Below are 72,089 nucleotides of genomic sequence, written 5' to 3' on the forward strand. Positions count from 1 at the left end.
CTGAGCTGAGTCAGATGCTTAATCGACTGAGCCATCCAGGTGCCCCTAATAATTTTAGATTCAGGCATAGCTAGACCTGGCTTGTAGAATTGAGACCATCTGCTAGCTACCCTCCAGTTTTCTTTCATGGCCCACCAGCCCCTGCATATTGGGGTATTTGGACTCAAGCCTTTCTCAGTTTTCCTTCTAAGCCCCTCTGAGGCCTGGGTATACGCAGTTTGCTATTAATATATCTTTAAAGATGTGGTATGAAACAAAGACAGTCAGTACCTCTGCTCACAAGACATGCAGAATGCATACAATTTTAATTTCCTTTAATTATCCTTAGAGTATAGTATTTGAAATTTTCTTTGCTTATTTCATATCACTAGTGTCCTTTGCCAACACTCCTATGCCCAAAAGACTGTTTAAGCTCCATGAGAACAGAAATAATCTACAAAATTCTCTACAGTATTCTTGGAGTCTATAACATGGCACAAAAGTGCTTAATAAATATTTGATATAAGAATGAGTGAACCAGACACCACTGCTATGATTAGAACAAATTTTATCATATGGTTCTGTGATGATTTCTTCTAGGCTTTCATAGAATTCTGAGGTGGTTTTTCTTTTTTGGTTTGTAGTTCTAGCCTGTGGTATGAAAAATGACAGTATGTTATTCCCTTTCCTTTCTTTTTTTTTTTTTTTTTTTTTTTAGGAATGTACTTACTGTGTGTTGTACTTTCCTCACCTTAATAGAGAAGCTAATGCAGCATATACATTATTGTTAAAATAGGCAAATAATTGGACATCTAGATGCATATAATGAGACTAATTTAACATTGTGACGGGCACCTCTGTATGCAATGCTGATTTTTCTGGCACTTGTAGATAAAATTCTGTAGTGAATTCCTTAACTCATCACACACATTCTGTAACCAGCAACAGCATCTGGATTAGTCATTTTGTGTGTTTTGGAGACAGAAAGTTTTGTATGTGGGATCATCACCATCCCAAATGTTAACAAAATAAAAGAGAACAAAATGTAAAGTTGAACTGCAGTTTAAATTAAAATCGTGTTGTCTAGGTTGATATTATTTTTCTGGGCAGATGGTAAAGGCCTAGTCTTATAGAGAGTCCTGTCTTCTTCTCTGCGCAACTATTCCTTATAACCCAGTACTGCAATGCCACACACTGTATGGTTAGATCATCTATTTCATATTTTCTTTGTGAGAGAAATATACCTTTCTCTTGGGAGATCATCAACCAGTCAAAATTGTCAACCCAATCAATACTGTGTGTGGAAAAGTCTGTCTTATCCCAGTGTTTATTCAGCATCTAAAATATGCAAGAAACCATGCTATTTTATTTCATTTAACCTCATGAGATAATCTTCACTACTACTAGTACTATTATTATAACTACTTAACATTTTAAAAATGAAATCAGTCAATGAAAGCTTAGAGAAGTTATTATTGGGGTATTTGGGGTCACAGGGTCACAAAACTAGATGTGGAAAAGTCAGAATTATGTTTTCAGTACATTATACATATTAGGATGAGCAAATGTCATTATTCTCTGATCCCCAACCTGGCTGGTCTGGACATATACTTGAGTGCTAGCGGTATTTCAAATACCGTAAAGTACTCTCTGAATACTTTCTTATAAGCCAACTATTATAAGAATTTGGTAGACAAAGTCCTATGCAAAATAGGCTCCTACTACACATAGTATGTTTTTTAAAATATTATTTTTTTAACTTTTTTTAACGTTTATTTTTGACAGAGAGCATGAGCAGGGGAGGGGCGGAGAGAGAGGGAGACACAGAATCCGATGCAGGGTCCAGGCTCTGAGCTGTCAGCACAGAGCCTGATGCAGGGCTCAAACTCACAAACTGTGAGATCATGACCTGAGCAGAAGTCAGACACTTAACCCACTGAGCCACCCAGGCACCTCTGCACATAGTATTTTATAATTTTTCCCCACATAAAAATTATTTGGATTTTTTTCCTCATGTTATTAGATGCTGCATTTTCTCATGTTATTAGATGCTTTCATCATAAGGATGCAACACGATTATTAAATTCCTATGGTTGTATCTGAGTTTGATGTGTTATGTTACATAATTACATATTTAAAAATACTGGTCACTTAAAATTATATAAAGGCTATAAAAGTGTAAGCATTTTGATGCACAGTTCCGAAGTCTGCTCTAGAAATTTTGTATCAGTTTACTTTTATGCCAATAATTTTTAAGAGGCTTGTTTTCTGAGCTTTGCAGAAACAGGTATTAATTATAAAGGAAAATTCTTCTTTAGAAAATAATACAATATAGCTTTGTGATTCAGATTTATTTTATTAACCCATTGTTTGGAGTAATAGAAATGTTCTATATCTCATTTGCGATCATGGTAACTTTCATCAGAGCTCATCAAATGTAGACCTGAAAGGGTGCATTTTGCTGTATGCTAGCTATAGCTCACGAAAGTAAGTTAAAATTAAGCACACATCTTTAAAATCTCACTCAAGATATATATGTATAATGGGTCAGGTGGAAGATTTCTTCCAGGTAGTCCTCATTCTGGAACTTATTGGGGGGGAAGCCACCACCTCAGGTACTGCAGAGTAATAGTGAATACAGTGAATTACTAAACTTTATGGGTTACTTCTATTCACGTTTCATTAGCTCAAGAAAATAAGATGGTTACTCATAATTTTAAGGAGATTGGAAACTATAGTTCTACTCAGAAATAGAACCAGAATGTTTATTTATTTTTTTAAAGCTTATTTATTTGAGAGAGAGAGAGAGAGAGAGAGAGAGAGAACACAAGCAAGGGAGGGAGGGAGGGAGAGAGAGAGAGAGAGAGAAAGAGAGAATCCTAAGCACGTTCCATGCTTAGCACAGACCCCTATGCTGGGCTTGATCTCACAAACAAGGAAATCACAACCTGAGTCCAAATCAAGAGTTGGATGCTTAGCAGACTGGGCCACCCAGGTGCCCCAGAACTAGAATATTTTAAACAGATCTAATGATGACTATATTTTCTCATATTTTCCAATAAAATAAGAAACATTTATCTTCACCAAAGATTATAAACTTTGGGTTTATCTTACTTAAACTTTGAGTTTATTTACCTAAAAGTTAAAAATATGTATTTCTGATCTTTGAGTTTTACCTTATCTATAAATATATAATGTCCTATAGATTGTCTATGCAGTTTAATAAAATATTTTCTTAATTATCTTTGATATTTTCCTAATATGGGTTAAAACAAAAGCTCTAGAAGAATTTTCTTAATGAATATATCACCAATATTAGAATAGTGACTGGCACATATTAGCCACCCAAGAAATATTTGTTGAATGAGTAGTGTCAGTAACTCTAGTTATTTTTAGAAGATAATGAAATACTTCCTGTTTTAGTCAGGAAGAAATGGTGGCATAGCTTATGAGTCTCATTACAATATTAATCAATCTAGGAAGCCAGAACAATGCTTCAAACAGATAAAACGTAACCAAAATGGAAAACAAGTTAATTTTTTTCACAAAGAGTTGTTTATTCTTCTATGTTAGGATGGAGTAGGAAATGTAGGAATGACTAGCAGTCATTTTAAAGATGACTTCATATTTAGTACTTATTTGAGAACAAATCTAAGTTTTTAGAGATGATTATAGACAGCTACAAGCTTTGTCACAGCAAAGATGCTGTTTGAGTATTTTAAATGAGGACACATACAAAACCAAACCACAGGAGTAAACCATTTTGTTTATCTTACGCATTTGATATTCTGAAATTACCAGTTGAGGCTGAGTAGTGTGTGTATTCACTCTTAGATGACTTGAAATCTTCAAGATGAGGTCCTGGCTATGGAGCATGGCATACTTCTTGCATTTTACATTCTGTCAGGTGACAGAAAGATAAGTTTTATGACAGAGTTTGTTTCCTTTTTAATGAAATTGCTGTGTCTAAACTTAGTGTATGCAACTGAAGCATGATATACCACTTATAAAAGGTCAGTTTCCTTGTATGTTATAATGCCACAGAGCTTTAGATTTATTTTCTTTAAGTAAATTGTTCGTGAGCAACAAAAGATGTGTTTGATGTTTAAGATTCTCACTTACTGAATTGCAAAGTGAGTTCTCTGAAGGATTTATTTTATTTTTCATGTATGGTAGCCATCATATTTCAACATCTCTGATGTCTCCATTTATTTTTGTAATATAATTGCATATCTAATAAACATGATAAGATTGTATCCTAGCAAAAGCATTAAGATTCACAGCCTGCAGAAAAGAATAATACAGTGTTAAAAATCAAAGGCAAGACCTTATGCCTTGAACAAACCATCCAGATAAAACCGAGGCTATTTTATTCCAGATAATAAATAACCCAATGCCTTCATTAACCTTTATTCTTTTATATTAGCAGTCTTGGCACCATGGCTCTGAGCTGAGCCCAGCAGGCTGTCCACGAAGTGACATTTTAGAGATTGGCAAAGCAATGCACTTTGTGTCAAAGTACACCATCTTGAGTTTTTGTCCTTCACAGCAGGAGAAAGCCTCTCTGGATCCTTTTGTCCTTTTGGGTGCATGTACACATAGACATATGAATATAAGAATTTTTCCTGTCCATATGAAAAACAGATTATTCACCTTTCGTACTTAAGACAGAAAACCAGGTATCTGAGGTGATTGAAAGGATCTTAAAACAAATTCAGCAAAAGACAGAACTTAACAATAAACATGATTGTTTCATACTTTCTTTTTTTTTAAATTATTTTTTAATGTTTATTTATTTTTGAGAGGGGTAGAGAGAGAGAGAGAAAGAGAAAGAGAGAGAGAGCATGATCAAGGAAGGGGTAGGGAGAGGGAGACCCAGAATCTGAAGCAGGCTCCAGGCTCTGAGCTGTCAGCACAGAGCCTGATGCGGGGCTCAAACTCACGAAATGCAAGATCATGACCCAAGCCAAAGTCAGATACTCATCCGACTGAGTCACTCAGGCCCCCCTTATACTTTCTTAAAGATGCATTTCATTAAAGGTACACTAAGTATTTAAATAGAACACTTTCTGCTCTGTCATTTGTTCTAATAATGTAAATAATTATTTACAGAAAATAGATACAAGATGTGGCAGTCACAAAACAGATGAATGGAGTAGTATGCAGTATTTGGAAGTGACAAAGACGTGCACATGGCAACATGGCTGGATCTTAATAATATGTAACTGAATGAAAAAGGGAAGAGAGATTTATACATATAACAAAACATCATACAACTTAATTAAAAAGCATCTATTTAAGACAGCAATACATATATTTTAGAAACAATATATGTGAAACACTTTACAATTATTGTAAAGGTTGAAAGTGTGTAATGGGAAAGCAGAATGCAGATAAAGATAAATGGGAATCGATAGATAGACGAAACAACAGAAGGACCTGTGTGGACCAGTGATGATGATGGGCTTTATTGAAAAATTATAATTAACATATACATCTTCCCGTGAGGTTTAAAAATAAATTCCACTGTGAATTGACCCTGAAAATTATTTGAGACTTTTTTTTCCTTTTTTCCATTTTCTAAAACACATGGTGTATTAATCAATGAAAAAAACATCAAATAGATAGACTTGTGTGCAGGACCAAGTGTGGGTAAAATTATAAAATAGGAAAATATTATTTCTTAGGTCATCTCTGAGTTTTTTTCTTCACTTCTATGACTTTATTATCAGACAATTCTGCTTCTCCTTCCAGATATCATAATTTAGTAAACTCTTTACTTCAGGATTGTTGAGACATACACACAATCTTCTGAGGAATAACTGGGATACAAGAATATGGGGAACAAGAGAAGCAAATAATCACATTTACTTAGTACCTAATACCCTCTACTGTACTATTCACTATGTATTTTGATTTTACATATTTTGAACGTCTTTTCTGTACAAGGGAATTGCTCTATAAATACCACAGTGAACAACACAAAGTCCATGTCAATTTGGAGTTTATTTCTTTGGGGAGACCAACAATACACAAACAAATTTATAGCACTGTGTAGTAGTAAATGCTGTGAAGAAAAAAAATAGAGAGAAGTGATGCATAGTGGCAGGAAAGCTATAATTATACACAAATAAAGGAGAGACTCTCTGAGAAGATGACACTGAATAGAGCCCTGAATGACACAGGAGTCCTAAAGCCATCCGATTATTAATGGAATTGAGGTTCAAACATGGCTCTGTATTATAAAAAACATATAGTAAGGTTCGGTTTTCTGACCATAAACTTAGGTATACAAATAATTGTTTCATCTAATTCATAAAACTCTATTTTGAGCTGATATTTCAAATGATGGCAGAAAACAACTTAATAAATACAAGGATAATGGCGATTTCTGTTTTAAACTAAGTCGATGAAATATTGTAATCACTCTAACATCCCTTCTTTCTCCATAGGATTTAACAGAGCAATAGTTGTGGTGAAGTGGGAGTGGGGGAGGAGGGGACTTATGTGGCATTATAGTTTCAAGTGAGTTAAATAAAAGGGTAGTCTCACAATTGTTCCATATTGGCATTCACTACAGTGGATATAAATCTGTCTGGGCCATTGCATTGTCATCCTTCACAATGGCCTTCTTGTTCTGTCCTCCTCCCTGGTCTCTGCCTTATGGTTCAAGCGCCTTCTGCTGCCTTGTCCCCTTGTCAAAGTCACCGAACACTCTCATTCTTTTTCTCATTCACTTGTATTTTATGATCTTCTCAGAGGCAGGAAATGCTAGGCCGGGCTGTCTTTCAGGCCTGGTTCAGACCCTTGGCATCTGAACATCCATCTCTGCTCTATATTATGCGAGGTGAAGGGAATTTCTTCAAGTTGTCTCCTTCTCGGGATCCCCAGTGGAAAAGTGGAAGTGTCTCCCCTAATTTTGTATTTGAGCATTCTTTTTGGTATTCTATTATTATTCAATGCCTATTGGCTCCAAGATCTTTATTAGTGACAGATGAGATGGTACGTGTGGGACTTTGTACATTCCTGGGAAGCCATTGTTCAAAGAAGAAATTTGTCTTTCTTACTCATAAGGAGATAAATCATAATATTATGTAGAGTGTTGAAAAGAAAGGTTTTAAAAGGTTGAAAATATATGCCAAAAGGAAACCAGGAAAAGAAATATTACCTAGTAAGATGGAAATAATAGATGAACGAAAAATGAATGCAAATTAATGATACCACTTACAAAATGTAGAAATTAAGAAGAAAAATGAACACGCATATTCTCACATTTACCCAAGGAATATAATTGTATATTTTGTGATTTAAGATCATTAATATTATCTTTAAACATAAATCAAAGCCACTAGCTATGTCTTAACTGAAAATAAAGTGCTTTACTTTAATATAAAACAATTGTGTCCTAATTCCATGTTTGCTATAATTGATAGACAATACTATATATCTACTTCACCTCTTGCTCATAACATGATTTTTAAATAGGCATAAATAATGTTCGGTTCTTCAGATCAGCGAGAGCAGTAATCTTGCCTCTAGCATTAATTAATTGGCGGCTTGTAAAGTTGAGAGGCACAATTTCATTTATGTAAATATTCTGTTTCAATTACTCTGGGTTATAGATGAATTGTGAATAGCTTAGTTATATGAAAAAATCAAGATGCACTTTAATTAGTACATTTAGGTCTATCTGTGTAGGGATAAAAAGAATCTGAAAGGCATTTCATGTTTTGTACTCACTTTGAATTCAAAATTTATTTTTTAAAATGTTATTGCTATTGTCAATGCTCACAAAGATTTTATTGTTAAAAAGTAACGAATTCTATTATAAAGCTTTTAAAATATAACTAAATCCCTTATTTTATATGTATGTATTTTTCCCAATCATTTATGAATGTGTTCTCTCCTTCAGCCAACATATAAATTTGTGGCGTCAGGCATGATTTCTATGGAACAAGACATACTAATAATAATATCTGATATTTACTGAATGCTTACTATGACCCAGGATTTTTTTTCCTAAGCACTTTGTATGTGTTAACTTATTTAATCTTAAACACAATGGTGTGAAATATTTACTACTACAATTACTCTCATTTAGCAGATGAGAAGACTGAGGCTAGGAGAAGTTAAGGTTATTATCCAGGTCATATAACTAGTAAGAAGTGGATCCAGGATTCAAATACAGGTTCCTAGCTCCGGACCACAAGACTATGCTGTTAAATACTACAAAGAAACTAATTATTATAGAATTACAACACCAATAGCAGCTTCCGTTTAGGTGACAAACACAGTGCTAGAGGTTTTATATAGATTATTATCTCTTCAATAGTTTACTAGGCCTTGGCCTCTTGACTTAAAGCCAGTTGACCATAAAGGTGCATATCTATTTCTGGACCTTATTATTTCTACTAATATACCTGTCAGTATTTACACCAATATCACCTTTAATGCTTACAGCAACTTTATAATAAGACCTAAAGTCAGGTAGTGTAAGTCTTCCCACATTTCTCCTTTTGTTTTTATGTTTGTTCTGGCTATTCTAGATCCTATGCATTTCCATTTAAATTTAGAAATCAACTTTTTAATTTTTGAAATAAAGCAAAGATTACTGAGATTTTTTGGTTATATTTTTAAAAAAAATCTAATGTTTATTTGTTTTTGAGAGAGAGACACAGTGTGAGCGGGGGAGGGGCAGAGACAGAGGGAGACAGAGAATCCAAAGCAGGCTCCAGGTTCCTAGCTGTCAGCACAGAGCCCGATGTGGGGCTCAAACTCATGAACTACAAGATTATGACCTGAGCTGAAGCTGGATACTTAGCTGACTGAGCCACCCAGGTGCCCCAAGTTTACTGAGTTTTTTAAATTAGGTTGCTTGTTTTCTTATTGTTGAGTTTTAAATGTCCTTTGTTTATTTTGGATAGCTCATTTATATCACATGCATTCTTTGCAAACAATTTCTTCCAGCCTATGTTTTGTTTTCTCATTCTCTTGATGAAGTCTAGCTTATCAATTATTTCTTTCATGGATGATGTCTTTGGTGTTATATCTAAGAAAATGTCACTACACGTAAGGTCATCTAGATTTTCTCCTATGTTATTTTCTAGTAGTTTTAAAGTTATGCATTTTACATTTAGGTCTATAATCCAATTCAAGGTAATTTTTGTTAAGGATATAAGGTCTATGTCTAGATTCATTATTTTGTAAGTGGATGTTCAGATGTTTTAGCACTATTTGTTGAAAAGACTATCTTTGCTTCATTATATTGCCTTTGATTCTTGGTCAAAGATCAGTTGACTGTATTTATGGGAATCTACTTTTGGACTCTCTATTCTGTTCTATTGATCTTCTTATCTATTCTTTTCCCCATTCTACATTGTCTTGATCCCTGTAGTCATATATTTAGTCTTGAAGTCAAGTAGTTCCAGTCTTATAAATTCGTGTTCTCCTCTTTCAATATTTTTTTGGGTATTTTGGGTCTCATGCCTATCCACATAAATTTTAGAACCAGTTTGTCAATACCAATAAAATAATTTGCTGAAACTTTAACTGTGATTTCATTGAAACTATAGATCAAATTGGGAAGAACTGACATCTTGACAATATTGAGTCTTCTGATTCATGAACATGGAATATCTCTTCATTTTTTAATTAATTGATTTCACTCATCAGAGTTTTATGGTTCTTGTCAAATAAGTCTTTTACATAATTTGTTAGATTATTACTGCATTAGATTTATACATAAGTATTTCATTGGGGGGGGCACTAGCATAAATGGTGTTGTGGTTTTAATTTCAAATTTTACTTGTTCATTGTTGGTATATAGGAAAACAATTGACTTTTGTGTACCAACTTTGAATTCTACCCCCTTGACATAATTCCTTATTAGAAGTTTTGTTGGTCAATTTTTTAGGATTTTCTGCATAGATGGTTATGTCATCTGTGAACAAAGACAGTTCTATTTTTCCTTCTCAGTCCATATACTTTTTGTTTCCTTTTCTTTTCTTATTATATTAACTAGTATTTTCAGTACCGTATTGAAGGTACTGCTTTTTCTGCATCTGTTAATGTGATCAAGTGATTTTTTTTTCCTTTTTAGCCTGTTGTAATGGATTATTTTAATTGATTTTTGTGTATTGAATCAGGCTTGCATACCTGGGATAAATCCCACTTGGTCTTGGTGTATAATTTGTTTCATACTTTTTAAAAACTTGATTTGCTACTATTTTGCTGAAAATTTTTGCATCTATGTTCATAAGAGATATTGGTCAGAGTTTCCTTCTTTTATAATGGCTTTGTCTTGTTTTGATATTTGGGTAATCCTGGCCTTATAGAATGAGTTAGAAAAAATTCCTTGCTTCTATTCTCTGTAAAAGATTATAGAAAACAGGTATAATTTCTTTCTTAAATATTTGGTAGAATTCACCAGTGAACTCTTCTGGATTTGATGCTTCTTGTTTTAGAAGATTATTAATTATGGGCTGAATTTCTTTAATAGACATAGGCCTATTCAAAATGTCTTTTCTTCTGTACATTTTGGAAAATTGTATCATTCGAGGAGTTGGTCCATTCCAACTAGATTACCAAATTTGTGGGTATAGAATTATTCATAAGATTCTTTTATTATCTTTTTAATATCCATATGATCTACTGTGATTTCTTTTTCCTTCATTTCTGATGTTAGTAATTTGTGTGTCCTCTCTCCCTCTTTATTATTTCTTTCTCTTACTCCTCCTCCTCCTCCCCCCTTTTCCCCCCTCCCTTTCCCCCTTCCCCTCCTCATCCTCCTCCTTCTCTTCACCTTTCTCTTGTTAGCCTGGCTAGAGTTAGTTTTATTGATTTTCACCATGGATTTCCTGTTTTGAATTTCTTTGATTTATGCATTAATTCTTATTACTTCTTTTCTTCTGGTTATTTGGGATTTGTTTTCCTCTTTCTAGTTTCCGTAGGTAGAGGCTTAGATTATTGATTTTAGATCTTTTTAAAATATGTACTCAATGCTATAAATTTCCCTCTAAGTACTGCTTTCACTACATCCTACAAATTTTGATAAATTGTGTTTTTATTTTTATTTAGTTCAAAATATTTAATTTCCCATGATATTTCTTCTTTGACCTATATATTATTTAGAAGTATGTTATTTAATCTCCACATATTTTGGAATTTTCAAGTGAACTTTCCATATGGTCTAAGAGCAGACATTGCATAATATCTATTTTTTAAACTTGTTCAGGTGTATTTTATGACGCAGAATGTGATTTTTCTGGGGCAATGTTACATGTGAGCTTGAGAAGAATGTGTACTTTGCTGTTACTGAATGAAGTTGTCTATGGATGTCCAATATATCCAATTGATTGATGATATTGTTCAGTTAAACTGTGTTCTTAGTGATTTTCTGCCTGCTGAATCTATTTCTGATAGAGGAGTGTTGAAGTCTCTGACTATGTTTGTTGATTCATCTATTCTTCCTTGTAGTTCTATCAGCTTTTGACTCACATAGTTTGACACCCTGTTTTTTTGTGTACATATTTTAAAAAATTATGTCTTCTTGTAGAACTGACTTTTTATCACTATGTAATGCCCTTCTTTATCTCTGATAAGTTTCCTTGCTTTGAATTGTGTTCTGAAATTAATAGTCACTCCTGATTTTAAAATTAGTGTTAGTATTGTATATTTTTCTCCATCTTTTTCCTTGTCATCTATATGTGTCTTTATATGTAAAGGGAATTTCTTGTAGACACTATATAATTGGGTTTTATTTTTGATAATCTCTTCCTTTAATTGGCGCATTTAGGTTAGTAGGATTTATTTTTTTTTTAATTTTTTTTATCGTTTTTATTTATTTTTGAGACAGAGAGAGACAGAGCATGAACGGGGAGGGGCAGAGAGAGAGGGAGACACAGAATCGGAAGCAGGCTCCAGGCTCTGAGCCATCAGCACAGAGCCCTACACGGGGCTCGAACTCACGGACCATGAGATTGTGACCTGAGCCGAAGTCTGACGCTTAACCGACTGAGCCACCCAGGCGGCCCACAATAAATTCTCTTAATTTTTGCTTGTCTGAGAAGGTCTTTAGTTCTCTTCCACTTTGAATAATAATTTTTCAGGACAGAGAATTCTGGGTTCTTAGATTTTTTTCTCACTTAACACTAAGTCTTTCACTCTCACTCTCTTCTTTCTTGTATGATTTCTGAGGAAAAGTTGGATGTAAATTTTTTGTTCCTTTATAGGTAAGGTGAAGTTTTTTTTATTCTGTCTTCTTTCAAGATTTTTTTAATCTTTGATTTTCTGTACTTTGAAGATATACTTAGTTGGAGATTTTTTTTTTCTGTGGTTTTTTTTTTTTTTTTTTTTTTTGCATTTATTTTGTTAAGAGCCTCTGAGCTTCTTGGATCTGTAGTTTGTGTCTGACATTAATTTGAGAAAATTCTCAGTCACTGATGCTTCAAATATTTCATCTATTCCTTTGTTTCTTTTTTTGATATTCCCATTATATATATGTTACACTTTTTGTAGTTGTCTCATGGTCCTTTGATACTCTGTTCTTATTTTTCTTCAGTTTTTGTTCTCTTTCCTTTTCAGCTTTTGAAATTTCTATTGATATATCCTCAAGCATATAGACTATTTTCTCAGCTGTGTTCAGTCTACTAATAAGGCCATCCAAAGCATTCCTCTTTTCTTCTTTTCTCTTTTCTTTTCTTTTTTCTTTTCTTTTCTTTTCTCGTCTCTTCTTTTCAAGAGAGAGGGTGCAAGTGAGTGACGAACAGGGAGAGAGACAGAGAGAGAGAGAGAGAGAGAAGGAGGGAGAGAGGGAGAGAGGGAGAGAAGGAGAGAGAAGCAGGTCTCACCCAAAGCAGGGCTCATGTTTTTGCCCAAAGTGGGGCTCGTGCTCACCTGAAACAGGGCTGGAGCTCACTCAATGTGGGACTCAAGCTCATGAACCCTGAGATGATGACCTGAACTGAAGTCAGATGCTTAATGACTGAGCCACCAGGTGCCCAACGCATTCTTCATTTCTACTATAGTTTTTTATATTCTCTACCATTTGTTTTTGATTCTTTCCTAGGTTTTTCATCTCTCTGCTTACATTGCCCATCTGTTCTTTCATGATATCTAATTTATCCATCAGAGCCCTTAGCATATTAATCATAATTGTTTTAAATTCCTAGTTTGATAATTCCAAAATTCTTTTCTTGTCTGGTTCAGATTCTTGCCCTGCCCCTCTCCCCCCACCTTCTCTTTCTCTTTTTTCTCCTTTCCTTCTTGCTTTGATTTCATCTTATACTTTTTTTTTTTTTTTTTGATAGCTGGACATGATGTACTAGGCAAAAGAAACTGCTGTAAATAAGGCCTTTAGTGATGTGGTGAGTGTTCAGGGAGAGAAAGCATTCTATTATCCCATGATTATGTTTCAGTTTTTTAGGGAGCTTATGCCTCTGGAATTTAAACCTCCGAGAGTTTCTTGGTTCTTTTGTCCCCCTCCTAAATGGTTCAGGTGCCTAGAGTGGCCAGGAATTGGCGTTTTCCCTTTGTGCAGGTCATGATAATACCCTAGCAGGTGAGGCTTTGTTTAACTAGTTTTTCCGCATGCAGGGCTTATTAAGAAGTGTGTGCTGACATATTTTGAAAATGTTGCTGTTTTTTTTCTTCCCTCTGCCAGAAGTATGAGGGTTTTTTCTTTTATATATACTGTGGTCAAGCTCCTGGTAATTCTTACAGTATTGTGAGGACCGCCTATGACTCCATCCTTTTGGATTTTCTGTCAGATTTGTCCTAATTGAGCCTCCAAAAATTCATCAATTACGGTTTAGGTTTCTCTACCCTGGCACTGGTTCCTGTGGCGGTTCCCCCTTGCCAGTCTCTTCTCCGGTAAGCCATGCCTCCCTGTGTTCTCCTGTCTGGCTCTTTGATCTTGGGGACAGCAGTTTGCTCTGCGTCATCTCTTCTCTTTATAGACGCAGGAAGACTTATTAATTTTTCAGTGTGTTCAGCTTTTTACTTGTTAGTATGGAGTGGTTACTGTCAAGCTCCTCTTGTGAGGCATCAGAAACCAGAAGTTTCTGTTTAGTTTTTTTGAAGATACTGCCAAACAATTTTAGAGTAGCTGTACCACTTCCCTTCCCACTAACATTGTATAAGCAATCCAGGTTTTCTGCATCCTCACTACTGTTGATTGCTCTAGAGTTTATGGTTTACATCTTTAATACATCAAAGTCTACCTTCAGAAGATATGATATTGCATGTATAATGTAAGCACCTTTCACAGTATGCTTCTACTTCTCTCCACCAGCTTTTGTACTGCTGTCATACATTCTACTTCTACACGTATGATAAACCCCAAACACATTGTTTTTGTTTTTGTCTTTAAACAATTGATCATGCTTAAGGGGATATAAATAATTATGTCTTTATATAGACCCATAAAATAACTAGTTTTAATACTCTTCATGTTTTGATTTAGACCCAGGTCCCCGTATGCAATTATTTTCTTTCTACTTAAAGGACTATATCTATAATTTCTTATAGTGTATGCCTGCCAATGATGAATTCTTTCAGCATTTGAATATCTTAAAAACCCTTTTCTTGACTTGATTTTTGACAGATTTTGTTTTGCTGGGTAACAAATTCTATGTTAAAAATTGGTCGTTTTTATATTTTGGGAGAAGAAGGTTGTTTCTTTCGGTATTTAGATGATGTTACTCTCTTGTAAGTTGTATTCTTTTGAGAAGAGATCTGGTGCCATTCTTATTTAGCGCTTCTGTGTGTAATCTGCCTTCCCCTTCTGGCTGCTTGTACATTTTTTTTTTCTCTTTACAATCAGTTCAAAGCAGTTTGATTCCTATATGCCTGTGTATAGTTTTCTTCATGTTTTTGTTGTTGTTGAGTTTCATTGTGTTTTGGGGGGAATTTCTGGGTGTATGGCTTTTAACAAAGTTGGAAAATTTTTAGTTATTATATTTGTAGATGTATCTTCTGTCTCTTTTTCCTCTCCTTCAGGGACTTTAATTACATATATAGTTTGCTACCCAGGTTGTCCCACAGTTCATCAGTATTGTGTTCATTTTTTTCCCCAAATTTTATCATCTGTCTCAATTCTGAGTCAGTTTCAATTAACTAAGTTTTTCCTTTTAATGGGCCATATTTCCCTGCTTCTTTGCATACCTGACAATTTTAGATATAATGAAAGACTTTGTGAAGTTTTTTGTGTGCAGAGTATTTTTATATTTCTAAAAATATTCTTGAGCTTTATTCTGGAATGTAGTGTTGTTCATTGGAATCAGTTTGATCCTTTCAGGTGTTGATTTTATGCTTTGTGGCTGTAACCAGAGCAGCATTTAGTCATTTCAATTTTCCTAAAACTGAGGCAAGACACCTCTTAGTATTCTAATTCAGGATTGGCAAACTACAGCTTGAGTGATAGGGTCTGTTTTTGTAAATAAAGTTTTGAAACACAATCACGTCTATTCATTTATCTGTTTTCTCTAGCTGTTTTTGTGCTACAATGGCAAAAAGGAGTAGTTATAATAAAGACTATGTGACCCACAGAGACTGGCTCTTTAAGAAAAATTATGCCAATTACTACCCTAATAGATGCCTCCTGACTTATAAAGTTTCCACTCTATCTCTTGGGAACAAGTATTATCTAGACTCACAGTTGTTCTTCTGGCCTCTGTGATACTCAGTATTGAACTGAATTCTGGAGGGAGGCCCTCTGCATCTCTAGGCTTCTCTCTCTGCACAGCTCTCTCCTGTACAGGATTTTGTCATATAAATCCTGGCCACCATGGCTTCTTGGGAAGCCCACTTCTGTCTATTCAACTCAAGATGACCATGGGGGCTCTGGTAGGTCTTCCCCTCCCAATTCTGTGGCAAATAATCTTTCTCCAGGCAGAAAGCTGGGGCAATCATAGAGATCATATCTCCATCTCTTGGGGATCCCCTCCTTTGTTGAGTGATGTTTAACATTCTGAGAGCCATTGATTTATGTAGTTTGCCTTCTCTCCCCTCCGCTGTTGTTGCAAATGAAGGAAGTACTTCGGTTCCTGCTATTTGATCTTACCTAAATGGAAGCGCAAGAATTAATTTCTTTTTCTCTAATAAAAGAATCAATGTGAAAGTCAGATAATAACATTTAATAATTTGGATAGACAAGAGGGTGCTTGTATGCAAGTAGTCTTTGCTGGTTTCATTAAATGTAAGAATATTTGACTCTGATGCTAGCATTGATGATTTTATATAAGCAAAATTGTTTCACATGTGCAATTTTAACAATAATGGAACCATCTTTAAGATATATTCCAAAATACATCATCATTATGTTGTTTTAATAAATGTTTTGGGGGTTTTGTTGTTATTGTTTTTGCTTGTTCTTTACTATCCTTGTCCCCTCCATTGGGAACACACCTGTATTTGAGCAAATTACTTTTCTTCTTAAAAGAAGAGAGAAAACACAATGGGAAAGTGTCTCACTAAGAGACTACTAGAAAGGACTTGTACGATTTGAACTTGCATTAGGTGACTTGCAGAAGATTTGGGAAGCAAAGTTTACTCTAGATTAAATATTTTTGGGAAGTTGAGGCAATTTTATAAGTATCTAATAAATATTATCTTTAAGGCAGGAGGAATAAATTAGGGCTAACAATATAATTTGTAAGGAAGCAGCAGTCACTCTTATTAGTCAGGATTAGGATGTTGGTGTTTTTTGTGGCTTAGACAGTGATTATATTATCTGTGTTCAGGCATGATTATGAAATGATTTTGTTTTTGTCTTAATTCATCAGTATCATGGAGTAACCTTGTCTGATGTTGATGTTCTATGAAAGTGTTTATGTTCAACAGAAGAAAACCAAGCCCTAGCCATCAGTGCCAGGCTAGCTCCCAGATGTATTTTTCTCTTTCTTGTGGTGTTATGATGAGAAAGACCACGTGATAGAGTGACAAGAACTCTGCCCTGGTATTCATAAGACTTAGGTTAACATCATCCTTCTATCATCTGTGGTCCTAGGATATGTAAGCTAAAATTGCTAGGGTTTAGTATTTAATATACCTCAGGTAAAATTTCTGTCTCTAATTCTTCATAAAATCAGAGGATTGGATTTGATGGTTTCTAAAGTGATTACCATTTCTTACATTCTACAAATGAGAATTTTGCTTAAAGCTAACAGGATGTTGAATAAAATGAAACCATTGAGGAGTTTTACTTTTTTTAGATATAAGTTTTATAGTAAGAATAAGTAGCCTCTATGCTGTGTTTCCATCTTCCTGAATCTCTAGGAATAAGTCCATGAGTTAAGCTGTCTCTTATTTCATCCTCCCCAACAATGCCAATTATATTTCATTGAATGACTCTGAAAATAATAAAATTCATTTATTTCCTTTTAATAAGAAAGGTATCATATAATAAATAATCATCTTCATTCCCTTCCCTTACAATCTCAAATCAATATGTTTTATGGGGAATTTTTTCTTTAGTATTTTATGGTCGTGTTTATAAATAAAACAGAAATGATCAGAATTTTAGAATTATATTTATTACTATGATCCATATTTTTGTCTTTCTCTTCTGTGTAACTACTTGTTCTGATCGTTTCTCACATTTAGCAATGAATCTTTTTTAAATGTTTTATGCCCAGGTAATCTAAAAGGAGAGCAGGTATTTGGTTAGTTGGTCTGTTTTTGCCTTGGCTTTCCCACAAAAGTTCTACTCTGTTTAAAGTCATTGGATATCTCTTATCTCTTTCCTAACTGATATTTTTCTATATTATGGTGTAAAATATTTTTAAAAGCCAACATGTCTTTATGTGTGTCAGAGTCTTCTTTGCGTGATCCTCTAAATACCTAGCCCGAGTTGCTAAGTCAGATTACGTTTCCTTTGCCATAAATGGCTCAATCAGGGTAGAGCAAAGTGTTACCTGTCTGTCTGGTGTGGGATCTTTTCCAAGTTGACAGATGGCTCTGCTTCATCTGTCTGATCCTGGGAAATTTCCTAGGAGAATCATAGATGAATGTTCATAGATACAGTGAGGGGTTGGCCTGTTAAGTAACCAGTGAGAATCTGCTTCAATTTATCTCTTTTCCTTTAACTTATAAAAATTATCAAAAAAGGGATAATATGATCCACATAAAGTTCTTTGATGAAAGAAACAGATGGGCATGTGATAACTTGGTAACAAATACACAAATATATTGGAGAATGAAATGTAAAGTTTAGTGTGTGATTTTATTAAGCACAAATATTTTCATATTTTTCTGGACTGCTGGTTTAACTGACCTCTTTTCTAGAACAGGTTAGCAATGAAACATAGAAGGTCGATACAGGATGTGGTGGCATTTATCCTTTGGAACTTATGATCTGCTACCCTTCTGCATTGTTTTTAGCCTCAAGTGTATTATTAGCTCAACTGTGATCTCAGCATTATAGGGAATCAAAGTTGCACATGATAGTCCCTTCAGAGAGCTAAAAATATAGCTGGAGAGATAAGATGTTAAACATAAAAAATTATAAAAACCAAGAATTGCCTAAAAGGAAACAATCACAGTGGGCAATGTCACATTCACAATAATATATGCATTTTCTGAGATCATCCCCACTTGATAAAAGTTTATTCTCTTCTTAAAGTGATATATTATGTGTAGAATTCAATGTCTATGTCTTTGCAGAGCTTTCTATAAAAATCAGGGATAAAAATCTGAATATGTGCCTGGCTTCTCCATTTTAGAGCATGGTTACACACATATGCACATGCAGAAAGCCATAGTTACAGAAGAACATATTCATATAGAAATGATTTCATAGAGAAGGTGAAATTTGAAGTACATTTTAAATTATGATGATTGAAGGAGGAAGGAAAGGACATAGGGCATTTGAGGAAGAAGAAATATACAAATGAAGGTTTGGAAATAGGAGATTTTGTCTTGAATATGGAGGATGATGGAAAGACTGGCCTGGAAGGAGCAAGGGTACATAGGGGAGAAACAAGAAATAAAATTACATAACTGAAACAGTGTTAGTCTTTGGAGGGTCTTCAAAGCTGAGGTTTAATTTTATGAGATAAATACTACATTATCATTGCTATTCCATGGTCAAAATATTTTTACCATGAGGGAAATAAATTTCCTCATCTGCCAGAGGAAATGTGGATTGAATGAATTTATATATAAAAGCTGAGATCTGACATAGTAGAGTAGGCACAAGACAAAATTTTTAATTTCAGTATTTTAGTGTATCATGAGAAATTTACTCCAAGTCTCAACAGTCTTTTCTGTGAAAAAATGGGTTATGATAACAATAGGACCTTCTTCTGGTGCAATGTCCAAATAAAAGGATTCATATTAAAATACCTTATCAAGTAATAACATTTTTTCTGTATTAGTTATTTACCTTTCAGTTAAAAACATTAAAAATCTAGGCATGAATTGATAAAAGTCTGGACAGTGATGGGGACATGAAAACGAAATGCTTGGTTCTGAAGAAACTTTGTTTTCATGGTACATAATTTCTAGTTTCTTTCCAGTTCTTTCATGGTTTTGCTCCAGTAGAGCTCCCAGCCACACAGTAGCTCAGGACCCACGGTCATCAAAGTCCATCAGTCCAAAGCTATGCCAGTCTCTTTAACTACAGTTTGGTAGGACTACCAATTGAAAAGAGAGAGAAAAGCATCAAAACTAGCTTTTTTTCTTATTTAGAATTCCAGAAGAATAATGCTGCTATTGGGAAAAAAAAGTGTGTTGTAGGACAGAGAAGCAGTTTGTGTGGTGAAAATGGGGGAGTTCAATTTTGAATAGGATGTGCTCCGTTTCGGACATATTGATAGTTGCTTGTGGGTCATCTAAGTGAAGATGGTCTGCAGTTCATTTCGCACAAATTGCTTTTTGTGAAACAGGGTGGGCTGGCCATGCACAGATTTTGAAGGCAGAGGAAGAAGAATACATTGAAGGCAAGAAAGGATGTTGAGAGGGACACCTGGGTGGCTCAGTCGGTTGAGTGTCAGACTTTGACTCAGGTCATGATCTCACAGCTCGTGGGTTGAAGCCCTGAGTGGGGCTCTGTGCTGACAGCTCAGAGCCTGGAGTCTGCTTTGGATTCTGTGTCTCTCTCTCTGCCCCTCCCCTGCTGGCGCTCTGTCTCTGTCTCAAAAATAAACATTAAAAAATTTAAATAAGAATTACTCACAAAAGAACAAATATTATATGACTCTCAAAAATAAACATTAAAAAATTAAGAAGGGATGTTGAGAATGGCAAAACCAGTAACAAAACAAGAGCTGGAACATTTTTTATTTACTTTTTGGGGAGCCCAAGTTGGGGAGGAGAAGGGACAGAGGATTCAAAGCAGACTCTGCACTGACAGGCTGGCAGCATCTAGCCCAACATGGGGCTCGAACTTGTGAACCACGAAACCATTACCTGCACCAAAGTCAGAGGCTCAACACACTGAGCCACCCAGGTACCCCAACAGGAAATGGAATCTTAAATAATTTTTTAAGTTTATTTATTTTGAGAGAGACAGAGACAGTGTGAGTAGGGGAGGGGCAGAGAGAGAGAGACAGAGAGAGAGAGAGACAGAGAGAGAGAGAGAGAGAGAGAGAGAGAGAGAGAATCCCAAACAGGGTCCACACTGCTAGCCCAGAGCCCAATGCAGGGGTTGAACTCATGAAATCAGGAGATCATAACCTGAGCTGAAACCAAGAATCAGATGCTTAACTGACTGAGCCACCCAGGTGTCCCTTAAATAAAATTTTAAAAAGAGGAAGTGGTCAGTGGAGTGAGGTAACAGTTCAAGAAAGTTGAGGACAGAGTATATTCAGTTAGAAATATTTTTTATTTGGTTGGAAAGAAAGAGTTTCATTACAGGAGAGGATTGGGGGTTTAAGACTCACAAATAAGTTTGAGAAAAGCCAAATGGATACCACTAGAATGGATCAAATACAGGAAAATTGGCCCAGGAATCTGAAGAAAGAGGACAATCTGTGTGTCCAGGAGGGGAGCCTCTTATTAAAGTGTATGTGTGCCAGATATATTGTGAGGGGAGGGTAGTAATATTTGAAGGTCTCAGGAAAAGCGAACTTGGCTGCTTGATGAACTGGGAGAGAAAATAGGTGGTTCAGGAGTTGAGTGCCAGGTTGCAGGGTATAAAGTCAAAAGCTCTGATTCTCAGCAGAGAGAGGGCCCTGTCCCCTTAAAGGAAACATGTTAGTATCTCAGAATCAGTTTTTTCCAGATTCCTATAGCCCCCAGAGTTTCTATAATATGTCTGAAAATGGTGTGCACTCCAATAGAAAAACCATATAGTTTTAAAAAATTCTAACGGGAAAAAATGTGTCTATGAAGCATATAGAGGCATAAAAAATAAAATGTGAGATCAAGTAAATGAACAGATATCAACATGGAAAGTTTTGTTGCAGAAAGGCAATGTGAAATAGCAAAAGAGTTCTGAGATTAGGAAGACCTGGACTGTATTCTGGCTATACTGTTTGGATAATCTTCCAAAGTCCATTTATTTCTTCAGCCCTAAAGGAGATATTGGTGCAGGCCTTTATAACAAGAATTTTCTGGGGATATAATAAAACAATGCATGTGAAAATGGTTTATAAATGCTAAATCACTGTGCAAATTGTTAGAATGTTTATTACTTTGATGGTTGTTACCTAAGTGGTAGTAGGTGAAAGATTTGACTCAAATCTGAAGGCCTTGGCATTTTAAAAAGTAATTTACCTGAAAAAGACAAGAATAGAAATGACAATTAGAATTCAAATGAAGAGATTTGGGGAAGACATAAGAATTATTGGTCACAATTATTTGCGAGCAAGCCACCACCAACTTATCTTCCCTGACACTGAGCAGAAAGAAGAGAGCTCATATTCACTTGAAAAGATTATGGTCTATAATATTTTCAGGGAAGAGCCTAATTTGCATTACAACATGCAACTAGAGATAAAAAGAGAATCAAGACATAATAATATGTATGTGTTCTTTTACATGTATTACTATATTTGATATATTAAAATACTGTGAGGTAAAACTATTATTATCCCCATTCTATACATAAAGAAACTGAGGGCAAAAATATTAAATAATGATCCCAGTTTGTCACACATATAGTCTGTGAGAGTTGCCTAATTCCAGTCTAGTTTTCTTAGCGGGGAAAAAAAGCCTGTGCTCTTTCCAATATTCCTTTGGAGACTTAACTTTTAGTTTAAAATTGGGTTTATGTGTATTTCACGTTTTTATTTTGTAACTGAACTAAAAAGGGCTGGTTTTTGGTGAGGTGGATGAAAGCTCACAGTAGCCCTTTCTCTTGGAGGAGACACGTACCCTTCCCTTATTTCTTTCATTTGAGAAAATGCCGTAAGCTACGGTTTCAGTCACTGAAATGCTACTGCAATTTGAATACTTGACATTTATGCTTCTCTCTTTTTCCTTCTTTCTCTCTCCCTTTCCTTCTCTCCCTTCCTTCCTTCCTCCCTCCCTCCTTCCTTCCTTCCTTCCTTCCTTCCTTCCTTCCTTCCTTCCTTCCTTCCTTTCTTTTTCTTTCTTTCTTTCTTTCTTTCTTTCTTTCTTTCTTTCTTTCTTTCTTTCTTTCTTTCCTTTCTTTCCTTTCTTTCCCTCTCTTTCCCTCTCTTTCCCCCCCTCCCTTCTCTCCTTCCTTCCCTGAATCTACTCTTTGGGAATCTGTACTGTTACGCCTCAGTGTCGTAACTACTTTCTCCTTCCTGCTAACCTGATTGGCATTGCATATCCCAGCTACTCTCTGGGTATTATGAAGTTGTATGTGAAATCTCTACCTCACTGCAGTATGTACAGGCAAGACTGCTCTCTCCTGCAGATGTGTGGCGTAAGTTGTGGTTTTTTGGTGCATTGTAAGCATGTTGAAGCAGCAGCAGCTAAATAAACAAACAAATAACTTTCTAGACTCAATGGGGTACAGCTAAGTTTCTTGAATACCTCTCTGCTTTAAGTTGTTATCCTTTAGTGGCGTCTGGGCGGCTCCCTTGGTTGAACCTCCCACTCTTGATTTTCGCTGGGGTCATGATCTTGAGGTTCCTGGGATGGAGTCTTGTGTTGGGCTGTGTGCTGACAGCGTGGAGCCTGCTTGAGATTCTCTCTGCCTGCCCTCTTTCTGCCCCTTCCCTGGTCTCTCTCTCTCTCTCAAAAATAAAATACATAAACCTTAAGTTGTTATCTCTCAAATGTGTGTTTAATTTAATTTTGGATTTATCTAAATACATGAGATTTTCCTATGCTCGAGATATCCTGATAATTTGCTACAGGTGGTCAGTATATAACTCTCTTTCTCCTTAAATGGTTCTTGACTGGATAAGCTGAATATGCTAATTGGGTCCTGTTGGGCTCTAGAAGTAATAGTTAATAAGAATAGCAGCAGGATTTTTCTCTTCTATCTCTACATTTGATAAAAATATTTTGATATTTTAAAACAATATTCCTAAATCAAGACAAAAAATTCATTTAAACTTTTCAGAATTGTTAACATTTGGAAAAGATTCTAAGGAAAAATATGCAAATGATCTCCTTTCAATATCCAAACTTCCTAGACTGAAATAAGAGAGTTGAATGAAAAGACAATACTGGGATATAGCATAATATATACTAAAATATATCATTTCAGGGGGTGCCTGGGTGGCTCAGTTGGTTAAGCAACTGACTTCGTCTCAGGTCATGATCTTACGGTTTTTGAGTTTGAGCCCCATGTCAGGCTCTGTGTTGACAGCTCAGATCCTGGAGCCTCCTTTGGATTCTATGTCTCCCTCTCTCTCTCTCTGTCCCTCCCCCATTCATGCTCTGTCTCTGTCTCTCTCTCTCAAATAAATAAATATTAAAATTTAAAATAAAATATATCATTTTAGAAGCCAAATGCATTGTGTAGACAGATTTCATAAGTACTCATTCAACAGAATAATAATTCTATGTCTTATTTAAATTTTTTGGTAAAGAATTCAGCTAACATGAAAATATTTCTTTTTTTAATTTTTTTTTAACATTTTACTTATTTTTGAGACAGGGAGAGACAGAGCATGAACAGGGGAGGGTCAGAGAGAGGGAGACACAGAATCTGAAACAGGCTCCAGGCTCTGAGCTGTCAGCTCAGAGCCCGACGCGGGGCTCGAACTGACGGACCGCGAGATCATGACCTGAGCCGAAGTCAGCCGCTTAACCGACTGAACCACCCAGGCACCCCTGAGCCACCAAACATGAAAATATTTCAAAATATTTTAGTTCTAATAAAAGAAATCCTGTTTTATGCAAGATTTGAGATATGTTTATGTCATCACCAATATTCTTAAATATTTTTGTTTTATTTTAAGTTTATTTATTCTGAGAATGAGAGGGAGAGGCAGAGCGAGGAAAGAGAGAATCCCAAGCAGGCTCTGCACTGTCAGCACAGAACCCAATGCAGGGCTCAAGCTCATGAACCACGAGATCATGACTTGAGCTGAAGAGTTGGGTGTTTTACCAACTGAGCCACCCAGGTACCCCTTAAATAGTTTTATTATATATTTGCTTCATATTTACTTGATAACAGATCTACCAGGAATTTTCATAATTGAGTTTTTCTTACAAAATACACTTTTAATCTGTGCTAACTCAGAAATAAATGAATGAGTGACAGAGGACTATGCCTTTGCAGGTAGGAAGCAATATTGTTAATTTTGCCCAAAGGAACAGTCGACCATGCCAGGAATGGCTAAATAATTAAAAGGGAAAGATAGAGAATGCACACACCTGTTGTGAGTGATTTGCCAAGTGAGTTTTATTATCAAAAGCTCTTTTCTTGGAGTTAACAGAAGAAACTGGTTGTTTTTGAAGATAAGATCTGGATAAATGGTCAAAAGACGAAATATAACAACAATATATAGTTTTATAGATCTGCTAGAATGATTTTTAGGTTCAAGTAATATGAAGCTTCTCTGATTCCTCCCCTCATTTTAGGAAAAAAAAATCCCATTTTCAATTTTTTCACAGAGTCATATCAATCAAATTAGCCACCAAAATATTAATTGATTATCTACTGAGGATTTGATAGTTCGTCCAAGACGATATAAACCCAAAAAGAACTATAAAGGCTGAAGGGATTAAGGAGTCCTTAAAATGCTCTCTACTCCTAAATTCTACTAATTCATTTTTTTACTGATAGGCTGTAATAATAATAATAATAATAATAATAATAATAATAGTAATTCAAAAAATAAAATAAAAGCTTGTTTTTCATTTACTTGCTTTACTACATATTTATATGTGAAATACAGATTGTATATAATATATACACATAATGTTTGTGTACATGGTATGTGTTACATACTAATATTATTTAGACATACACATGTAATTCTAAATAATATCGCTAACTGTAAAAAAAACTGTACACAGTGTTTTGTTGTGGTTGTGGTTATTGATTTGCAGTAAAATCTCTGATGAAAGAAATAGAGCCCCAGCATAAAAAGAGGGGCCACATAGGGGATTTTCTTTCTCCTTGTTGGGTCATCTACTCGAACTATGCTTCTTCTCCTGCCTTTAACTATTATAAACAGTAACCATGAGATTCAACATTTTTTTTTTCCTCTGTTGCCCTGCTCAAAAGTAGATGGAGGCAGAATGGAAAGAATACAAGTATCCCCCTTTCTAATTTATAACATCCTGTAACTTCCTCTCCGTCCTTCCATAACATACCCCAAAAAATCAGAGGTGCACATTATATAACAGAATCTCAGAATCTCAGAAGGAAGAGAAACAAACTCTCAGAAATATGATAGAACATGAGCTTTTGTAGTACATGAGAAAAATTTGAAATATGGTGTGTAGTTTCTTTGTTTTTCTGCAGGATCAAAACTGGATTTTATAGTTTTATTTAGATAGAAAGGAGAAAAAACAAAGATGAGCCATGTATAATATACCGTGGCAGATGGCTTGCTACCACCTCCCCCAACCATCTGAGTAACTCTATAGCCTGTCTACACTTAATTACCAACAGGCCACACCCTTGGTTTTCATTTCTAATTTTTTGAATATTATTTATTTTTGAGAGAGAGAGAGAGAGAGAGAGAGAGAGAGAGCGCTGGCATGAGTGGGGGAGGGACAGAGAGAGAGGGAGACATAGAATCCAAAGCAGGCTCGGCACTCTGAGCTGTCAACACAGAGCCCAACATGGGGCTGGAACCCACAAACCACGAGATCATGACTTGAGTCATGACCAACTGACTGAGCCATCCAGGCGCCTCCTGCTCCTTCTCTGAGTAGATAAGGCAACATTTTTCACTTATGGGGAGAGTGCCCACAACCTCAGTAAAAATTGGCTTTCTTTAGTTTCTTTACCACATTGGGTATGCCTTCATGGAACTATCTACTACACATCCAGAGAGAAAATGTGGGAATAATTTTCACTTATATCCTATCACCAGGTTGAGACTTAATTTCTTGGACATGGTTTATTCCTATCTCTGTGATATAGTACAGTACCTTGCACTTCTTTTCTTAGTTAATAACTCTTCTTCCAACCTATTCAAAATGGACCTGTAAAAGCAATGTGGGCCTTAGTATTTTAAAATGATCCAATTACAAATAAAATTCAATTTAAAAATTTTATAATTATACTTCAATATGAGTTACACTAGGAAGTAACTAGTTATTATATTAAAAAAAGCAAAGCTAACTAAGGACAAATGAATTAATAAACTAAAACAGTACCCTTTAACTTAATATTCTTCCATTGTATAGTTTCATTTAATAAATCAATCTGCTATTGATCAAACACAGATTTAGTGTCTGGTTAATTTTATGCAAAATGTAATATATACATACATTCAGTCAACAGGCATATATAATATTTTAATATTTGATACCAATGTTAATTATTAATTTTATTTAATATTAAATAATTAAATATTAATTTTAATAATTTTATATTTGATTTTAATCATTATAATAAACAATCTAATTGGAAAGCAAATATCTATTTTGCATAACATTTCTTAAAGGGCATTTTTGGTTAATCAATATTAAAAATGACTGAAGATAATTTGAATGAAGCTTAAAAGCTTTTAGGTTATTTAGCATTGAAAGTGTATCCCTTCTAATTCATTTCAAAAAAGAAAAAGAAGGATACCAGGTCTGTGTTCTGAAAAGAATCATTATTCAAATAGACTAAAACATAGTTATTCACCTGAAATTCTAATTTTTCACTTTATGCAAAGCCAGCTATTAAATCTGTCCAACCCATTTTGGAAAAATAAGATCATATTAAACATTATTGAATTTAATTGCCCCTACCCACTGCACACAGATAGCTAACGGATTTAATTAGAACTATGGCTCTTGATTGCAGGATAAGGGAAGCAAACTAATATTTATTGCATATGTGTTGTTTGCAAGGCACTCACACCTATTTTCCATCTCCTCAAAACAACTTCACCAAGTACATATTATTTTACACATAAGAAGAAAACATCTGAGATTCAGAAAATAGAGTGCATGATTTGCCTAATATCATGAAGTTATTAAAAAGTAAACCTATTATCAAATCTATGTGTGCCTTGCTATAAAGCCTAACTCCTTGTAGAACACACTACCTCATTCCTAATGTAGTTAATAATGTACCATCTTAAAATCTAACTTTTTGTACATGCTGACATCTCAAGTGGGCTATAAGATCCTAAATGATTTGGAGCCTGGGATTCCAAAGGTGTGAACTTTAAAATTTGGAGGGTCAATTTAATTCTGTCAGTTACTGGCAAGTAGGAAAAATCTATAGATCTCATTTTACTGACACATAAAATGGGATTATGACATTACCCTGATAAATTTGTATTAGTGAATATGACTATTTAAGTTCATATGTAACAGATATTTACTGCCAGTACAGATGAATTCCTTTCTTATTTCTTATACGTATTTTATTTTATTCTTATTTTTCACTGGGTCTATCATGTACAAAGAATCTATAAAGATAAATCAAAATTATTAAGCATATATCATGTAGTAGATACTTTTGTGAACATTATCTCTTATTAATATCTCATCACAATCCTCTGAGATGTTAACCTGCCCCAGGGTTTATTCTGCTTATCTTCTAAAAATCTGTATTTTCCATGGGCATTTGATCTTTCCTATGGTCTCACAGCTTTAAATATACTTCTAGATAATTTCTGTGAGTTCCAGACTCCATGTATTCAGCTACATACTTGAAATTGCCATTTGAATGGCTAATCGATATATCAAAAATATATCTGACCTAGAACTCTTCATTTTTGGTTCTGTAACCTAATCCTACCCAGCCTTTGTCAACTTCAGTAAATTATACCTCCATTCAACTACTTGTTCAGGCAAAAACCTCAGAGTCATCATGATTCCTTCCTATTACTCATGATCTGACACATCCTACCCAACAACAAAATTTGCCTATAGGCAAAATTTATACTTCATTTATCCACTTCTGTTATCATTGGAATTGATCATCTTGGATCTCTTTGACCTTCCTGACAGGTCTGTTCCTTCTAATTGCACACTTGTAACCCTTTGGCTCTACATAAGAGCCAGAAGGATCTTTTTGAAGACATAAAGTACATGATCTCTGATGGCTTCCCATTGCCAGGAGAAAAATCCAGACTTCTTACCTTGCCCTACCAATTTCTAGCTGATGTGATTTCTGCCCAGTTTTCCCCCTTGTTATATTTCAGCCATACTATTTTTCAGGGAATTTCTTGAATAGACAAGCTCATTTCTGCCTTCAAAGTTTAATGTTTGCTACTATTTTTAACTTGAACACTTTCCAGCAGTTCTTTCCAGCTCTTCACAGAACAAAGTTTCTTCTTACACTGCAGATATCAAACCCATGTTATCTCTTTAGTGAGTCCTTTCTTCATGAGATCATCAAATGTGTGGTTTATGTGAGATCATTTCTAATAGTTTCCTGTTTTATCTCATTCATAACACTTACTGCTCCTGGGTTATCCATTTTTCACTTGTGTGTGTGTGTGTGTGTGTGTGTGTGTGTGTGTGTGTGTGTATGTGTGTGTGTATTTGAGTTTAAAATAATATATAGTTTATGAAAGCAAAGATCTTTTATTTCTTTTTTTTCTCTCAGCATTGCCTTTTACTTTTTGGAGAAAAGGGTAGGAGGAAGAGGGAGGAACAGTCTCAGATTGTTGCCAGAGTGTATGAGACTGGTGTACAAGGATGAGATGAGATGGCCAGGTAGATGAGATGGCCCCCAAAATTCTTTTCTCTATTAATCTCTATACTCGAGTGAAAATGATATGACATATGCATAATTGTCTAGCACAGGGTATTCAATAAATGTCAGTTACCTTTTCTAGCAGGGTTCTCCATAGGCTATACCTAGATATCATCATTCTTCCTCTTTCAGGGAATGAAGATCACCTAGAAAACTAGGAAACAAAAAGTACAGTTCAGTTTGGGTAATGCAGTTGGCTACCTGGCTTGGTGCAGGGCTTTACTGTGTCCCCATCCTCCCCACTCCACTCTGCCAGGGTGGGGCCAGGAATAGAGTTTCTCCAGAGACTTCCCTGAGGCCTAATCAGCTTGTCCTAGAAGATTCCATGTGGAGGGCTATGGGCTGCAATTCTCTGGTGCACAGTCCTCTCTTTTCAGTGATGATAATTGTATGGTTACCAATTTCACGGGCTGTTTTCAGGATCTCAACATTGTGCTCAATGTCTTGGAAATCCACATAATTCACAGCTACGATTTGGTCCCTCTCCTGAAGTCTTGCTTGATGTGCATCAGAGTCAGGAATCACCTTGGAGATAAATATCCCTAGTTGTGAGGCCCTTCCTCCTTGGATATTAAATGCCAACTGAGCTCCAGGGGGCTTCTTCAGTGTGACAGTTCCAGGCAGAAACTGGGTCCTGAGTGATGCACCCTCTAATGAGGAGGAATCCATGCTTGGGGATACTTGTAGGCAGGCAGGAAAACCATAGGGTAGTCATAATAAGGAATCCAGCTGTCCATCTCCAGTAATGCCCCACAAGCCTCAGGCACCTCGGGGTCCTCAGGCTCTGCTCTCACTGCCAATTCAGACTGGAAACCCGAAGCATATGCCCAGATGGGTCGGAAAGGGCAGGAGCCGCACACAGGTCCTCCTCTTCCTAAAACACCAGGATCTTTTATGTCTTATTCCCAGCCATATTGCCAAGTGCCTAGATCTGCGTGATACATACTAGTTCTCAATGAATATTTATTGGATAAACAAATGGGTGGATTAAGAGATGTTATATTCATTCATGAATGATGAAAAAAAGGCTGAAGAGTATAACATTCTAAACAGAAAAATTAAGAATAAACAGAAGTCAGTTTATAGAAATAGGTGTCTACAATCTGTGTGTGGCATACATTTATCAATGGTTAACACATAAGCATTGATTTATAAAATACACATTCAAGAATTCCTCAGAGTGATTTTTCCCCCAATTATCAAGATATGTTTAAAGACTAGTGGCTTCAACTTATCTTAAAATATGTGAACTAACTAGACTTTCATATATTTCTACTCAAGTAAGCGTGAAATTAGCTGAGATGCCTTATATCCTTCTACAAAATGTCAATATGAAATTCAAATCCATCATTGAATGTGGCTAACTTGTTCTTTACAGTTGTTGTATTGTGGCCCTAAGTCAAACACCATCAAAATAGCTAACATGCCATCTCATTTTCCATAATTTATACTTGTCACCTCAAATAGAAGAGGTACAGTCAGGGTTGCAACATCACTTGGCTTCAAGGATATCTTGTATTCTCTCCTCCATGGAGGTATATAATGAGACAGCTCTGGCAATGATTGTGGTAGAGTCTCATCTTTGCCAAAATACTTTAGTTTGTTGTGCCCTCCCCACAAGATTCCTGCCCAACAATCACCCTTATCAAATGTGGTTGTTGTCAAGTGGCATAATTAATTTTCTTATTCTATTTCATGTAGGGAAGGCAGGGGAAAGAGAAACCTGTTATGATCCATGTAGAAGCATCACATTAAGATTCCAAAATTGAACTGAGGCAGTCTTTTGAGGGTTTGAATTTGAAGCATTTCATTTCTGTGAAGAAAAGCCTTCAAATGACAGAATGAGGTAACATGGAAGCTGGAGTAATGTTGACAGATGACTTTCGTCTGGCCTGGTTACTCAATAACTATTATATTGTTTCAGGAAACTCCCAAAAGATAGCAGTGCAGTATGATATAAATTCTGATCAAACAGGGGAGAAGACAAGATAGAGGTCACCTGTTCTCTGATATTAATTCTTTGAGTCTTGCCTCACTTTCCCATCCTTAATGAAGTCCATCTCTTTCTCTCTGAACTCCAAAGATATTTAGTTTGTTCCCTTCTATACTACAACTTATCATATTTATATTGTGGTGTGGTCAGTTGTATACATCTTCCATCTCACACTAGCTTATAGCCTTGTCAAGGGAAGGATCTGAGGTTTATTTTTCTTTCTCATGGATACTAATAATAGATCATAGCACTGGAGTTTCAATGTATGTTTAAACAGTAACTAATATTGCTCTTAATAAGTGTTTATGAAACTTTTGTTAATAATTTGTAAAAATTATCTGTTGGCAGAAAAAAAAGGAAGGAAGGAAGGAAGGGAGGGAGGGAGGGAATAGGGAAGAAATAACTCCTAGTTAGAGTTACTTTTTAGATAAGAAGGCTTCAATCTAAGGAGTTTAGCTAAGAGCTAAATTTTCCTCATATTTTCAAACCTTTATTTTAAGTCCACTGGAGGTAGGAATGCCAAGTATCAAGATATCAACTAAAGCTTTCATCCACAAGGTGACAGCTTGCTCCTAATGTTTAAGCAATTAAAAGATCTATCTGGGAGGCACTGCTTTGCCAACATGAAAGTCTTCCGCCTCAGTGACTCTGCCACACATTGCAATCCCTACATGAGTCCCATTGATCTCTTAAGAGAGCAACAATTAATTCCAGGTGTCTCTTTGGGCAAAACATATTCCTGGCTCACTTGTGAAATTGCATGTTTTCTAACAAGTCTCTTTGCTTTCCACATTCAAAGAAAGTGCATTTACCTCATATGATGCAGTATGTTATAAAAGCAAATATTCTATAGAAAGTATTTGCTATAACTCTCCAGTGTCTCCCCAGGGAGTGTCTCCCTCTGTGACCTTGGACAAGTCTTTCCAGCCTCAATTTTCTCTCTTTTAAATGTGAATAATAATTTTGCTGCTTATTGCCTTTCCAGAATACTAGTGATGGGAGAGGGGAAGTGACATAAAATATTGCAAAAATCAGAAATATAGATGTAAGGTCCTAGGAGAAAGTAGTGTCAGATAGATAGACTCCCTCAGAAAGACTACATTTTACTGACAAATCCTCAATATTTGTAGCATGTACAGAGGTGTATTTGTGCCTAAATTGTTTGGAAGTAAGACAAGAATAAAGCATCTAGGAGAGAATGTAAGAAAATAGCATACAAAAAAAAAATCAGAATAATTGCACAATTTTCCCCTTCTGAAGATTAAGGGTGAAGCAAGAATTTTGTGTATCTTTAGCCTGGGCTCAAAAGCAAGTAGGAGAAAATTTGGCAAATAGGAAAAAAAAAATTCCTAAGTTCACTCTAGGAATATACTATTATCTTCTGTGTTTTCCTATCATTTTTATATATTAGTTATTACCAAAAGCAGTTATTTGGCTAAGAGAAAAGTAAAACAATATATAAAGTAGTTTTGATGACAAAAATATAGACTTCTAATGTGTATACTTCATCCAGTGTGTTTTCTATTGATTATCTGAAAAATTCCTTGTATCATTCCTTGTTCAACCTGAACCCAAATAAAATATTTCTGAATAATATGTTTCTAAAAGTAAGAGTTTCGAGGAATTTGAAACTGTTGTAATATAGTCTAAATAATTTTTACATGAAGGATCAGAAAGACTGACTCTGGTTTAATACTGTAGGAGAGAAACAGTTTAAATGAGGAAGGACACTTCTGAATTCTTGACTTCTAAGATCTACATTGTTTTATTATGAGAAGATATTTGATTTTCATCTTCAATAATTTGCTTCATTTCACATTTTTTTCTTGTGGTGATATTAGGAAAGATTAATTACAAACATTAAAATTGATTCCTTGGATTTAATGGGATTTCTTGAAGTGATTTTATTTATTTATTTATTTATTTATTTATTTATTTATTTATTTATTTACTTACTTACTTACTTACTTACTTACTTACTTACTGATAAGTTATAGGCAAATTACAACTGCCCAAGAGCAATCTCTTCCACTTTATCAGTGCAAGTATCTGTATGGCTTCAAAGGAAAATAAATAGGCCCCCCATTAAAAAAATAAATCTATGCAACTAAAAATCAAGAGTTTCTTAGGTAAGTTTTGTAACTAAGAGACAAAAAGAAAAAAGGATCAATATTAAAGATGCCCAGACAAGATTTTTTAAATGATGAATTAAACATGTCTATAATGGCAAATTCAAGTTAAGAACCCATTTAGTCTTGGTTCAATATCCTAAGCATATTTTCAGAAGGCAAATAAATCCACATATTCTGTTCTCCTAAGTATCCTAAGATACTATATTCTGGGATTTCATAGCTCCTATACTCCCAGTTTCTGGTTAAATGATCTGTTTCTTATGTCATCAGAAATAAAAATTATGCTTAGGTAAAGAGTTAAAAATGGATACTTTGCTTTTTGCTTCTTATTACCTTTTGCATTTTAACTTATCTCTTTAAAGGAAAATGGCATGTTCTTTTTGGTATCAGGCTACATCAAAACTAATGACTTACCATCTCGGGATGGATGGGGTGAAAGTCATCTTAGAAAGCAAATGGTCTGACAGAAGTAAAGGTGCTACGTTCAGCATGAATTTTTTAAGCACTCTGTGGTTTAGAAGGATATTAATTAACAATTAAATAATTTAAAAAAAAACCCTGAAGATAGTTCAGAAAGAAAGAGACAATCTTTGAGTAACAGAAAAAAGAAAATTAATTTCAGTTATTGCATAGTATTAAAATGGTAAATCAATTTATTTATCTTTGCTGGGAATAAGGTAGTATAATACTAAGTATGGTGTAATGGAGTTAAGTGTTGTTGGCTTATTATATGTTTTATTCTTCATTCACTCAGCAATTATTGAGTGTTTACTATAAGAATAATAATAGCTAATATTCATTTTGTGCTCACTATGTTCTAAGCATTCTTCTAAGTCTTTTATTTATTTATTGTTTGTTTGTTTGTTTATTTATTTATTTATTTATTTATTTATTTATTTATTTATTTTTATGAGTTCACTCATTCTGTACTCTGAACAATCTGGGCAATTGGTATGCTTTTTAACACTTTTGTTCTTCAGATAAGGAAGATGAGGCAGAAGGAAGTAATTAGTTTCAAATCACACACATAGTTAGTGTAAAGCCCAAATTCTAATCCCAGAAGTCTGTCTTCAAAGTCCCCAATATCTTTTCTTTTAGGAATAGTGATAGATGATATCCTAGCTCTGCTTTCAAAGAGCCTAAGCTCTGGAAAGGGGGAGGGATGGTCACACATGTGTAATACCCAGTAGAAAATCTCAAGGTAGACAGGAGACATCAAGATTTCAGAGAAATGATGCCTTCAAGGGGCAACATTCTCCCCAAGGATAGAGAGGAGAAGTCAACAAATACAGATATATAAACAATTAAACCATAGAAAGTGTTAGATATTATGTTTGCATTATGTACCAATCATAGTGGGAGCACAGAGGAGAATGTAACAAATATCCTAGCAGCTGCAGAGAAGAATAGAAAAAGGTTTCCTGAATCTGGAAAGGGAAACTGATGATCCAAGGGAAAAGTTGAGAAAAGTGAGTACTGAGAAGAAGTAAACAAGTCTGATGGAGCATGAGATAGCCAGACATGTCTGAGGATAGCAGGGACTTCAATTTACTTAGAGCACAGAAGGGGGAGTAGATATCTACTTCAATGTAGAACCTCGACATATGGCAAAGAAGATCACTAAGAAAAGGAATAAATGAAATACTGTTTACTTTCCTCTATAAAGATCCTCAGCCAATCACAAACTCTTTCTACAAAAGGAGGGAGGGGGTTTGTTATAACATGAATCCTTAGTAAAGGAACTACTATGGAGTCAGGCCCTTTAATACATAATTTATTCAATCACTTATTTATTCAGTCATTATGTTCAATATCTTTATGTCATTTATGTCTTTATGACATTCTATGTCGTTATGACATTATGTCAATGTCAGTGTGCTAGGAACCTTAAGGGACACAAAGGTGAAGATAAATAGCATCCGTCCTCTAGATACACCCTTAAAGCCTTTCAGGCAGAGCCATGGCATACTGGCTTAGTAACAATTCTGATGAGGTGGTGCCCATGCAGACGTAGGTGTTACGTATTTTGAATATTAGTCCTGCTTGCAGGTAAGTCGCCTTTTGCTGAAGCATGTTCATAAAATGTTGTAATGACCCATTTTGCATTTTAAAGGATTATTTGAGTCAGTTGTTAAAGGCAGTCATTATTCAAAAGCGAATAATAGAAACTTACAATTAAGTTTTATTAAACAATGAAAATAAATACTCAAAACTCCTTGCTTTTTAAAAATATAATATATTTTACTCTTTTCTATGCTCTTGAAGTTATTGTTTATTTTATGTGTATTGTAGAGATACTATGCAGGGATGTGCTACTTACCATTCATCTCTTTCCAACTTTGCATTCAGTGATAAATTTGATAGATGTTAAAAAATAGTTAGGACTATTTGCATCATGAATATAATCAAATCTATAAATTAGAACTCTATTTTTCCCCTGAAATCTGGTTGTTAAATATTTATCAGCACATAACTGCTCATTCATAAAATAGCAATACAAAGTGTATCACTGTGTGTTCTTACCTGCTCCAATTAGAGTAGACCAGTACCTCAGTCTGATTTCCTCAGAAATTAGAAGCTCATGCTCCCCACCCATTTCCCTAACATCGGCAAGTTTAGACTAACCTCTAGCACCATCCTACCATATATTCTGAGTTTCCTGGCATATTGGTTCTCAACCCTGGCAATACATTGGAAACACCTAAAGAGCGTTAAAAATTTTTCCAATTCTTGCGTGTATCTGAGCATTTGATTCAGATCATCTACCAGTAAGAACTGGAATATATATAATCCCAAGGTTATTGTAGTTGTAAAGCCAAGGCTGAAAAAGTACATCAGAACTTACCAGTAACATGGGTGTTGCTGGAGTGAGTCATCTTTTGTTGCTTAAAGAGAATGTATTTCACCTCCCACAAAGTAACCATGGGGGAGAACCAAGTGGTGGTTAGAAATGACCAGAAGCCATCCTTAAAACAAAACAAAACAAGGATTCCTACCAACTGTGCCATGACCCTGTTTCCTCCCTAGCCAGGAATAATGCCCTTTTACAATCGCGTTTTGTTCAGTTAGTGAAATGAACACTGTAGGCTAAGTAAGGGCTGCCAGGTAAGAATAGGTTTGGTGCTGGTTCCCTCAAAGACTACTTGCCATCATCTTCCTTTGCTTCTTTGCAGAGAATCTATTTTAAACTTTTGAAACATAAAAGAATCTGGGGCTCCTGGGTGGCTCAGACGGTTAAGCATTCGACGTCAGCTCAGGTCATGATCTCAGGGGCTGTGAGTTCAAACCCCACGTTGGGCTCTGTGCTGACAGCACAGAGCCTGGAGCCCTCTTTGAGTTCTGTGTCTCCCTCTCTCTGTCCCTCCTCTGCCCCAGCTCACACTCTGTCTCTCTCCCTATCTCTCTGTCTCTCAAAAATAAATAAACATTAAAAAATGTGTTTGAAACATAAAAGAATCTAATTATATCCCATTAATCAAAACAGAGGGCCCCCTATCCTGGCCCTCCCACTTCTAGGGAGAGCTACCTTTTAGTATTACAAGGTGCTGTCCTTTTCTTCTTTCCTAAGGGGAGAATGTTTTTAGTAAATCCCAAGAAGCTTTATGATCTTCATTTTCCTTTGGTAGAAAAATAACACAAACTAATCTCTGAAAGGAAAATTATTTTAGAGAAATTTTAAAAGGTAAATTTATATATTTCCATCTCTTTCCACCTTGAAACCACTATTGACCCTGGCATACCTGTTTCTTTGTTATACATATGTATTATCATCACCACTTAAAAACTATCTCCTTGTGGACAAATTTTACGGTGTCACCGATCACCACCTCCTACTGTTTACAATCTTAATATGGCAGAAGTGATGGGATATCACTTTTATATTATGTTATATAAAACTCCATCTTGCTAGGTCATTTGTTCTAGTCAGGCTGCTCTCTCTCTCTCTCTCTCTCTCAATTTGTGCATTTGGAAGAGTCAAAGTACTGAATGTTGCCAATAACCATCTAAATGGGGAAGCATTTGCTTCCCTAGTCAAATCTCCAGATAAGAACCTAACACTGGCTAATACATTGATTGTTTTTTTTAATACACCCTTTTTAAAAAAAAGTTTGTTTATTTATTTATTTATTTACTGAGAGAGTAAGAGAGAGAGCAGCGGGGGATGGGAAGAGAATCTGAAACAGGCTCTGTACTGTCAATTTGGAGCTGACACAGGGCTTGAACCCACAAACTGTGAGATCATGACCTGAGCCGAAATCAACAGTCGGATGCGTAACTAATTAAGCTGATTGGGGTCTGTTGATACTCCAAGCAGAGGATCCAGCTAAGCCATGCCTAGGTTTCTGACTTGTGAGATAATATACAAATGTTACATTTACCTACTAGTTTGTAGTAATTTGTTAAACACAATCACCTTTAAAATAATTGTCCAACTCTTCAGTGTGACATCCATCTTGCCAATCAGTTGACCCAACATTTCCTTCTAGCTTCTCCTGTTGGTCACCTGATCCAAGCACCTATGAAAAGCCCATGCACATTTATACTTCCATTTCCTTGCTTATGTTCTTCCATCTGCTTAGAATGGCCTTTACAGTTTTTAAAACATGAAGAGCAACCATTTATCCTTGGAAGCCAAATATAATAACCACCTCTATGCTCTCAATAAAAGGACTCTCACCCACTACCCCCTCAAGGTCAACTTAATTGGCTCATCTTTTGTGTGTTCATAAATTTCCTCTATACCTGTCTTATGGGGTTTATCATATTGTGTCAGGGTCGGTTTTTGTGTTTTGTTTCCTTTTATATTGCAAGTTCCCAGATAGTGAGCACTGGGTACTATTTATCTTTATGTCCCCAGAACCTAGGCTAGTGCTTTGACATATATCTGCCATCACATAAATGTGTGTTAAATTGAATTGAACTGAATTTATCCTGCCATAGTTCGAAAATGTCAATGTTTGGCACATTGTAGGCACAACAAAATTTTAAATGAGTATTCTGTGTATAATTGCTTATATTTTTAAACAATATTATTTAAGCTAGAAAAGAATCACTGGGGACAGTAGGCTGCTTTAATGAGATGGGGCAATTCAAGCTACAGAAATTACCTAATGGATTTTGCTGATAACATTAGGGGCTGGCAATTCCATTTCACAATTATATGATGCTTAGAGAAGAGTTGAATAAATACCTAACATTAGGATACAGAAGAAAATGAAGCAACTAAGAATCTGATAGAGAAATGTATGCAATTATGTTTTTTTGAAAGAAGGCAATACATTGAGAATCAAACCAAAGAAATGAAAAGCTGACTTCCAATTATTCAATAAAACGTAGTGTTTTTGAATAGACAAGCTGCCAAAATACTTTCGTGTTAGGGATAGGTAACCTCTAAAATGACTTGGCAATATAATAGTGTAATATAAATTCATTGCAGAAAATGAAAGTGGAATCTAGGGAAGAGGATATAATCCTAACAGTGTATTAAGATGCTAGACATAATACTCAAAATCATATAAAGACTAAAGGATAATATATTTGAACCAGGGGTGTTCATGTCTCCAAGGTTTAAGAAGCTTTTCATTGAAAGTAAAAGAAAAGAATGACATAATTACTGTACTGCTTGAATACCTGGACCAATCTGAACTCAAAAGTTGGAAATAATTTGTAGCAAAAGGTGAGGTATGGCTAGAACCTTCCAGAATATTACTACTCTTCATCCTCGAAATTTTCAGTCATGTGTTTCCCCAGAATTTCTGGTAGAAGTCCAGTAGCTCCAGTTAACATCAATATAACCTTTGATGAAGTGAAAAACTCTAACATGCATGCTGCTTTTCTCAGAGAGGATTGAGTCTCTGCTTTAATCCTGGAATGAATACAGAGACTCCTACCTATTTTGAAGCCTCAGTTTAAACATGCACTTCTGAGTCCTGTAACCTGCTGCATCGGTCATCCTGGCCAAGCGTTAAAAGTCTTTTAATTTTCAGCATTTCCATATGAAAAAGAACTATAGCTTCTTGTATTGGGGCTATTAATGGACACTTGATAGTTTGAATATAAAATAAACCTAACACAGTCTGATATGTAGTAGGCTCTTCAGATATATCTGTTCTTTGTCTTGTCCTTGTATGTTAGGTTCTTAAGGGAACTGCACTGAAATTGGGGTTTACTATTAAAACTCCAGGTTTATAAAGGTCTTGGCCTTACATGTTCAGGGTAAACTTGCTCCCATGTTCTCCCTGCATTTTAGGGCTGAGCTGTCTTTTTTTCCATTTCTGCTCACACCTATCTTTTGGGATTGATAGAATAAGTCTTTGGAAAATGCTTTTATTTTGTTAAATGTTCTTTCTGAGTTATTTGAGGGTGCTAGTAAAAATTTAAACTGAGTTGCAATATTGTAAGTTTTAACCGGCAGCTGAGTTAAAACAACAAATTCTCTAGGTTCTATCTTTCTTTCTAGGTCTGTATCCCTCTATTAAACTTAGGCGGTTTTGTAGAGAGCAGATTGGATCAGGAACAACAAAGAATCTCCAAATGTGGTACAATTTGACCCTCGGAGTATAATTCTTGTTAGAACTAGCAGCCCACAAGAGATAATTTTCTGTGTATCAGGAACTCTTTATCATCAAACACAAAATAAACACTAGGGGTGTAGATTCTTCTATGTTTGTTTTTTTGTTTGTTTGTTTTACCCTTCAAGGAACAGAAGATACAAAAGATAACTGTCAGTTTAATTCTATTTCTTATTTTCAAAAAGACCACAAAGAATGTTTGGTTGAACTATTTTTTCTAAATTAAAATTAGTTTTTTATTTTATTTTAAATCATTACTTTTGGAACAGGACAATAATTATGCCAGGTCTGGTTCTTTTTTTTTTTTTTTTTTTTTTCCTCACTCAAGACAAATTATAACAGAACTCATCCAGGGGCGCCTGGGTGGTTCAATTGGTTAAGCCTCTGACTTTAGCTCAGGTCATGATCTCATAGTACGTGAGTTTGATCCCCACATTGAGCTCTGTGCTGAAAGCTCAGAGCCTGGAGCCTGCTCAGATTCTGTGTCTCCCTCTCTCTCTGCCCCTACCTTGCTCACACTCTGTGTCTCTCTCTCTCTCTCTCTCTCAAAAATAAATAAACGTTAAAAAAATTTTAAAAAAGAAAAAAAAAGAACTCATCCATCTACCTATCACTGAGTTGCATTACTTAAGCTATAGGATTCTTAACACTTAGAAAAATTCAGTTAGCTCACCTATGCCATTATGTTTAATCAGTTTGGTTTTATTAACAATTTTAATAATATTTTAAAGGAATTCTAAATTTAAAATTAATGATAAATTAATGGTAATTAATTATTCTCATGAGTGAGGTTTCTGACACATTCCCGAGAAAAAAAGAAGAGCATGATATTCATCTCACTTGGCTTGGCAGCATGAAAAATATAGAAAGATTACCCAATTTAGATTAAGAACACCTTGGTTCTTCTGTGTCCAACATTACTGTCTGTGTGATTTTGGCCAAGATATTTAAATTTTATAAAAACTGTCATGCTAATTTCAGCCCTGCCTACCTCACATGATTTCTGTAAATATCATAGTTTAAAGTATAGTATTTATAAACAAACTTTAAATCGCAACGTGTGTGAATTTAAAGGATTATTTTTGTGATCGTTTCTAAGTATAGACTCAAATTACATTTGTTTGATGTATTTCGACAATCAAGTTTTCTTTCACAAATTGGAATCCAATTAGATCTCTGCAGACCATTATGAACACAGGGACTTATTTGATAGACTTATTTGATTTATTTATATAAATGTACAATTCAGAGTGCCATTGTTACAACTTATTGAAAAAGAGTAAATATGCAAACACTATGAAATATTATGTGACACAAAACCAACATTTAATATCCGCTGCTTTATTTTCCCTTCTATTATTTATTTAGCATTTTCCTCTATTGTTTGTAAATCCAGTATTAATGGCAGATATATATGTCTCTTGGAGTTAATTAATGGTGCCAGGGAAACACTATATCCTTCAAGTATACAACAGTATTAGTATTGCTGTACTACCAATAGGACATATTCACATAATTTTACAGTATATAGAGTACCTGAACTAGGTCTTTATAATCACTCTAAATGAGGAAGTTGTGACTCAGAAGTTGTATCAATTACCTAGGGTCAATCAGTTGATTATTTGATAGATATAGATTGATAACTGGGTTTTAGTCTACCTTTAGATAAGTAAAATCATTTATTCCTCTATTTTGAACAGCAGATCCTAACTTGAGCTATCTTAATTTGATTTTTTTTAAAAAAGCTATCTTAACTTGATAAAATCAGCCAATATATTGTAATACTAACTATTGGTGAGCAACATTCGCTGAAAGGATAGGTTACTCATAAAAAATAGTATCCCGTCTTTTTAAGTCACAGGTAGTACTTTGAAACTCACTGAGTTCCTTAATAAAAATGTATTAAGATCCAAGCAATTTGCTAGTTTCTTGGGAGAACATAAAGGTAATCTATCTTCAGATAATATAATTGAGCTGATTCAAAACAAGAAATATATTGAAACTGCTCAAGATGTTAAAAGTTAAGTACCAAAATAAATAGTCCAGACAAAAGTGTCATAGGATGGTATAGGTAAAAGCCTGCATCTTTTTTCTGTCACACACTTGAAGGAAGATAATTCTCTCATATGCTTCCTCTGTGAGTACAACAAGATTTTTAACAGATTACATCATGCATAAAGCATATAGAAATTCCAGAACATCTTCTGTAATACATCTCTCTTTTTCTCTCTCCTATGATTCTCTATACACAAATACATCAGGATTCCATCATTGGAAACCATTGTCTTTGGTTTCTAGTTGGGTAGAATGAAAGGTTTAGAAGTTTTAATGAAGTGGACTGACTTAACATTGTAGAGGTTTTAGGTGAATTGGAAACAGTGGGTGACACATTCTGTGCACAAGTTCATCTTCCACAAAATTATATGAATAGGAAGGGTAAGTGCTAACTTGCCCAATATTAATGTCTTATAGAATGTCTTCCCAAAGGTAGGGAGATGTCCTCGTATGGTGAAGAATCTCTGGTGAATTGAAAACACTCTATAAAAACCATACAAATAAATATGTAAGCATTCAGCCTGATAAAATATTGATCAGTGCTAGCTACCAGTCTGAAGCTGTGCCATGTAGCCACAATCACAAAGCTTGACTGAAGACTCTGATCAAGCCAAAGAAAGGATTGTTGGCCCAGCCATGATGAAGCACTGGCAGAACAGTATTGGTGGCCAATGTGTTGAATTGTCATAAGAGGATTTCTCTCCAGCGAAGGAAAGGAAATGATAAGTTCCTCATATTGTAAATTATAAGGTTCTGGCACTCAGCCTAGTTGAATCACTGTATACTGCCACATTATGCAAAAGACAGTAAGAAGGCATGCACCTGCTCCTTTGTCACCGAGTTTCCTCCCAATAAACACTATTTATTCTAGGACTGTTGTTAGTGTTGCTTAGTCATTCATCTATGTGTGTTTAGCTGATAGTAATAAGAATGGTATATATTAGGGATGCATGAAAAATCTATTTTGGTGCACAGATTTCCTGTTTGGTTGGGGAGAGAGAAATATTTGTATACAAACGACTGTTTGTTATGAATTAGGGCTACAGATTCATGCAGGATTAGCCTGTTGTTATGAAATGTCATGATTGGACCTCTTACACAAACTTTATTCAACACCAAACTTTAAGACAGGCAATTTTCGTTTCTGTACTTGGGTGAGGATCAGGGTCATTTGTGATAGATTCCAGCTTTATAAAGGAGCTAATTTTATAAGTTACTAAGTAATGTATACCCTGATCTTCTTCTTTCCTCTCCTACAACTTTTGATCTATAAAAACTGAAAATCCAGTTCACTAATATGTGTGTGCGTGTGTGCATGCGTGTGTGTTTATGCATTTTACTCTGCAGCTCTGCACTTCATTAGGTTTTTAATTTATCATTATATTTGACATTTAGAATTTTCATTTGGTTAAGTTGGAAATCTTCTGTATAAAATTTTAGAGGTTCTTATTTTCTGCTCATATTTTCAAGTTTGTATTTAATTTCTTGAAACAATAAGCATGGGTTTTAAAATTACTTGTCTGTATCTCTGGAGGTCTTGATTCTGACCCCCTGGGGGCGAGGTAGCTACTTCTCACTCATGGTGAATAGTTTTCTTGGGGCTAAAAGATTTTATCTACTAGCTACTCAATTTTATTGTAAAATTATTTGGGGAAATTCTTTGTGACCTAGGATTATGATGGGTTTATCCAGAGAGAATTTATTTTGCTTTTATATAAATAAAATCACTTGCTTTTGCCAGTTATTTTGGGCCCATCCAGTCAGAGGTCATATTAAAATATATTAACACTTTGAAGGTTTTGGAAACAAACACACAGTATGAATTTGGATTAGATTGAGGATTGGCTCTCAGAAGTAGGTGTTTTCCACCATTGATTGCTTTTCTCAAAAACAAAGTATATCTACTATATCTCCTAATTTCTTACTTACAGGCAAAAATGGCATAAGCAAGTTTGAGAATAAACACAATTGATTCGTGGTCAGTATTCAACTCAGCTGATATTGACATCAGGCATTAAGATTTTGAGTTATAGAGTCCATTGCCTAATCCAGCAAGTCAGGTGAGTTTAGGTAAGATAATTTTTTCAGTATTTTAGTTTGGCTGGACTATAGCTAAGGAGATCAGTAGAATTCTATTATGGTAAATCAGGTGAGAAAGAAAGACTTTGCACTACAACAGTGCTACTTAGAATTTATAGGAAGGGGCAGTATGAGAATCAATCAGGATCTGAATGAAAAGGATTCAGTAAATGATATTATCAAGAGAGGGAAGAGTCAGATATAAATAAATCTATCATCAGTAACAAACGATGGCTTTAATCACAAAAATGTCACACCATCAAAACCTCTGTATTATCAACTCATCAAGACTAAAGGCAAGTGGATGAGGGTAAGTGATATTAACAGTTGTTTTGAAGCAGTGAGTTATTTCTAAAAGTCTAGGAGTAGAAAACATTAAGACAGGATCTTGATGCAGCATATTTTCTGTTTTCCAATATAATATGTATAAACATATGCATATGTATTTTAGCATGAAGATAAACAAAATCCTTTAATTTCATATTTATTCCTTTTCCTTAATCAGTAATTTGTTAGCAAACACTAAGGAGGTTTTGAAATATGGGGTAGGGGATTGTATACTGAAAAGTCTAGTCAAAACAAATACATTTCCTCAATTGCATTTGTAAAATTTGAATTATTATTATGATTGCTTCTACTTCCACTCAAATTTAAGTTTTAGACATACCTGAAGAAGAAGATTAACACTTCTTATAGGATAAAAAGGAAGAAAAAAATCATCTAAAAAAAAACACACAAAATTTTCCCTACTTAGTAAAGCAGCTGCCGCTCCCACCTGCTGCAGTTTATCATTGAATAAAAATTAAATACATGATACCCTGGAGGTAATTTTTCAATTACATAAAATGAATAAACCATGATGATAGAAGAAACTGCCAACACTTAACCACACCAATACATGTACAAATAAATTATTTATATTATTTTATTGTCTTCCAGTTTTATTTTAAGGCAGAGTTCACAATTGGGCAAAAGCAAAAGCTGAACACTTTTTGGTACCAACTATTAATTACACGACAATCAACCTAGTCATAAGTGGCAATGCAAAGTTACCCTTAATATTGCTGGAAGTAACAGATTGAGTATATGCCCTTTGTGCTTTTGTTTTCCCTTTTGTATTTACCTACCATATGGCTTGTGGCAATCCAGGAACAGTGAAGTGATTATCCTTACTAACCTTAAAGATAGTAATACTTAATGAATGTGAGTCAGATATATATTTGCATGAAATCATGAGGTTTGTCTTGGTCTTATGAAAGTATTCTTTTTTTTCCTCTACATCTTCAGCCTAACTATGGCTTAGGCTGTCTCATTTCGATAATGGATTATTCTGTCCTTTTTCTGTGAATTCAGTCTAGCAATGGTGTGCTTTAATACATTCAGTAAAATTAGAGTTGCTGTCCAATTTATAATCTCAATCACAGAAATTTTTCTCCTAATGTGTACTTTCCTTTATTTTGTTGCTATTTCACACCTTAACAGTGCTTCCGCTTTCAACAGTGATGGCCTAAAGAAAGGGAGAGTTGTGAAGCTACTTATTATTTGGTTTTCCCCTTTTTCTCAACCACTGTTCATATAAACCTCTTATCCACCCCTGGTACTGGATGCCATGGAGTAGGGGACTTGTCTACAGTTTTACTTCATTCGTACAAGTAACAGTTGACTGGTGATTCTAGCATAGAGGGCACATGTGGTTTTCTTGGATAGCACCCCATTTTACTTCACCAGTCCAAAAGGATCCAAATGAGTAGACTCATTTCCCTTCATTTCCTGCCTGTTCTCCCCCTTACCTCATCACCTTCATAGGTACAGTATTCGAGATGAGCTAAGTAAATATCAAGACAAAGCAAAGGTTCCTTTCTCAAACAACCACGTACTCCCTCTTGCAGAACCACAGGGTCCATTTGGTTGTTCCTATACATACCCATTTTGGGGCTAGGAGGATGACTCCATAATCTTCTTTCTAAGCAAAATGTACTATGGCCTTTTCATGGTTAACAAAGGGCAGTTTGGAAAGTGTCAAGCTTAAAAAAAGAATCCCTGGATGGGGAGTGAAGGCAAGTTCTGTAATTTTTCCATAGATTTACTCAAATCATCAGATAATACATATTGAATATCTTATTCTATTGATTGAGGAAGATGGGGAAGAGGATAGACAATGTATCTTAAAACACCAAGAAAGCTAACCTTTCTCAGTGATACATATATCATTCTATAATATAATTTTCACTGCAAATAGGTTGAAAAACATCTGATTTTTCAATTTGATGAAATGCTGTTGTTAATGATGTGCTTGTTGGAAAGCTGCAATGATTGGACTGGTAGAGGGTGTGAAGAAAGAAAAGCATTTTGGTGGTCTTATTTAACATATAGCACCATGTCACAAATGCTTATGGAGTCAGTATATATTCAGTTATATTCTATATTCATGTACTGTATCATTATATTAAAACTCTTCCCTATTCCTTTAACATATAATTACATTTTTGTAATATAAGTCATTGCTATGATTTTCAGAAATCTGTACTTTATATTATTAGTTAAAAAGATATAGTCATCAGTTGCCCAGTTTTCTTAATAAACATATTTCAGAGTTCACTCTGGGTGCCTTCCAAGGCACCAAGTTATTTTCAAGATTCTGATTATTAGTTCACATTTGAATTTATATTACCCTTCAACCTGACCTTTGCCATAAGAAGTATTTCCATTTGGAGAGGCGTACTTGGTTAAATCCCATTTTTTTCTTATTTAATATCTCAAATAGATATTGCTTCCTACAAATTGCTGATGTTACTTTTGGAAAGAGATGCAAAGGATTCAAGGTCACCTTGGGAACTTTGAAATAATTGTTTGATAATTTTCTACAAGCAATTTAAAATACCCATGGTTCACACTGCTAAGTACGTGACCTTTGTGTCACTTTTTAACTCCCATAACCATTTGGTCAAATTTGTCATATATACCATATCCATATCAGGCATATGTATATGTGGCCATGATGGATACATACAATTTATTATACTAATCAATCACATCAGTAAATCAAATACATTTATATAATAATTTAGTAATTCGAGAAAAAGAGGTTATTTAAGCTTGACATTCTAGATAATTCATTAATTCCATTAATGAATATTAATGATGATGAATATAATGATAATACTTTAAGTCCATTTAAAATAATACTTTAACGGGGCGCGTGGGTGTCTCAATTGGTTAAGCATCCAACTTCGGCTCAGGTCATGATCTCGCGGTTTGTGAGTTCGAGCCCCGCGATGGGCTCTGTGCTGACAGCTCAGAGCCTGGAGCCTGCTTTGGATTCTGTCTCCTTCTCTCTCTGCCCCTCCCCACTTGTGCTCTGTCTCTGTGCCTCTCAAAAATAAATGTAAAAGAAAAATAAAATAATATCCTAAGATTGTTCATAAAAAATATGTTGTCATTTTGTATAAAACAAATGGTCAGGAGGGAGATTAGCTATTTATGTACCTTTCACCAAAGGTGCAGTTCTTTCTCACCTCTGCCAAAGTCCTGGAGCCCCCGATTTTACTGCCTCCATTGCTCCAGTCTCAGCATCAACCACCCTCCACATGCCATTCCTGATGCCATGTATATTACATAACAGGATGAGAAATAGGGAGTATTGGCTTTTAATAGTCCTAGTAACTCCAAGTTCAGATCTTTCCAACAATGGCTGTAAGTCAGAATTATATGTACAGTGTCTGAAAACTCATCCAAAACTTATTGGAAAATAAGGCAACATGTAGGTGATATATTTTTTTTCAGTGCTGTACTAAGGGGAAGAGGACTGAACATTGTTTAAATAAAGGAGTTTACTTAGTTTGATTCACCATTTACCTTTCAGACATGTTGCAAGTTATATATAGGGAACACATAAATCTTAGATATTGTGTTTCAAAGCCCTGGTGAGTAATATTAGATAGAAAACCACAGGCCCAAAATGATGTCATTAAACCAAGGTTTAATATCTAATTTAATGGCAGTTCTCAATGCCCCCCCCCCCCAATGTAAACTTTATCCAACAAACTGGAATTTCATATCAACACTGGGAGTTAAGCACCTACCAGATCCTTTCTATTCCACCTAGGAGGATGACCTTGCCTAAAGCAATGAATTCCTTGCTAATAAATTCCCTTTTCACAGCTTTTCTGCTTTAAAAACCTTAGATCTTGTACAGCTTCTTGGACCTCCCCTCTACTTGCTAGATGGGATGCTGTTGGATTTATGAATAGTTTTAATAATAAAGCCAATTAGATTTTCAAATGTCTTCACTTAAATGTTTTTTTTAACAATAGTAACCAATTATGTAACCTACCCACTGACCCCTATCATCCTAGAAATAGCCTAACTTTTCAGCTACTCTTCTTGAATCAGTTATATTGCCATTTTACTGAAACTCTCATAGAATTCATGAGTTAAATAAATTTTTAACATTTTTTTCATATATTTTCCTGAGAGTCACTAGGTTAAGCTATTTGAAAGTTATATGGCTTTTGAAATGTATGAGCATCTGAACCACATTACAAGGTTCCACATTTGGAGACAAGTATATAGTCCATAGGTTTTCCAGGGTAGCATAAAGAAAAACAGCAAAATGATGAAGTCTGTGAAGGTTGTGTTCTATGTTCTTTCACTGATACCTAGTTCATGTCTCAGCCATGTTACAGGCTGTGTGTAATATACCATTCCTCATCTTCAGGACCCATCCAAACATTGCTTCCTTTGAGTCTTACCTTATTCCCATGAGCCTGCAACTGAGGAATAATTTGTTTCTTGCTCTTCCGATCTGATGGTATTTTACTCCCATTTCTATTGTATTGTAAATTTAGTTCTTACGTCTTTCTCATCAAACTATCATTTATTGAGCAGACATCCGCTCTTAATTCTGTTCAGCTGGATAGAGGAGAATGTGAGCATAATAAAAGTATACTAACACAGTAACTCAGGAGAGAACGAATAATGAAGGAATACAGTAACAATGGAAGGGATCAAATCATCCTATTAGCACTAAGACAAGTAAGTCAACCTGGTAGAAAGAGAATGGAAGGTTGTGCTGGAAGCCAGGGGGGCGGGGCATGGAAAACAGTAATACAACAAATGGCCAAATCAGAAATGACCTTGCATACAGAATTACTTTTGATTAGACAAACTGACTTCAGTATCTTTATGTCAGTTTCCAAGTGCTTTGCCTTTGTGAAAATATAAAAGCCTTTATCTAAATAAATTGTTTAATGATATAAAATTTCACCAAAGTCAACATACTATATACAATTTTACTGTCTGACATTGTTTAAAAATCTTAAAACGTGCAATTAAACAACAAATGCACTCCTGACTTCCTAGTGAGATTTAGTAAGAAAATAATATACAGTCATAGTGTAGCTTGGATTGTTTGTTATGAAGAATTACATTTCTCAATTTAACTCCTCATATGGGATGAAATGTTCATTTTTTTTCACCTCTTACTTGAGGGAATATTTCAGATTCAGTGAAGAACTACAAGATAAAAGAAATAGACAAACTTTTTTATAGAATTTTTTTTCAAAGGAAAATTTATTTTTGAAAGTATGAGGTTTTTTTTTAAAGTTCATGTGAATTGCCTTCCCTTTCTGTGTCAGAGTCCCGGCCTGCTCCTGTGTTGTGCTTTACTTTTCTTTTTCTAGCCCTTTCTGCTTTCCTTTCATCTTTCTCCTTGTTAAGTTGTGTCTTCTGTACAGGATTAGACCTGAAGGTTTTAACGTTTTTTTCCGTTTTTCTTAAATCAAGTGTGGTTGCAATCAGGTAACTGTTTGGAGAGGTAAGGAACAGAAAGAAAGGAGTGAAGGGAAGGCCATGCTGAGAAAAAAGACCAAGACAGGAACAGAGAGAAGCTCTGCTAGCAATTAACACAGGGTGTCCTTTTCGCTTCAGGATCTAGAGGAGTGTTCGATGAAAAAAGGAAATGACTCATAAGCTACGTCTGAACTCTTTTTATTTATTTATTTATTTTTTTGCATGAAACAGCCTCAGTTAATGGGATGCCTACATTTAGAGATTTGAACTTTACTTTAGAAGCAATAATGACCTAGTCCAAAACTTTTAGAAAAAAACAGAAAAGGAAAAAAAGAAACTGGAAAATTCTATAGTCAGCTCCAATTAGAAAGATCTTCAAAAGTTTATTTCTCTTAACTGTTACTAAGGAAAAAAATATCTAAATTAGTGCTCTAGATTACACGTGCATCTTCATTTTCCTAGTGTTTCTTCTCTTATTTATATTCAGTAATCCTAGACTGATTTAATCCAGTCTTTTTTGTTTGCTTAATGAGAAAGGAAAGGAATGCATTTTAGCTTTGCTTTGTTTGCAAAATTCAGCTGCTGACCTACCAGCCTTCCTTGTTTTCTTACATATATGATTGGTAGACTAGATATCAAGAATTCTTCTGACCCTCCTCTTCAGAAGGAGGGAATTTATTTATTAATTAAAGATAAGGAATCTGATTCTGGTTTCACCTTGACAATCAGATGCACTCTGGGAGGTCTATGAGAGTAGTTTTCAGTGGGCTGATTAGCGTAATGTTGAGACAGGAAATTTAAAATGCTATACTTAGAAATGGGTCAGGATAAAGAAGGAAATATATTTCTATATTGAGGAAAACAAAAGAACTTTAATCAAGAGTTGTTTTCCCTGATCCTTTCTGAATAATAACTTGGAAATTTCATCAGCAATTAATTCTGTTTGATTCACTTTTTTTAAACTTGTATGTATTTTGCAAACCTAACTCTGAAAAGCTATGTGAAAACTACCATTACAGAAAAAAAAAAACAATTTAAATCATATAGACTGTGTGGTGCCTGCAGTCCGTTAAGCTTCCAACTTCAATTCAGGTCATGATCTCACAGTTCATGAGTTCAAACCCTGTGTTGGGCACTGTGCTGACAGCTCAGAGCCTGCAGTCTGCTTTAGATTCTGTGTCTCCCTCTCTCTCTGTGTCCCTCCCCTGCTCACACTCTGTCTCTCTCTATCTCAAAAATAAATATTAATTTTTTTTTAAATCATATAAACTGTGATACTAGAGAACAAGCATGAAAATAAAGGAGTCAGGGTGGTTCCAAAGTTGGTATATTATGTAGAACCTTTCTTTTCTTCTCTTTGCCTGGAAAGAGAGTGGCCACCAATTATTAAATTGAACGTAGAGTGTTTGTGTTTCAGTCATCCCTGTTAGTTCTGTTCCTCCTTATTATAGAGTAGATGTTTTGAATAGGCTTTGATTAGATGCTGCAGATGCATGCTGAACTTCCATGATATGTGATAGCTTGTCAAAGTCCTGAGACAATCTTAATCTGATCCACTGAGGGCTGGCTTGTGAGAATGAATGTTGGTGAGCAATCCTGGCTCAGTGTCTAGAATCTGCAGCTCAGCATGGCTTCACTTTATTCTACTTGTTCTGTATACAGTAATATATGTAACAATAAAATCTTGTGGTTTTATGTGAAATTGTACCCCCAAAGAAAACCAATCACCTTTTCTGCGCTTAAAAGTGAAGAAATCTTGAGGGGGAAAAAAATGGATAGCTTTAATTTAGATAAGAGAAGTTTTGGAAAAATAAAAAGAATATTAGCTTTGCTGTTGCCCTGATGTAGAGATGGCAAATATGCCATAACTTTTGTATGCAAACACAAGAGAGAGGAATAGAGGGAAAGGGAATGATATTTGTACAATTATCTTTCAATTCAAACAACACACAGTTTTTGAGTCTGGTGAAAAAAAAAGCTATTGAAACTTGAAAAGAAGAATTGGATAATTGTATGAGATTTCTAAATGAATTTTGTTCTATATTTATAGAATACTTAATTGACTAAAAGGATCAGTTGATATTTTCACTTAAGCTTCATGTTGTGGAGGAAGTAATGTAATTTTTAAATAGTCTTCATAGATTTGGGGCTTTAATAAGGAATATAGCCTTTATGTATGCCAACTATTTACTATATGTATGTACATGCATGCATTTCCTTAGAAGGCAATAAATTAACCACAGTTATTTGACCAAAGACTTTAAAACCCATATAGCTGATACATAGCTATTACAAGTGATTATGGTACCTTCCTCTACCTTCAAATCCAGCAACATTTCATCTTTATGATTGTGAGTTGGAAAAGCCTGCATTTTTTGGAAAGGTTTCCACTTTTAAGTACCCATGCTATTAGATTGGGCCAACCTGGAAAATGTGTAATGATCTCCCCATTTCAAGACCCTTAATGACATCTGTAAAATTCCTTTTCCCATGTGAGATAATATTGTCACAGATTCTGGGGATCAGGATGTGGAAACCTTTAGTGGGAGCCATTATTCTGCCTACCATAGAAGTATTTAATTTATATTCATATATGAGTTTAGTTTGTACTTTTATTTTCTGTGCCGAGCAGATTTTGGTATAAAGACTAATTGATGACATTAATTATGGTAGCTTCAATCTTTTCATGATTAAATTTACTTGATAGAACTCATCTATAATATGGTGTATGCCCAATGACTTTTGCAATGGATTAGGGTTGGTGATAAATTTTTCAAAGCACTGCATGGACACTTATTTAAAAATATATGTACTGGTTGTCTGGGCACCATTGTATTCAGTATATAAAAATCCTTACCTTCATGGAGCTGAAATAAATAGACAATAGATAAGAACAGCAAGAAAATATGTGTTATGTAGTGGTAGCTGCTAAAAATAAAAATAAAATAGAGGATACTAAGTTAAAAAGTGACAGGAGATTCTAATTTTAGGCAGGATAACTAGGGAAAGCTTCCTTAAAGATAACATTTGAGTAAAGCCCTAATGAGGTTGAGGAAATGAGCATGAGAATATCCTGAGAAGATCATTCTAATCAGAGATCATTCTAATTAGAGGTACTCAGATGTAATAGAAGGGGATAAAGTCAAATAATGGGGAGTATTATTCATTTAGAAGTCTGAGGTCATAGGAATGATATTATATTTTACTCTGAGAGAGATGAGTTAACATTGGGAGTTTTGAGCAGAAAAGTGAAGTGACTTGACTTTAGCCACTTTAGTTTAACAAGATGATATTGACCTCTCTGAGACATTGCATGGTAGGTAGACAAGAGTGGAAGCAAGATAAACTATTGAAAACTTGAATTCAAAGAGATTATAGCTTAGACCAGGAATGCTAGCAATAGAGTGATAACATATGATTGGATTTCAGGCACAGTTTGAAGGTAGGGGCAACAGATTAAATGCAAGGTAAGAGAAGAAAAGGATTCAAGGATGACCACAAGGTCTCTAAGAAAAGAGAGTAGCAATTCAGTGAGATGGAGAAGACTGTGTAGTAGGTTTGGGGAGAATATCAGGAACTGAGTTTTGGATATGTTAGATTTCAGATGAAAGAAGAGGTCTAAGGACTGAGTCTTGAGAACCTTAAACATTTGGCAATCAAGGGGAAAAAAGACATGAGCCACAAAAAAACTGAGGGATAGTGGTCAGAGAGAAAAATAGGCTTGAAGCCAAAAGAACATGTTTTAAGTGAGAGAGTGACCGGTTGTGTTAAATGCTGCTGAGTCATACAAGAGTGGAGAACTGAGTGATGAATCTAGCAACATGGAGGGCTTTGTTGAGCTTGCTGACAAGGGTGTATGGAAAAGTGAGGGTAAATCTTGAGTTGAAGCAGTTTCAAGAGATAATGGGTAAGAAAAAATTTCATATTGTAGCAGAAAGAGGGGAAATTGCTAAAGCAAAGAGTAGGAGTTAAATAACCCTGTGTTGGGCACAAGTAGAGGGTACCACAGTGAGTAGTGTGGAAAGCACATTCTTAATAATAGGACAGAAGTTAGAGATTACAGGCTCAGTTGATCATAAGTGAGTAGAAGTGGTGATAGAAACTCATGAGAGTTCTCTGCCCAGCTACTTCTGTATTTTTAGTGAAATTATTGCCTGATTATATTTTTTATTTTTTTATAAATTAAGTTCACTTTTATTTTCAGAAAGGCTTCCATGCTAATGAAATTTTCAAATTTGTTATAAAATCATATTTGAAATTTCTTGTATTTTTTTGTTACTGTATCACCAGTTAACTATGAATTTATATATATATATATATATATATATACATATATATATATAATTTTTCAGTTTTTATTTTTATTACCCTATTCAGAAGTTGCCTGTTGGAGACATTTTAAGATGAACCAGTAGAAAATGATTTTAAAACAAATGTTTCAAGTTATCCATATTACTGACAAGTTTCACACATATCCATAGAGTAAGATATTAACAGACATGGGTGCATTTTTGTCCCTTGACTCATTGTTCCTGAAAGACAGCTGACCTCCAGCTACACATAAAAGTTGAAATCAGAATTTAAACAGCATCTCAGTGGTTTAGTGGATTGAGCCTCTGACTCTTGATTTCCGTTCAGGTCACCATCTCATAGTTCGTGAGATGGAGTCCCGTGTCGGCAATGACAGCACAGCCTGCTTAGGATTCTGTCTCCCTCTCTCTCTCCCCTGCCCTGATTGAGATTGGTCTCTTTCTCAAAATAAATAAATGTAAAAAAATAAACAGCATCTTAGGTGACCTTAACATTCCTAGTTCTTTCTCTCCAAAGCAGGTCAAAAATTCACCATTCACCACCCTCACGTTTGTTTTGAAGAGTCTTACTTTGCAAAACAACCCTATTCAGTAATATACCAAAAACCAACTATATCATAAGAATAGTCCTCTGTGAATAAGTCACAGGAAGTCCTTTACTCTCATCTTTCTCTGTTACTTTTGTCCCACCTGCTTACCTACCTAGCACTCACTTCCACACTGCAGATGGTGGTGACGTTATGCGTACTTCTAGTCAGTGCTTTGAAAGCCATAAGTCAGAAGTCCTTGTCATGAATTAAGAAGCAGCCTGTACTTAGCATATATTATCAATACCTATGTGGCCCTGCTATTCACTGTGGAGTCCAATTCATTACATAGCAGGAATGATCAGTTCTAGACTTCACATCACCAATAAAAGGAGCTTGCATCATATCCCACTACCAAGTACTTTCTTGCCTCTGTGAATACTATTTCTTTACATGCACTGGCAAAGGTATTACCAAATTTCTCACTTGCAACAATCATCTGTAACACCAACCAGAAGGCCCATGCAATCAATATGATTAAACACACATACACCCACTTACACACACACACACCACACAGGCACACCATTTCTACTGTGATTTTGTTGACATTTAATTCTCCTTGATCCAAGATTTAATTAGACCCAGGACTGAAGGGATTTAGCTTAGAATAACAGGTCCAGAGTTCTATTCTAGGAAAAATGTTCAAATATACCTAATAATAATAAACAATTAACCATGAATGTCTTATTTATGTCAAGGTTTGAAAATAGTGCTTGAATACAATGTAGATTGCTCTCTTCAATTGTAATTAATTTTACTGTTGATTCTCTGGGCTGCTTCTTCACAATGGAGTTTTGAAACAGAAAGGCACTTGCCAGCCAGCGTTTGCCCAGCTGTGCTGTAATTGTCTTAAGTGCGAGCTGATGGAAGAAAACCAAACAACAAAAGACTTTGTCTTTAAGCCAGACATTGAAATGAGACTAGCCAAAGCAAAAATGACATTGGGAGTAAAAACATAACCCATTCCAAACTGAATGAGTAGACCATTTGTGTTTGAAATGAGATATTCTATCACAAAATCTGCCGAGGCTGACTCTGGTTGCTGCAGGTTAAGGCCTAAAATAATATTTAGAGACAATTTCAAATTATCACAACTTTAATTCCTTTTATGTTCTTGGTTATTTTCATGTTTACTATTCTTATATTTTATTATTTACATGGAAAAAACTTAGGGGCATTTTTAGATAAAAAATATTTTATTCTTTAGATAAATAAAATGATTACAAAGTTTATATTAAATATGGTAGTCAAATAGCTGAGCTGTTTCAAGGGATATATTTTCAAAAGTTGTGGTTATTTTGCTTAGACCATAGAACTTAAATAACTGCCCATGTGATACTTCCAAAACACCCATTAAGCGTTAGCTTCCTTAAATACTGCAGATTATAATCAGTATGTAATTATATACTTATAATTTTAAACTCCTTGGGTATTTAAAAACAAAACAAAAAGCCCTAGACCTTGTCTCCACCCCTAAACATTCTGACTTAATTGGCCTGCGATGGAGCTTTGATATCAGTATTTTTATATACCTCCTACCCTCCCCCCCCCCCCCCAAGCCCGGGTGATTCTGATGTTCAGCATGAATTAAGGATCACTGCTAGTATATTTGGACAAAAAGCCTGTTTTTATTTTTTAATTAAAAAATTTTTTTTAATGTTTATTTATTTTTGGGAGAGCGAGAGTGCACATGAGCAAGTGGGGGAAGGGCAGAGAGTGAGGGAGACACAGAATCTGAAGTAGGCTCTAGGCTCTGAGCTGTCAGCACAGAGCCCTACATGGGGCTCGAACTCGTGAACTGTGAGATCATGACCTGATCTGAAGTTGGACACTTAACCTACTGAGCCCCCTAGGTGTCCCAAAGAGTCTGTTTTTAAATATATCCGTATCTCAACTAATCTCTATATTGCTCTAACATATGGGATCTCTGCTTACCAATTGAAGGTTGTTGTTTTAAATGTCAAGATGTACCACCTTGAATTGCCAAGCTTTTCTCAGCAGAACAGTGATGTTTAGAAAGACCACTTCTATGTCCTTTAGTCCCTGAAAACAAAGCAGGATTTTTTTTGTAACATCTAAAGGGAATTATGCTGTAAAGGAAAATAAAAATGTTGTCTGTTCCTAGAGGGAAAAAGGAAGTGTAAACTATTCAGAAAAGATACAGTTATGGACATACCTGAATTCCATATCTTGCCTTCATGTGGTGATTCTATCCCCTTTCTCTACCAAATATAATAACCCTTTTCAAATATCTAGAACCTAAATATCTGCCTTCTTTTGATACTTGAATTCTCAACATTAGTTTCCTCTCATGATCCATCCTACTACCTTTGTCCCAGGAATTCCATAGGATACAATATTCCTCAGAAACATAATGCTTCATAACTAAAAAATTCTGGAATACAATCACAAGTGACTGTAATAGTTAGAAATAGGATTAGCTGAGTAACAGAGACCCAAAATATAGTTGCTTAAATAGTATAATTGTTTGTTTTCTCCTATAAACATATACATATATGAGAGCTACAAGGTCTCTTGGCCCCAAACTACTTGTAGCTTTCTGTTCTCTCTCCTTGGGATACAGTTAGTATAATGGGGAACAAAATAACATTAAGTGAGGAAGAAGAGAGGGGGTAGCTTATTTAAAGAATGTATGGATATGGATATGATTAAAATAGGACATGCCATTCTTTTTTTTAATTTTTTTAAATTTTTTTTAACGTTTATTTATTTTTGAGACAGAGAGAGACAGAGCATGAACAGGGGAGGAGCAGAGAGAGAGGGAGACACAGAATCTGAAACAGGCTCCAGGCTCTGAGCTGTCAGCACAGAGCCCGATGCAGGGCTCGAACTCACGGTCCGTGAGATCATGACCTGAGCCGAAGTCGGACGCTTAACCGACCAAGCCACCCAGGCGCCCCAGGACATGCCACTCTTAAGAACAAAATAGATAGATAATCAAGAAGGGTATTGGATGATCAGGATTCTGCGGGCAGCCATTCCAATAGAAATTCATAAGACAGTTCTCAGTTTCTTAACCTGATATGGCTCTGTGACTCAGAAACCACTGTTTGAAGAAAAGGCAGAGTCTCACTGAGAAATGGCTCTACAATACCACAACAAGGTATATAGTAATAATTCTTCTAGGCCTTCTGCAACAGGACTTATGACCATTTACACAGATAATTATACAATAGGAGTCAAGAACTGGGGTACACAAGAACTAAGATAATACCTGGACTTGAAGCATCTGTATGACCCTCTCCTACCACCATTAGAGTGGGGGGTGAATGGTGTGTAAGTAATAATTGGAGTCTTGACCCTGGCCTGACTCTCAGTAAAGGCACTGGGTCTGTGAACTCACATGGTGGTCATTTTCCTGGTCTTCAAATGTATAATTCAATGAATAAACTTGGTAGGTGACAGAACCCCTCAATGGTTTGTTAATCTTTAAGAGCTATTATAGTGTGGTAAACCAAGAGGAAGCACCTGAAACCGTCCCTCCCCCTGGCCAAGGTACAAAGCTATATCATCTCTGGAGGAAATACCAGAGATTATTTACATCTTTAATTATCTAAAGAATACAAGAGGCTAGTCCCCATCATATTCCCATTTAATTCATAATCTAACACCTACAAAAGAAGATAGATCCTGGCAGATTAACAGTTGACTACCACAAACTCAAACAAGTAGTAGCCTCAGTTGTAGCTGCTGTGCCAAATATAGTATCTTTGCAAGAACAGATTAACTCAGCCTCAGGCATGTAGCCATGGCAAGGTCAAAAATTTTTTCACCCCTTTCAAGAGATTTGATCAAAAGCAGTTCACATTTATGTGGGACAAACAAGAAAATACATTTGACATCATGCTGTAAGGCCATGCTAATTGTTTTTCCTTAATAAACTCAGAAGGGGGCTGGACCGTCTGGATGTTTCACACAAGATAAGGTTGGTCCACTATTTTGATGACATCAAGTTAATTAAACCAGATGAGCAAGATGTGGCAAGTATATTGAAGGCCTTGATATAACACATATGCTCCAGAAGTTAGAGATAAAACCTATAATGTTTCAAGGGCCTGAAGTTTTTAGGAATCTAGTGTCTAGAGGCATGTCAGGAAAACCTCTCCAAAATAAAGGACAAAATTATTGCAACTCACACTTTCCACACCTAAGAAGGAAGTGAAAACACATAAAATATGTTCAGCATAATTTTTCATCAGAAAAGTACAAATTAAAATAGTTATCAAAACATATCAGAATGTTTCAAATTGAAAGCCTGATGACATATGTGTTGATAAGGTTGTGGAACATTTAGAACTAACTGCCTTATATTATGGAAGGGGATGTAAAATGGTAAAAATCTTTGGAAAACACCCCGGGAATGTTGTTACACATACTTAGAACAAAGCCACCAATTCTATTCTAATTGTTTAAACAGAAACAAAAACATGTATCCCACAAATATTTGTGTATAAATGCCTATGGCATCTTTAGTCTCAAAATCCAAAACTGGAAACAAAGCTAAATGTTCATCGAAAAATTAGCATATAAAGAAATTGTACCGTATTTAATGCAATCAAATATTACCTAGCCTAAAAGCCAATTACTGATATGTACTGCAACATGGATGATTCTCAAAATCATTTTGCTTAGTAAAAAGAGCCAGGCGCACAAAATAGAACATTTTGTATAATTCCACTTATACAAAATCCCTGAGCAGGCAAATCTAATGTGTGGCGACAGCAAACAGGTCAATTATTGCCTGGGGGCAGGAGTGGGAGTGGGGTTATTGGCTATAAATTGGCATGAGGAGACATTTTATCGTGATAGAAATGTTTATTTCTTGACTGGCTATGGTTACATGGAGGTATATATTTGTCAGTACCTTAGAAACTTTATGCTTAAAGTGGATGCAATTAATATTATTGGAATTATACTTAAGTAATGTCACTTAGGAAGTAAAAGAATGTTAATATATTTGAAGAATTTTAATGCTAAGGGAAAAAGAATATAAAGGAGAAAACAAAAGAGAACGTGATTACAATAAAAGATAGGCAAAGAGAATTATATACACAGGTTTACACTCTGAAAAAAAAACAAGAACTAATATCAAAACTGATTATTTACAACTGTAATTCACAAAAATATCTTAAATAAAAGAAGATACACCATACTAAAACTAATGAAAAGTAAGCTGGATGACCTTTGTTAAAATAGGAGAATATCTCAGAATGAAGAATATTACTAGGAAAAATAGAATCATTTCATAATGATAAAGTGGTCAATTTTCCAAAAAGACATCACAAAAATATGAATCAAAACAGATAAGAACAAAATAGAGAGATAAATATATCATTATACTGGAGACTTCAAGACAACCATTCTGATAATTGATGAAAATATTAGATAGAATATCATTAAAAAAAGAGAAAACTTAAACAATACCATCAACCAAATTGAACTAGTCAAGATTTTTAGACCAGTCTACCCAACAAAAGTAGAATACACATTGTTTTACAGTACACGCAGGGCATTCAACAAAATAGATCATATACTGGGCTAAAAAACAAAACTTGACCAATTAAAAATTTTTTTAACATTTATTCTCTTTTGAGAGACAGAGCATGAGTCGGGGAGAAGAGAGAGGGAGCCAGAATCTGAAGCAGACTCCAGGCCCCGAGCTGTCAGCACAGAGCCCGATGCAGGGTGCAAACCCACAAACTGTGAAATCATGACCTGAGCTGAAGTCGGACACCCAACTGACTGAGCCACCCAGGTGCCCCAAACCTTGGCCAATTTGAAAGAATATAAATCATTTTAAGCATGTTCTTAGATCATAACAGAATTAAACTAGAAAACATTACCAGAAAAGTATTTAGAAATTTTACAAATATTTGAAAATACACTTGTAAATAATTGGTCAAGGGAAAACTGTTTAAAAATATATTGAAATTTTCAACATACTGAAATTTGTAGAATCCAGCTAAAGTAGTTGGAAGAAGTATATAGATGCAAATCTATATTACAAAAGAAAAAGAAATTAAAACTGGATTCTGAGCTTTGACATTAAGAACAAATCAACCAAACAGAATGTAACTGAAGCCCAAATAGTCAGGAGGATTAGTACAAGACAAGCAAGAGGAGAAATCAATAAAATTCAAAGTAAAAACAAAAATGAACAGAAAGGGGTGGCTGTGTGGCTCAGTCGGTTAAGCTTCCGACTTTGGCTCAGGTCATGATCTCACAGTTCATGAGTTCCAGCCCTGTGTCAGGCTCTATGCTGACGGCTCAGAGTCTGTAGACGGCTTTGGGTTCTATGTCTCCCTCTCTCTGCCTCTCCTCCACTTTCTCTCTCTCTCTCTCTCTCTCTCTCACTCAAAAATAAATAAAAACATTAAAAAAATCAAAAAAACAGAAGCGGGGGAGGCAATCCAACCCAAACCTGGTTCTCTGAAAAGATTAACAAAATTGGTAAACATTTCAGCAGATTGACCAAGAAAAGAAAAGATACAATTTATCAGTAACCGAAATGAATGAGGGGACACCACTGAAGACTTCATAGACATTTAAAAAGATCATAAGGAAATACAATGAAAAACACTACGGCCTCAAATTCAACTTAGAAGAAATGGACTAATTCCTTGAAAGACACAAGTTAATAAAACATACTTATAAATAAATATATAACATAATTAATGTCATATCTATTAAATAAATGGAATTCATCATTAAAAATCTTCCAAAAGTAAAACTCCAGGCGCAGATTATTTCAATAGTGGATTGTACTGAATATTTCAGGATAAAATATAAACTCAAAATAGATAATCCATCTAAAGTTAAATGTAAAAATATTGAAATTTCAAGAAAAATATACACACAATAATTATACAAATCTTATTTTCTTGTTTTCCTTTCCTTTCCTTTCCTTTCCTTTCCTTTCCTTTCCTTTCCTTTCCTTTCCTTTCCTATGTGTTTACAATGTCTAGTTTATTAGTTGAGTTTCTTGCGAGTAAGAAAACTCAATGTATGCTTCTCTCATCTTCCACTGGCTTGTTTTGGATAATGCAACACTGCTACTGATGATCAATGAATACATTTTACTTGACACATTAATTTACCTTACAAACTATGATTCTCCCCAAAATATTCCACACTTCTTTTTACAGATTTCTTTCAATTCAGCAATATTAAGTGCAAAGAAGAGATTAGCGACCATTTAGCAAGAGAGCAGAAGGTAGAAGTTAGGTGTTAGTGAAGTATAATTTTAGCTCACAGTGTGAGTGTTAATTGAATGTTATTGCTAATACTACAGCTATAACAGTATAGTCACTTGTTAAATGTAGAAACAAAGTGATTATGGAAGTCAAAACAGTGAATTAAAACAGTCAGGTAATGGAAGGTCTTGTTAGCACACCATCACATTTTCAAAGAACTAAAATTAAATGTAGTGAGCCCAAGACAATGAGGTAAAAAGTTCTTGGTGTTCAAGTTAACTATTTTGAAATTTATATTCGAAGACAATCTTAGAGTCAAAAGAAGAATATAATATTTAATACTGTATACATTTTCCCTCTTAAAGATAATTTAATATTCATATATTCTAATTTGAGTGTGCTAGCGCTTGATTAATGTTAAAATTGTTGATTCAAAATGATTTTTTAATGTTTATTTTGATGGATCATCTTATAGTGGAATAAGTTTAGTATTTAGAATGTTAGTTTTTACTTCTGTTAATTCAATGCTTGCTAATGCAAATTAAAGAGATAATGCTCAATCTGAGATAATGGACTCCTCTCTAAAATTGAAAGTGAGGTAGATTTAGAGAATTTTGCCAAAAGGAAAGAATATGGAATAGAAGTCAGAGAGGTGTACTTGTTTTATCTGTTATATATGAAACTACAGTGATTATGTGCTGTTTCTGATTTCTCTGTTGTCCACCCTGTTGACACGCATACAATGTTCACAGTGTCTTCATACTTCAGATAGAAATCAGAGTTACTCATGTTATAGGATACCTGGAGCCATGTTCATGGCCACGCTTAAAGAATTCACCTGCTCTGGCCCATTTGCAAATTCAGTAGCCTTTCTTAAAAGTATGCCAGTATAATAAACTCATTATTACTTGACACAAAACATGAGGTTCTCTGTACTTGGAAGTCAGAATCGGAATATTACTAGCAATAAGCACTTCTAGTGGTTGCAGAAGTGATTAAAGCAAGTCTCTCTTTCATGCTCCATAATTTTTTTTTGGGGGGGGTCATTTTTACTTTTTCTCCATATTGCTCCTTACACCATTAGAAAATCAATTTGAAATGGCTATAAAAATGATTATAATACGAACATAAAAATGAGTAGTTGATGGAATGCAATTGAGGGAAAATAAGAATAGGTCTATTATAAAAATGGTAGAGAACTGACAAGCTGTAATGTGTGTGACAATAACAGGAATGCTCACAAGATCCCTTCCTAGTCCCTTCCTTTAGGGAACGCGTATTTGCAAAGTGATGCTAACTGACTTATGTGTAGTAATGATGTGTTTACATAACTCAGTTCACTCAGTGAAGAGGAAAGGCATAAGTGAAAGGGGGGCAAGGTAGGTGGAAAATAATAATTTTCTGTATTTCAGGCCCTCATTTTTCATAAAAGAAAATATTTATATCACTTTTAGGACAGTCATTGGAAATTCTCTGGGAATGATAGCAGCCTTTTGCTTTTTTAAGCATTCCTTTAGATAATAGATAAAACTAAATTTAGAAATCACTGTTTTAGAAGTGAGACTTCTATGAAGATCACAAATGGAACAAATACTTTGAGTCTTATCCCATCTGTAAATTATAAGCTTCTATAAAAGGCATGAACCTGAATATCTTAATTCCTGATCATTACTAGCAGAATGTTTTACATGTAATAACACCAAATAAAAGTTGGCTTGGTTAACATGAGACAGACTTTGTTTTGATTAGTTTATTCTCCCATGAATGCAATCTGAATAGTACATACAGATATTTAAGAGTTGCTAGGTTTTATTTGGGGCAGAGAGAGAAGTATTTTTATGATCCTAGGTGTGAGTCTATCATAAAGGAAAAAAAAGAAAAGTAAAAAAAAAAATTGCATATATATGTATATATATGTATATGCACATGAGTCTATCTGCACATATGCAAATGTATATTTCTATAATTTTTTATTTGATATATATATGATAGCAGACACTTTTAATTGCCTACCCAATATCCATTTTCCCCAACTTCTAAAACTAACCAAATAATAAATTCTTTCATTGTCTCAAGTTGTCCAGAAAGGAAAATTCACAATCATGTCTTACAACACACCATCTTGCAGGCCAATTCTAACAAATAAAATGAAAACATAAGCATTGTGGATGAGCTAATTAAAAATATAAAGATGTATTTAGCCAATATGTACCTTTTGTTCTTCTGCTCTTTGCCTTCGTGGAGTGGCAGCCACCTTGCCTGTATGAGATAGAAGGCACAGACAAAGTAGAAAGACCCTGGGTTCATAAGGAAGCCATGGATCCAAAATTCTAGACTAGTATTATGTACATCTGGAGTTGTTTTATATCAAAAAGAAAAGTCCAATTTGGATAAAGAAGTAGCAGATTCTTTGTAACCTTCAGCTGAGTGCAACCTACATAATACATTAGCCTCCAGCCCAGTAGAGATTTAGGAGCATATAGATACATAAAACTATAAGATAAATAGTTTAAAAAGGGGAAGGAAAATAATATGGGGAAAATGATGGAGATTCACATAAGGTTAGTTTAGAGAAAAAAAAATACAGGCCACAAGTTTCCAAACACTTTTCTAGAAGAGGCTCACAAGTTTAGGTCTGAGTCTTCTACGACTCCTTACCAAAGTGGAAACATGATCATAGTGTTATGGTCAAGGGAAATCAGTTGTTTAGATAATGTCAAGCTCTTCCTGATATTCTGGTGCTAGAATGAAATAGATTGAGAAGAGACTATGCAGAAGGGCAGGATAGGGAGAAGGCAGGTAGTGTGTTTAGACGATACAAGGTAATGATTATTTCTCAGTGAGAGAGTAGCTGTAATGCTGATAGTCAGCCTAGACTTCCACACTTTATGCTATTCTGTGTGAGGAATGTAGAAACAATTCTGAAGTTATTTGGTAGTATATGAAATCTCACCCCCCTCCCACACAATAACTAGAGGTTAAGGCATTGATATTAAACATATACCTAAAGGAAATCATGAAACCCATTTACATATTACGGTGAGGGTAACTTCACCTGAGATAGACATGGCCCTTGTATGGATTTGACAGTACCAACTAGTTTTTTGAGTCCTAAAATAATTTTCAGACTTTTGAAGAATAGTAAACCCACAAAGCTAATCTAGCTTGTACTTGAGAGCTGTGGAAGTCTTTGAGGAAATGCTTATCCTATTTTAGAAAAATTTAGTGATAGTGATCTGATTAAATTCAAGTCAAAAATGTAAGAGTAAATGAGAATATATCTCCCTTTTCTTTTTTATCGAGTTTATTTATTTATCTGAAAAAGTTTTTAATGTTTATTTTTTTGAGAGAGCACGAGCAGGGCAAGGGCAGAGAGAGAGAGAGAGGGAGACACAGCATCAAAAGCAGGCTCCAGGCCCTGAGCTGTCAGCACAGAGCCTGACGCAGGCTCAAGTCCATGAACTATGAGATCGTGACCTGAACCAAAGTCAGAGGCCCAAAGACTGAGCCACCCAGGCACCCCTAAGTTTATTTATTTTTGAGAGTGTGTGGGAATGGAGGAGGAACAGAGAGAGAGAGACAGACAGACAGTCCCAAGCAGTGCACAGCCTGGCACAGGGACTTGGGGCACCATCCCACAAACCGTGAGATCATGACCTGAGCCAAAAGCAGGAGTCAGACACTTAACCGACTGAGTCACCCAGGCGCACCTATCTCCCTTTTCTTGAAACCTCCTGCCTGGAAGCAAACATCGGAACATATCTGGTGCTAGTACCACTCGCTATACTATGTGGCCCAGAGTTAGAGTATGGTTTGTAGTTTATGGAATTTATGAATATGAAGGAGTTGGATTTATTACAGATGGAGAACAATGTGTGTGATTCTCAAGTCTATCTTACCAAATGTTGAATAATGGATAGATGTATCAATGAAAAATGTTCTATTCCTCTAGGAACCTTTGAACAGTAATAAGAATATATTTCCTCTACAAAGAATCCTTTGGTACGTTCTAGTTGAGCATTAGCTGTTGATTTTCCTCTAAGAGTTCTCTTAAGAAGATGTAGTTTTAGAGTCCTAGACAATTGCCTTAAACTTTGAAATATTTGTCTTTTTCTCCCCTTTTGGTCACGTGCCTAGATCTGGCAGTTGTTGTCTCTGCCAAATGAGCTGTGGTCCCTCTCCTCCTTTCTTTTCTCTTACTGTTCTCTGCATTTCCTTTCCTTCCCTCTTTTCACCTCTATTCCTTTTGTCCTCACCCTCCCCTCTCTTTTCTTCCCTTCTTTTTTCTTTCCATATTCTTTTTCTTTCCAGATAATGCCTGGAATTTCCTAGATGTGTAAGTAGTAGTGGTTTATTATTCCAGTCCTCCTATACCTTATATCTATTATTCTCTTACAGTCATGAAATATATGAGCAGGTGGTTCCTCTCAACCATTTTGTTGATTGGAACAGCTATTGTTGTCGAAAAAAACCTTGATGACAGAAAATGATATGAAACAGGAAAATATATTTGGAAAAAATCTTGAATGACCATCACATACAGATAGATTTCTAGAGTTCAAGAGTACAGTTTAAGACCCCATTGTTCCTGCATTTCAGTATAGTGATTTGCAGATAGACTTGTACGATTAAACTAAGAAAGATACTTCTCTCCCTTTTTTCCCAGTTTTAGTCCTTTCTACAACTTAGCGTGATGCATCAAACTAATTAAACTCACCTCAGGTCCAGTAGCTTGTCAAGTTGAGAGAAACCTCTATGAAAAAAATATGTACAGCTATTGGTATCAGATATGTCTTTTCTTCTAAATTCATAGCATTTGAGTTATAACTAAGATGAGATACTTTTGTTTTTCTTTCTGCCTTAATGAGCACTCTGTACTATTTGTAGTACACAGGATTGCACTGTTATCCAATTAGGAATGTATACAGGATGCAAGGCTTATTATTATTCTGCACATAATTGAGCCATGCATCTTCTACATCATCATTGTTTTATCTCCCTCAGAGATGCTCATTATCATGCGTAGCTTTTGCTTTTTGGCAGAATTGAGAATGTCCTTTGGGGGTTGAACTTCAAAGTAACTTGACATCCTCATTAACTTTTATGGCAACTAAGATATTGAGCATCCTTATACTGAAGAGTAATCTCAAATTCTTATCATTTCTTTTTTTTCTCCCTCCATTAATTACATACAATCTTATACTATTATGCATCAGAAAAAAAAAATGAGCAGAAAACCAAAAGAAATTATCGACATTTTTGAATATATTTTTTGTGGGTGTCTAAGTGGAAATGGCATTTTTTCCCTCATAAATCAAGACGTGGGTGTTCTATGAAAACAAGACTTTAGAAGTTCACATAACCATTTAAATTTGTTATTTCAGAGAATTTGAAACCTAGGGAATGTTGGTGATCACTGAGATTACCCATCTTATTTTATAGATAACATTGCAAAGGCCTAAAGAGGGTAAAGACTCATCAAAATTGGCAGAATAAAATTAAAGTCACAGAGCATTTTTCCAAGCCAACCATGTTGAATTCATGTTAAAGAATGCTAAAGTGTCTTTAGTGTTATATGCTAAACTTTAGTGTTATATGTATAGTGCTAAACACTTTATATGCTGAAGTGTTATATGAGGATACGACATAGGTTGGGCAGGGAGAATTGTCCAAATTTCATTTCTTCCCAGAGCATCCTCCAGATCACTGTAAACTATGTACTTGAACATGATACTTCTCTGTTTAAAATACATGGCTAGTACTTCATCGCCTACACTTGTGTGATTATCAGGATCTCAGAATATCATGCCTCTTATTCAGCAATCAAGCACATATTGTCCTATAATTTCTCACTGAACATGCATTTTAATTAGAATACCATTGTGGATGGACAATGGTTTTCTTCATCCTGGATTGTGTTGTTGGAAAATCTCTGATACTCTTTTCCTACCAAAACATGTCACCCCTCCTTTGCGCTGGAAGTATACTCTCATAAGTCACTTTAAGAGATGTTCACCAGGGGACAAGTGAGCCATTCATTGAGACCAAAGGACTACTTGGGAGTGTGTGGTAGTGAATTAAGAAACAGCTGTGAATTTCAAGGGTACCAGATTTGGCTCTGAAATAAAGACGTTGATAGAATGCTTGACTTAAGAAAAGCCTTTGTAAGATAAAATACCTTCATTAACCACACAGTTAAAAGTACCTTTTATAATTATGGAATAGAAAGATACACAAGTAAACATCTGTATCTATGTCTCTATTACATCTGTGGAGATCCATGTATCCCAGTTTCGAACAGGCTTTCATTTATGAAATCATAGATCAGTCTCTAAAACTAATATTAAAATAACTCAAATCCTTTGCTTTTATCCTTGAAGAAAATTAAAAGATCAAAAAATATAACCCACATAATATTAAAAGTCATTTAATCCTTTTCTCCGTATTCTTTAGTTTTCTAAAACCATCTGAATATTCTCACTCCACAAACCACAAAAATCTTTACATTCATGTAATTGTCAATTTTCTCAGATAATTTTATTTTCTTGGCCACTTTTGTCCCCCCCAGAAATCCATATCATACTCATGCCACACCCTCACAGCCACCATGATGCTAACCATGAAGCCCTCAGCTGCTCAATTCTGGAATGAGTAGACTCTATCTTCCATGTTTCTCACAAGAATCAGCCCCTTCTTCCTCTTTCCCTAGTCTAATTCTGTAGGAGATGGGTATGTATATGATTGCATACATGTTAATTCAGATGTATATTATTGTAAATACATGTTAATTTTATAAATTATATAGGTCCATATAATTTTTGGTATTTCTAACTTTAAATGTGTATATATAAAATACACAAAAATGAAACATACATAAAAACCACCTGCATTTCTACCACTACTCAATTATAAACACAATTTGTATATTCATTGTATCTCTTTAAATTATATATATTTATGTATATATATAATATATACATATATATATTCTCAGTATATACAATCCATTATATACAATAATGGGATTTGAATTATATATATAATATCCTATTCACAATTATTATATTTCTCTAAGGGAATTTTAAAACACATAAAAATGTGATGCTTAAAATAATTCTATTGCATTTTATTTTGTGAATATACCAGAATTTCTTTAACTAGTCTCAGATATATGGACATCCATGTGAAAAATCTATATTGAAATGAACTTCAGAAGTTTCCATTTTATAGAAAGAACAATCTGATTTTAATACCTGAGGAGATTCACAACTACTTTTGAAAACTCTTCAGAATCTTCAAAGAACCAAATATACTTTCAACTACAAGAGAAATTGTTTGGTGTAAAACGAAACTGGCTTGGGTCCATTTAACATTCTTTTAAAGTTACCCAGAAACTAAGTTAAGGTGTCATTCCCTCTATTATAATGGAAGAAAGAGAAATTTATTAATTTCTAGTTTTTAAAAGAAATTTTAAATTTAACTTGAAAAGTTCTTTTTCAGATATTGTTTTTATGATAACAAGAAGTATATGCTCATCAGAAGATATTTTAAGCTCACTGTAATCATTCAATTACTTCATCAATCTAATGCAGACACTACTTATTTTTCATGGTAATTTTATTCAGTATTTTGCAGTCCAGACACACTAAAAAGTGCATTTTTTAAACAAATGAAATTGGAACAGTCAGTGAAAAGAGGCTGAATCTGATGGAATTTTTAAGTAAATGCCTACTTTAATATTCAATTTATTTATTCAATAAGAGGGCAATTGACAGGTAAAGAGAAAAATGATATGTTTTAATCAGATTCTAAATTCACAGCTTAGCCTTGTGACAGAAGGAACCAAACAGTGTAGAATAATATGTTCTCTTCTCTGAGCCTCTTACCAAGAAGCTTTGAAAGTTGCAAACATTAACCTTTATAGTAACCTTGTAAAATTGGCACAACCCACATTTTCCAGCTAAAGAGATAAGCAACGGAGAGGTTAAAGTCACAGCGTAAAATGCAAATAGCAATTTAGCAAGCATAGGCAAGATAAATCTTGCACTGTTTCACTCTTATACCTATCTGACACCCTCTTGGGAAAAGAGAAAATACTACTATTATGACACAATGACACTAATAGCAATAAGGACAATGATGACAGCTGCTAATATCACTACTAGTACTAATGATGATCCTAACAACAATAGCAATCAGAACAAAAGATTATCATGATTGGGAAAGTTTGAGGAGATTAAAAAATCTTCATCAAAACAAATTAAAATGAAAAAATACCACTTGAAAGAAAACTTTTATTTATTTTTCTTTAAAGTTTATTTATGTATTTTGAGAGAGAGAGAGAGAGAGAGAGAGAGAGAATGAGTAGAGGAGGGGCAGAGAGGGGGGTGGGGGGACAGAGGATCTAAAGCAGGCTCTGCTCGGATAGCAGTGAGCCTGATGGGGGGCTCAAACTCATGAACCATGAGATCATGACCTGAGCCGAAGTCCAACACTTAACTGACTGAGCCACCCAGGCACCCTGAAAACTTTAATATTTTTAAGAGAAATTTATGTTGAGATTATATCCTTGGACTTAAATAAGGGTAAGGGAGCAAGATATAAAATTGCATTGCTTTCTGGAACGCAGTCTCATTTGTTCTACCTTTATCTACTGATTAGTTATAAAAGGAAAAAAAAACTTTTCAACATTTTGGCAGGAATGTAAAGATTGAACTAAATGAAATTGTTATTTTTGTAAGACAGGAAGAGCCAAATGTCAGCAATTTTATATGACTTACCTAATAGAACTAAGCTTATTTAGTTTTTCACATTGAACAGTGTATTTAGGTCCTTTTCTCTTGATCTGTTTGCCTTCCCTACTAATCCTTTCAGGCCTATCTGATCTAATCTTGCTCCTCTGTTCTAAAATACTCTTACTTCATGTTTGTAGTCAAGAGGGAGACATTTTTAACATTTCCTACATTATTGGTTGTTGACGGAAAGGCTCTACATCCCAGGCCTTATTCCATTAGAGCAATAGGCATGCGGAATTTCATTAACCAGTAACTAGAATCATGGCCATATTCCCAGTAGTAGGAGTTTTAAGCTCTTGGTAGATTTTAGAATCAGTTCTGTTCTAGGTATGAATTTCAACTACTTTCATAAGCACTGCAACTTTGAGCAAATGAAGTTCCTTTACCCTCAATATTCTCACCTGCAAAACAGGAATGATAATACTTGTCTTAAAGGGAAACTATGTTATGATATAGTATATAGCATATATATATATATTATATATTATATATATTATATATAATATATGTATATAAAGGGAAACTATAAATATATATTTTAAAGGGAAACTATAAATATATATTTTTTAAAGGGAAACTACATTATATATAAAATTACATATATAAAACTATATATATATATATATAAATTACATATATAATTAACACACGTATAATAAACAGTTAAATGGACAGTGAGACCTGGGTTTCTAATAATGGCAGTGGAGTTTATATTTTTTATTTTTTTATTATTTATTTTCTAAAGTTTTTTAGTTTTGTTTATTTTGAGAGAAAGATACAGACAAGTGGGGTAGGGCAGAGTGAGAAGGAGAGAAAGAATCCCAAGCAGGCTCCATGAGCATGATTTGAGCTGAAATCAAGAGTTGTACACTTAATTGACTGAGCAACCCAGGTGCCCCTTAGTGGGAGTTTATAGATAAGCAAGGACAGGAAGTTAGAATGATCTGTGCAATAATGGATTAAAGTTAGAGATTTTAGTATTAACTCATGCTTAGCTTCATATAGTTGCAAATGGTTAGAGAAATATTTATTAGATACGTGTATATTCACAGGCTAGTACAAAAACATATATTTTCTTGCTTTGGCAACTGAAACGACTTACAAATAACAATGCCCTAGTAGCAATGAATGCACCTAGCACCTAAATTGTTATTTCTAATACCATTTGCCAGTAAAAGGAACTAAGACTCCTTGGTGGGAGGTTGGGGCAGTGGGAAAGGTTTATTTTAGGACTGGGGCAGTAAATGTGTAAGATAAGCCTGGAGCACCTCTTAGTTCCATAAAGTAAGAGAGTGCTAAAAACAAAAACAAAAAACATATAATGGTAGACTTTGT

The 72,089-nt window shown here is 34.9% G+C and overlaps 1 pseudogene; it reads right to left on the reverse strand.

The window, feature by feature from the left end:
- Window positions 1-29,537: 29,537 nt before the first annotated feature.
- Window positions 29,538-29,961, reverse strand: LOC109275111 (PDZ domain-containing protein 11-like; annotated as a pseudogene).
- Between the last annotated feature and the right edge of the window lie 42,128 nt (window positions 29,962-72,089).

The sequence above is a fragment of the Panthera pardus genome, unplaced genomic scaffold (assembly GCF_024362965.1).
Source record: "Panthera pardus isolate Hobbes unplaced genomic scaffold, ASM2436296v1 HiC_scaffold_16, whole genome shotgun sequence".
NCBI lineage: Eukaryota > Metazoa > Chordata > Mammalia > Carnivora > Felidae > Panthera > Panthera pardus.